Consider the following 72,089-nt stretch of genomic DNA (forward strand, 5'->3'; position numbering starts at 1 on the left):
CAACATTTACTATTTCTAGAGGCACAATGGAATTTGGATCATCCACGCATTTTCTCAATATTGACACATGAAATACCAAATGAACCATAGTCATTTCCAAAGGAAACTCCAACTCATAGGCAACCTTGCCAACACGTTTCAAGATTCTATAAGGCCTTACATGCCTAAGGCTCAATTTCCCTTTCTTAGCAAACTGAACTATAACTTTTAGAGGTGAAACCTTCAAATACACCCAATCATCTACGTTAAACTCAAGATCCCTTCTCTTAGTATCGGAATAGGATTTTTGACGACTTTGAGCCATCTTTAATCTTTCCCTAATGACACTCACATTTTCTAAAGCACCAAGCACAAAATCAGGACCCAACAAGGTCATCTCACCTACTTTGACTAATCCAACCGAAGACCTACATCGTCACCCATACAAAGCCTCAAATGCCTCCATCTCAATACTCGAGTGGTAGCTATTCTTATAGGTAAACTCGATGAGCGGTAGATGATCATCCCAACTCCCTTTGAACTCAAACATACAAGCCCTTAACATACCCTTTAGTGTTTGAATTGTACTTTTAGCTTGCCCATCGGTTTGAGGATAGAATGTGATGCTTAGCTTCACCTTGGTACCAAGACCCCTTTGAAAATATGTCCAAAAGAGAGATATGAATTGGGTACCATAATCCAAAATAATTGATAACGACACACCATGCACCCTCCCCAACTCCCGAATATACAACTTGGTATAATCTTTAGCACTATACGAAGTCTTGACCAGTAGGAAGTGAGCTGACTTAGTCATTCTATCAACAATTACCCAAATCGAATCATGACATTTTTGAGTATGAGGCAAACCCACTACAAAATTCATATTCACATCTTCCCATTTCCAAGTAGGTATTTCAATATTTTGTGCTAGGCCACCAGGCCTTTGATGTTCGGCCTTCATTTGTTGGCAATTCACCAACCTTCCCATTTCATTTTCTTGCCACCCCAATAATAAAACTCTTTCAAGTATTGGTACATTTTTGTCGAACTGGGATGAATAGATTATGAAGAATTATGAGTCTCTTTAAAAATTAAGCTCGTTAGGCTATGCACATCTGGGTGACATAATAGACCTTGGTAGTGTAATGCCCTAATCTTCCCCTTATGAAAAGAGCTCTACCTTCTTTTCCTTCACCAAATTCTTTACTCCGCAAAGGTCGGGTCGAGGTCTTGTTTTGACTTAAGATCCACCACCAAAGAGGATTCAGACCCATTGTGAACAACCATACCACCATCATCGGCACCACTCAACTTCACCACTAATCTGGACAATCGTTGAACCTCATTTACCAACTCTCTCCTCTCTTAATCAAAATGGGCCACACTCTCCATACACACTCTACTAAGTGCATCAGTAACTACATTGGCTTTGCTCAGATGATAATGCACACTCATGTTGTAGTCCTTGAGGAGTTCTAGCCACTTTATTTTCCTTAGATTGAGGTCCTTTGGAGTGAACACATATTAGAGAATCTTATGGTTGGTCAACACATCCACATGTATCCCAAGAGGTAATGCCTCCAAATCTTTACAACAAAAACAATGGCCGCTAACTCAAGATCTTGGGTAGGGTAGTTACACTCATGCACTTTCAATTGTCTAGAAGCATAGGTTATAACCTTATCGGTTTGCATCAAGACAAAACCCCAACCAATCTTTGAGGCATACAAATAGACCATAAACCCTTCTAATCCTTTCGGTAGAGTCAAAATAGGAGCAGAAGTAAGCCAATCTTTCAAAGTTTGGAAACTCCTTTCACACTCATCCGTCCATATGAACTTTGCCTTATTTTAGGTCAATTTCGTCATAGGAGATGAGAATGAAGAAAGCCCTTCAATAAACCTTCTATAATACCTAGCCAAACCCAAAAAGCTCTGAATGTCTAAAAGAAACAATGGCCTAGGCCAATTCTTGACCACCTGCATTTTCTTAGGAACAACCTTGATCCCATCACCGGACATTATGTGACCAAGAAATGTCACCTGCTTCAAACAAAATTCGCACTTACTAAATTTTGCAAACAATTTCCTATTTCTCAACGTTTGAAGCACAACCCTCAAGTATTCTTATGTTTTTCCTCACTACGAGAGTAAATCAAGATGTCATTAATGAAAACCACCATAAAAGTATCAAGGAAGGGTTTGAATACCCTATTCATTAAGTCCATGAACACCGCCGGTGCATTCGTCAACCCAAATGATATCACCACAAATTCAAAGTGATCATACCTTATTTACAATACCATCTTGGGAATGTCGCATTCCCTCACCCTTAGTTGATGATAGTCGGATCGAAGGTCGATCTTGGAGAAGTGAATTGCCCCTTATAATTGGTAAAAAAATCATCTATTATAGGGATTGGGCACTTGTTCTTAATGGTTACCTTGTTCAATTTTCAATAGTCTAACACATTTGAAGCGACCCATCCTTCTTTCCCAAAAATAGCGTGGGAGCACCCCATGGTGAAATGCTTGGCCTTATGAACCCTTTTTCTAACAAGTCTTTTAATTATTCCTTCAACTCCTTTAATTCCGCCGGGGCCATTTGGTAAGGAGGAATAGAGATAGATTGGTTATCGGGGAGAAAATCGATACCAAAATCAACTTCCCTTTCAGTAGGGATATCGGGAAGGTCATCGAGAAAGACAACAGGAAACTCATTGACTATGGGGACCACCTCAAGAGAAGGAATTTAAGAGTCGACATCCCTAACCCTTACAATGTGATAAATGAAACCCTTAGCGATCAATTTTTGGGCCTTAAGATAAGAAATGAACTTACCTTTCACTACCGAATCATGTCGTTTCCCCTCAAGAATAGACTCATTTAGGAATTAAAACATAACTTAATAAGTCCTACAATATATGGAAGCATAATATGCATGTAACCAATCAAACCCAATTATAACATCAAAATCTACCATGTCAGGCTCGATGAGATCACAAGGAACAACTTTATGCGAGATAGACACGGGATAACCCTTATAGACTTTTTTAGCAACAACACACTCACTAGTGGGGGTAGATACCAAATAAGGATCTACAAACATTTCGAGTAACACATAAAAACTATTAGCTAAGAATGGAGTAATGAATGAAAAATTTGCACCTAGATCTAATAATGCATACATGTCAAAAGCAAAGACCTTTAACTTACCAATAACAACATTAGGTGCTTCCTCAACATCTTGCCTCCCATGCAAAATGTAAAAGTGGTTGGTGCGTTGGTCACCTCTTTGAACTTGTTGACCATAAGTAATTTGTCCTTGAGGCCTAGCACCACCACCTCTACAATCCCGAGCATGATGACCCGGTTTACCACATTTGAAGTATGCATTGGAGCCGGCTAAGCACTCCCCTTTGTGAGTCCTTCCACACTTCTTGCAAGCGGAAAACATTTGAGCACCGAAATTCTCTCTTGGGACCATTGGGTTAACACCCTTGTCCTTGTTAAACCTTGGAGGAGGAGTATTGGGGGAACCTTGTACCAAAAATTGTTGCCCACCTTATCCTTTTCCACTTCCACCATAACCGGACCTTTTAGGATTAAACCCTCCACCATCCACTCTCTCATTCTTGAACCCTCTTGACCTCTCTCTCAATTTATCTTCTTCAATTTGCTCTATATATGTCATGAATTGGGAGATGTCCATATCTTTGACCATCATGGCCATTTTGCATTATTTGGACACCAATCTAAAGACACTGGAAATGAACTTGGTCATCCTTGCCCTTAGGTCAGACACCATGAAAGGAGCATACTTAGACAATTTAGTGAATTTGAGGGCATACTCACTCATGCTCATACTCCCTTAACGAAGGATAATGAACTCTTGGATCTTTGCCTCTCTTAGCTTCAATAGAATGAAGCGATCTAGGAAGGCACCCTTGACTATTCCCATTCTATCGGCCCCATATCTTCACCTCTCTCAACAATCCATTGCTCATACCAAACTCTTTCCACCCCTTTGAGTTGATAGGCCACCAGCTCGGTCTTTTCATTTGGAGTCACACCCATAATGGCCACAATTTGATACACTTCATCCATGAACTCCATAGGGTCCTCATCAACCTTGGAACCATCAAACTTAGGCCGATTAATTCTCTTGAAGTCTCAAATCCTAGAAGGAGTAGGCAATTAAGGAGGATAAAGAATTCCTTGATTCCCTTGGTTGGCTACGGCTTGAGCCAACAATATGATAACATTAAAAAATTCTGTATGGTTTACCCCTTCAACATGATGGGGAGCATCGGGAATAGGAAGAGTTTGGTCTATGTCATCAACCCTTGTTCTTGGAGGTTCCCTTCCTTGAGGTATTATCTAGAGAACACAAAATGGTTCATTAGTTAGAGAAAGTCTTAGGACACTCTAGGGTACGACATGAATTTGAAAGAAGTAAAAACTTTTCCTAAACGTCCCATAGTCTCCTATACATAGTTTTGGTGTGTTTCACAACCATGAATAAGACCATATTCAATATGGTAATTTGGACTTCGAGAACCATTTCAGAATCTCAAGCTCTGATACCAAGTTTGTTATGACCCGAGTTTAGGGTCTAGACGTGACATGGTGAATGAGACACCCGGAGGTACCTCACCCAAGCCTCTTCACTTTCACATAGCTTTTCATAAGTAATGACATTCAATAACAACAAGCAAAAAATAGAGGGGATAATGGGACTAAGGGATTCAACATAGAATAGAATTCAAAAGTAAAATTAAGCATCATACATTTGTGTCCAAGCATACCTCTACTAAAGACTTGGCGGGGGCTAAGACATGTCCCTAGCTCACCCTTATTCTCGAAACATAGGAACTCACCAAAGTAGTAGTGGCCTTCAATGATCAACTAGCCACGGGGAGAAGAATATGGATAAACTCCAGTATCTACATGGTAATATCATGTAGAAAAGGGTATGCGTTAGTACTATGAATGTACTAAGTATGTGAGCATGCAATATGATGAAAAACATTAAGGCATTTATAAGCAAGGTACATAATTGAATGCAAGCATGAGAAATCATCATATATATATATATATATATATATAACATTAAATCATTCATTTTATGGAAAGATGACCGTAACCGACACTTAAGACCATGCGAGCTATTATATGGAATCCAATATAAACCTCTATGTTGGCATGGGGAGACTACTTGCTGGGTAGATCTCCATCAAAATTAATCATTTCTTTGACTTTATATTTAAGACTATTTGTGGATCCAATAGCCTAAATAGCCTACAAGAGCTCTTATGTTGGTGCATAGTTAATGCAACATGAAACTTTACTTAAGGATCCCTTAGGTCGAGTCCCCATCTACATGTTGCATTCAGTGCTAGGTCAATCCCACGAAATAGTGTTGAAATATCATAATGACATAAGCATTCATATAACTTTAGACATCAAATCATCATTCGGTATAATAGCTCATTAAAACCTCTCATTTGATTCAAATAGGTGATAATTGTCCTTTTACATAGAATCCATACTTTGTCTAAGAAGGCCTTTGATCATCATTCAATCATTCTTTCATTTCATAAGACTCCCTTTAAATATAAACATTTGTTTTCATAAAACCTTTCTTTGGAGTCAAAGCTTTCAATTCAACTTCATTTCGACATAATGAAACTAGGTGAGTTCATTTCATTCTACCTTTAAATACATTTAACATAATGCAAGCATGCATGAGAGTGATGGAAATACATCAATTAAAATATCTTAAACGACCCACCAGATACACATTTAAACTACTTTCTTACCTTCATATAAGGAACATGACAAATCATCCATTTCATGAAATTGAGAGTCAATATATATCAATATAAGTAAATAAGTTTCAAATAAACCATAATCTATGCATTTCGAACCACATAAAAAACTATCATATTTCATTTTTTAAAATGTAAATAATAAGTTGAGAAAACACTTGGACTCCATGGGTGGAAGAACCCATGGATGAGACCCACATACCATGGATAATGAAACCCTTAATACAAAACTTGAAAAGAAATGGTAGCTTGATCTTCTTGGAGTAAAATTCTAGAACCTTTCTTGAAGATGGAGGAGACTTTGAGAGTACTTGAGAGGTTAGGGTTCTGAGTTATTAGAATTTAAGTGAGAGTGAATGAGTGTAGAAAGACTTGGGGTCCTTTCGATGGGTGGAGTTTTCCTTCAAAACGACCTCACTTTGATTTAAAATGCAGGAAAAGACCAAAATATCATTTTTTAAAATCTAATCAGACAGGCTTCATGAGGAACCTTCACGGTCCATTGTGCCCACCAGGGCTGGTGGTGGGGTCCCATGGTAAAGGAGTTGGAAAAATATTTATGGAGCCTACAGGGTAGGTCTCTAAACTTTCTTCATGGATACCTTCACGATTCATGAAGGGCATCCCGGCCTGTGAAACATAGCCATGGTGCAGGTCCTACAAGAGGCCTGTAGAGTGACCATTACAGAAACATACCACGATCTATGGTGGTCGTCGGTGGCCCTTGCCTTTGGGAAGTTTCTTTGGTCTTTAGGGGAGGGATCACAATGGAGGGCTTCATGTCATGTGGTGCTCACCAAGGATCGTGGTCCCTGAATCACCACCATGGTAGCTCACCACGAGGTGTGGTGCATACCCGGCCTATGATATCCTCTCGGGGTCGACACCTGATGTTAGTTTTCTGCATTTTCATTCTTTGTTCCTTGTTTTAAGACTTTTTAAATTTCCAAGGTCTTACATGCTATCTATCTAAGAAGGAATGGATTCCAAAGGATCAGTTTTAAAGATCATTCAAATCAAGGACACACGATAACGAGTCAAGAACATGATTTCCTAGAAATGCCCTAAGTCTTCTAAAGATAGGATACGGATGACTTCGCATCGATCTGCAAAACTCTACTAGGCATTGCCCTCATACCAATGATGTCGTTCAACCTAGAGCTCTAATACCAACTTGTCACGACCCATTTTCTCAAGTGACGATGGCACCTGCTAATACCCACCAACAGGTATGCCTAACCGTTAACTCTTAGCTCAAAACCAGAGGCAGCAAGCTATTAAGCAAAATATGAACTAAATAAGCAGAAAGTACATTGTAATAAGAAGAAAGAGCACAACTAAAGTAAAATATAAGAAACCACCCCAAGGCCTAGTATCAGTCGGTAATAAAGCAACTAAATCAAAATAGTAGTACAAAGTTTTTAAAGTAAAAATATAAGTACGACAGTTTTCAAAAGCAAGTAAAGACTAGTCCTAGCCTAAAATGGATAGAAATCGGCAACTTTGGATGTCAGGAGCTCACCCAATCTCCAAATCAACAACTGCTCTGTACCAATCTAAATCAACGATGATAACCCATACTATGATCTGCAGGATGTAGAAGTGTAGTATGAGTACCAAATAAATGGTACTCAGTAGTCATAGGTCGACTAAGATCCATAGATAAAACAAGTATAGATAACATATAACAAGGTAAATATATCACAAGTAACTAATCAGGAACTAAAACAATATAGATGAAATAAGGTAAGAGATATATAACGAAAAGAGCAGAGTCAAGAAATGCACCTAAAAGCGCTAACCAACAAATTATTTACGATAAGCAGACAGCATAGGAGTCAACTACTCAAGAAAGGAATGCTAACTATCATTGCTAAAACACATAGCCACCTACGGACTAATCAAACTTAACCTACTAGAAAAATACCAACCACAAGTCCAGACTAGGACACTCTGCAGACTAACTGTAATACAACAAGAGTTAAGTACAAGTATATTCAAATAATAAATGACCGGACGCCCATGCCCCTGGAAGGTACAAATAATAACAAACATACCCCTGGCTTCTATAAAATCCCGGGACCATACCATATAAGTATATTGGTGATAGGTGAGACTAATGAATGCAAATTTGTAGTAAAAACTAGTAACATTATCGGTGGCTCTAAATATCAACAACAATAAGGGTATAGACCAACCCCGAACTTTGGCCTACTAGGTGGGACCCATGCAACTCTCTCATCCCAGTGGTGCACTGGCCAGAGGGACCCATAAGGGACGCTAAAATTCTATATACACTGCCTAGGCCCGAACTAGTTCCTACATAAGAAATTTGTATCCCTATTGTGGTACCATAAATTTAGTAGCCTAGCCAATACAGTAAAGGTTCATGCTGTGCCGTATAGTCAATTACATGCTAAAGGCATCCAAGATGCAGCCATAGTGTAAAATAGGCGACACCACGCTGAATATCAATAAAACTGAGCACATCATCGATGCCTCTAAAACTGTCTATATAAAAGGAGTACGTCCTCGATGCCTCGAAAAATCTCAAAACCAATGCTCAAATAATTCAGGTGGTATGACTCCTGTTAAAACTAGTTTAAAAATAGTAAAAGTGTGTGAATTCCTTCTAAAAAATAGTATAGAAAAATCCATAAAGAATCTGGGATCGTATCACAAAATATGTGAAAATGCACAATCAATGCAAGCATGCCAACACTAGCATCCAAACAAGATAGATACACAGTATGAATAGTACATCAAGTCATACCATACTAAGAAGGCAAGATAACTAACCTGGAATTGAATCGCTCCTCGAATAAGGACTCGGTCCCAACAACAAAAGATAGATATAATGGAATCACAAGCCTACCACTAAATAAAAAATGAACTAATTAAAGACCATCTCAATATCGGATAGGGGGAGAAAATATCTCTAGGATTGACTCCTTACCCCAAAATATGCCATCTCAGCTCCTAACGACTACGACTAAGCCGAACCTATGGATATGAAAATCCACAAAGGTCTCAAGAACTGGCACAAAGGCACACCTACCATAACTAGCCCTACAAGAAACTACGCTAGCTATAAGGGCAATGAAACATAGCTGAAGCATCTAATCCTCAAAGCTTGTCTAAGGAAATTACCTCCAATTGTTGCCACGCTAAACAAATATCTATCACGATGGAAATACAAATGTTTTGACAGCCAATTCACATTTTTTGGAGACAAACACAAAATCGGGTCTAAAATGAGATTATAGGACCCACACTAGAAATCTCAAATTCAAATTAGTGAAAAGGTACATTTAAGCTAAATGGAATTACGCTCCTAACTACAACACAATTCGATACTTAAAATCAAAGAATTCGGTCCATGCAATAAAATGGACATTAAAGCTTTAAAAGAAGAAAAGACAGCAACTAAACTCGCAAAATCACCTCAAACGGAGAGTACCCATCTGCCCCCGAGCACTCTAATACTTAGCCACAAATTTCCCAAACACGCTAGACTTCGAATCACCCCAAATAGAGTTGTAGAACTTGAGATATTAAACTTTGAAGTTTAGAGGAATTGCTAAAAACGGGTTTGATTTAAGTCAACAAGCATCGCAAAACACACCAAGTGGGTCACTTAAGCGAACACCGCAAAAGGCGGGGATCGCTTTAGAGACACCTTCCAAATAGGGCATGATCACTTTAGCGACACACCTATAGCTTAAGTGATAGTCACTTTAGTGATCAGGGGTCTCTTTAGCGATGGGACCAGACTCAACTACATCAGCTTAGTTTTGGAAATGGCCAAATCTCTGACGGGGTGCTCAATATTCATTCAGAGCCGCGTTCGCACAAATGAACTATGGTACCCCACCAAATTCGATGTTTCATACTCAATGGAACCTTCAACATTTCTATCTTAGGTCATCTTGACAAAAAATCGGTCCCACACTCAAGTGTCATTTTAAGCCAAGATACATAAAAAGTCTCAAAATGTGACCGAAAGCCTCGAGAACTTCACAAAAAGTCATTCTAGACCAAACTCAACATTTTGGATCTAACCACACTAACAGAATTTCAATAAGAGTACATTTTCCAAGAATGTTTACCAAATTCCTCCATAGGCCAAATTTCAAAGGCGAAAGCACCAAATGGCCCCAAACTGGCACTGAGTGCCTCGTTACTCCCATTGACCATGCTACTAGACTAATTTGGCAATTCCAGAGTTGATGAAACCATCAAAAGTCTATTTTGAGGTCATTTTCTTAGTTTTTTAGCAAAGTCAACCGTTGAAACTCTAAGCGCTCCAAAATAGGAAAACTGGAATAAAATCCAAAACAATGACCAAGAGACCGAGCTATCAATGCTAGAAAGTCATAAATGATCTGAGACCACTATAGGAATATTCTAAATGCTAAAAATATTGAAAAATGGAGAAAACAACATGGAGGGTCATTACAACCTTCCAAAGACAGCTTTCAGAACTAGATATGGTCACCATCAGTGTTCATGGAACTGATGAATAGCATATTTATTCCATATCTAGACTATTCTTGATTATATTCATTGATGATATTTTGGTATACTTACATTCCAAAGTTGAGCATGCAGATCATTTGAGAGCAGTTTTTCAAGTTATTCAAGATCGAGAACTTTACACAAAGTTATTTAAGTGCGAGTTATGGTAGAAATCAGTGGCTTTATGTAAGACCCCAAAAATTTGAAAATTCCTAAACCATAAATTAAAGGAGGAAATCTCAAAAAGTTACAGAAATTGGAGCTAGGAGCTGACCACGAAAGCCATCATGGGTCGTGGTAAGCACCATGGATCATGGTGAGAAACCATGGTAAAGATTCAGAGAGTCAGACTTATAGGGAAGGAACCATGATGGAGGACCACGGACCATGTGGAACACCATGAGATGTGAGGTCTTTCATGGTGACCCCTCCCCTAAGCCCCAGGAAAACTTCTCAAGGCAAGGGCCACGGACGACCACCATGGATCGTGGAGCCCACCACAGCTCGTGCTGGGGTCCCATGATGTTTGGCTTGGAAAAATGTTTTTGGGAGTCTGCAGGGTAGGTCTCTAAAGAAACTTTAGGAAAGAACTTAATAGTCTGTTTAGAGCACCATGGTCTGTGGTGTGTTTCCGTGGTGGTCACTCTGTAGGTGTCCTATAGGACCTGCACCACATCCGTGTTTCACGGGCTGGGATGCTCTAAATGGACCGTTAAGGTCTTCCATCAAAAAACTTCGAAGACCTACCCCATAGAATCCCAAAAACAGTTTTCCAAGTCAAACATCATGGGACCCCACCACGGGCTGTGGTGAGCGGTAAAGGGTCCCCATGAAGTCAGTTTTGGCCAGATTTTTAAAAATACATTTTGGTCTTTTCTTGTGTGTTAATACAAAGTATAGTCTTTTTGAGGGAAACACCCATATAAAGACCCTAAACCCTTCCAAACCCTCATTCTTCACACTTAGACTAAACACACATAAATCATCTCTTCTTAAGCCTTCCCAAGAGTTGCAATCCAAGCTAGGGTTTCATCTCAAGACATCTTCAAGTCTCCTTTCCTTCTCAAGCTTTCATTAGGATTTTGTTTTCCCAAGGTATGTGAGTTTCATCCATGGGTTCTTCCACTCATGGAGACCAAATATTTTCTCAACTTTATATTTAAAATTCTAAATAATGAATTCTAATGGACTTTTACATGATGATTCCAAATGCATGGATTATTGGTAATTTAAAGTTTATTTACTGATTTTTATATGTATTGACTCTTAATTTCATAAAAAATGAATGTTTTATCAAGGTTCCTATATGAAGGCTTGAAAGTAGTTTTAAAGAGTAAATGGTGGGGTTTTTAAGAAGTTTTAATTGATGCACTTCAATCATTCTCATGCATGCTTGCATTGCTTTTAAATGTATTGAAATTTGGATGAAATAAACCCACCTAGATTTCTTATGTTGTAGTGAAGTAGAAATGAAAGCTTTGACTCCAAATGAAGGATTACGAAAGGAAATGTTTATGTTTAAGGGAGTCTTATGAAATGATTGAATGATGATGAAAGGGGCTTCTTAGCCAAAGATAGAATTCAATGTGAAAGGGCAATTCTCGCATTTTTGAATCAAATGAAAGGTTTCAATGAGCTATTCCACCAAATGATGATTTGATATTTAAGTTATCTAAATGCTTATGTTATTATGATATCTAAAAGTATTCTGTGAGATTGACCTAGCACTAAATGTAGAATGTAGATGGGGACTCAACCTAAGGGGTTCTTAAGTAAAGTCTCATATTGCATTAACTATGCACCCACATAGGAGCCCTTGTAGGCTATTTAGGCTAGTGGATCCACGATTAGCAATTAAAGTTAAAGTTAAAAAAATGATTAAAGTTGATGTAGTTCTACCTGGCAGGTAGTCTCCTTGTGCCAACGTAGGAGGTTATGTTGGATTACATGTAATAGCTCGCATGGTCTTAAATATCAATAACAGTCATGTTCCCATAAAATGAATGTTTTAAGTTTTTATATGATGATTTCACATGCATTCATTCACTTATGCATATTGCTTATAAATGTCTTAATGTTCTTCATTGTATAGCATGATCACATACTTAGTACATTCAAAGTACTAACGCATACTTTTGCCTATATGATATCACCATGTAGGGACCAGCATTGCTCCACACTCTCTTTCCTGTTGGTAAGTTTGGTCAATGAAGGCTATTACTATTTTAGTGAGTTCCCATATTTCGAGAAAAACACTTCTATATTTCTAACTTGTGTTATGTACAGAACATTGAGTTACTCTTGGTACTATTGACTTATATCATAAGGGTGAGGTAGGGGCATGTCTTATCCCCACCAATCTTTAAAGTATAAGGTATGGTTAGACAAAATATATGCTGTTCAAATGACTTGACTCTTATTCAATGTGGAATCCCTTAGTCCCATTATCCCTTATATTTTAGCTTGTTTTTAATTATCATTACTGATGAAAAGCTTAATGAATGCCAAGATGCTTGGATGAGGTACCTCTGGTTGCTTCATTCACTGTGTCATGTCTAGGCCCTAAATTTGGGTTAGAACAAACTTGGTGTCAGCACTGAAGGTGTTGAAATGATCCTCAGAATCCAACATACCATGTCAAGTAGGGTTCTATTCTTAGTTGTGAAGCATGCCACAGCTATTAATAGGACACTATGGGATATTTTGGAAAGTTTTCACTTCTTTATAATTCACGTCGTTCCCTAGAGTGTACTAAATATTCCTCTAACTAACGAACCATTTTATATTTTCTAGATAATGTCTCAAGGAAGAGCACCTCCAAGAGCAAGGGTTGATGATGAGGACCAAGCTCCTCAGATTACTGATGCCCCACATCATGAGGAAGGGATACCCCAAGCAAAATTCTAGAATATCATAGCATTGCTGGCTCAATCCGTATCCAACCAAGGTGCTCCTCCTCATCAAATGAAAAATCAAGCTTCTAGGATTCGAGATTTCCAAAGGATGAATCCGCCCGAATTTGATGGTTTTAAAATAGATTAGGTCCCTATGGAGTTCATCGATGAGGTATACCGAATTGTGGCTATCATGGGTGTGCCTCTAAATGATAAGGCCGAGCTAGTGTCCTATCAATTCAAAGGTGCGGCATCAGTTTGGTACTAATAATGGGTTATTTAGAGGGATGAATAAATAGGGCTGATAGTATGGAAAGAGTTCAAGGGTGCCTTCCTAGACAGCTTCTTTCCATTAGAGCTAAGGAAGGAAAAAATCCAAGAGTTCATCAACCTTCATCAAGGAAGAATGAGTATGAGGGAATATGCCCTCAAATTCACTTAATTGTCCAAGTATACTCCCTTCATCATCTCTGACCCAAGGGCAAGGATAATCAAGTTCATTTCCAATATCTCAAGCTTAGTGTCTAAAGAATGCAAAACACCCATGTTGGTCAAAGAGATGGACATCTCCCGGCTAATGACATATACAGATAAAATTGAAGAAGAGAAGTTGAGGGGTAGGTCAAGAGGGTTTGAGAAAGCTAGAGTGTATGGTGAAGGGTTAAACCCTCAAAGGTTCGGTTATGGTAACAATGGCAAAGGTCAAGTTGGGCAATGGTTTGTGGGAAAAGGTTCCACCAATACTCCTCCTCCAATGTTCAACAAGGATAAGGGTGCTAACCCAATAGTCCCAAGAGAGAATGTTGGCGCTCAAGCTTTCCCCGTTTATAAGAAGTGTGAAAGGACTCATAAAGAGGAATGCTTAGCCTGCTCCAATACATGCTTTAAATGTGGCAAACCGGTCATCATGCTCGAGATTGTAAGGGTGGTATTGTTAGGCCTCAAGGTCAAATTGCTCATGGTCAACAAGCTCAAGGAGATGGATAATGCACCAACCACTTTTATGCCTTTCATGAGAGGCAAGAGGTTGAAGAAGAACCAAATATTGTTACTGATATGTTAAGGGTCTTTACTTTTAATGTGTATGCATTGTTAGATCTAGGTGCAAACTTGTCATTTGTTAATCCATTCTTAGCTAATAGGTTTGATGTATTACCTAAAATGTTAGTAGATCCTTTCTTAGTTTCTACCCCCGTTAGTGAGTCGGTTGTTTCTACAAAGGCTTATAAGAGATGTCCTATGTCTATCTTGCACAAAGTTGTTCCTTGTGATCTCATTAAGCTTGACAAGGTAGATTTTGATTTTATTCTTGGGATAGATTGCTTACATGCATCTTGTGCTTCCATAGATTATAGGACTCTTCGGGTCAAATTTCAATTTCCAAATGAGTCTATTCTGGAATGGGAGGGTCATGATTCGGTGGTGAAGCGTAAGTTTATCTCTTATATTAAGCCCTAAAGTTTATTGTTAAAGGTTGTATTTACCACATTATAAGGGTATGGGATGTCGACTCCAAAAGTCCTTCCATTGAGTCAGTTCCCATATTAAATAAGTTTCCCGATGACCTCCTCGGTATCCCTCCCTGAAAAGAAAGTTGATTTTGGCATCAATCTCCTCCCCGATACCCAACCTATATCCATTCCTCCCTACTAAATGGCCCTAGCTGAATTGAAGGAGTTGAAGGAACAATTAAAAGACTTATTAGAAAAAGGGTTCATAAGGCCAAGTATTTCACCATGGGGTGCTCCCATGTTATTTGTTAGGAAGAAGGATGGGTCGCTTCAGATATGCATATATTACTGTCAATTAAACAAGGTGAACATTAAGAACAAGTACCCAATCCCTAGAATAAATAATTTGTTTGATCAATTGCAAGGGGCAAGTCATTTCTCCAAGATCGATCTTCATTCTGGCTATCACCAACTAAGGGTGAGGGAGTGTGACATTCCCAAGACAGCATTCTGAATAAGGTATGGTCACTTCGAGCTTGTGGTGATGACGTTTGGGTTGAAGAATGATCCAGTGGTGTATATGGACATAATGAATAGGGTGTTCAAACCTTACCTTGATACTTTTATTGTGGTCTTCATTGATGACATCTTGATCTACTCTCGGGGTGAGAAAGAACATAAGAACTATTTGAGAGTTGTGCTTCAAACCTTGAAAGGTAGGCAATTGTTTGCAAAATTTAGTAAGTGCGAATTTTGGTTGAAAGGGATGGATTTTCTTGGTCACATAGTGTCCAGTCATGGGATCAAGGTAGATCCTAAGAAAATTGAGGTGGTCAAGAGCTAGCCTAGACCATTGTCTCCTTCGAATATTAGGAGTTTCTTAGGTCTAGCCGGGTATTATAGAATGTTTATTAAAGGGTTCTCTTCCATCTTATCTCTATGAAGAAATTGACCCAAAAGAAGGTGAAATTCACATGGACAGACAAATGTGAAATGAGTTTCCAAACTTTGAAAGATCAACTTAACTCCGCTCTTATTTTGACTCTACTGGAAAGATTAGAAGGTTTTGTGGTTTATTTTAATGCTTCAAAGATTGGTTTCAATTGTGTCTTGATGTAAAATAGCAAGGTTATAGCCTATGCTTCTAGGAAATTGAAGGTGCATGAACATAACTATCCTGCCCATGATCTTGAGTTAGTGGTTGTTGTGTTTGCTTTAAAGATTTGGCGGAAGTACCTCTATGGGGTACATGTGGATGTGTATACCAATCATAAAGTCTCTAACAAGTGTTCACCCAAAAGGACCTCAATCTAAGGATAAAAAGGTAGCTAGAACTCCTCAAGGCTTGTGACGTGAGTGTGCATTATCATCTGGGTAAACCCAATATGATTGTCGATGCACTTAGTAGAGTATCTATAGGAAGTGTGGCCCATGTTGATGAACGGAAGAAAGAGTTGATAAAGGAGGTCCACTGGTTAGCTAGATTAGGAGTAAAGTTGAGTGGTACTAATAATGGTAGTATGGTTGTTCATAATGGGTCCGAATCATCTTTGGTGGTAGACGTTAAGTCAAAACAAGACCATGACCCAACTTGTGTAGAGTTGAAGAGGTTGGTGAAATAAAAGAAGGTAGAAATCTTTTCACAAGGGGGAGATGGGGCATTACACTACCAAGGTCAGTTATGTGACCCAGATGTAGATAGCCTAAGGAGATTAATTTTTAAAAAGGCTCATAATTCTTCATAGTCTATTCATCCCGGTTCAACAAAAATGTACCAAGACTTGAAAGAGCTTTATTGGTGGGGTGACAAGAAAAAGAACTGGGAAGGTTGGTGTTCGAATGTTTGAATTGCCAACAAATAAAGGCCAAACATCAAAAGCCTGGTGGCCTAGCACAAGATATTGAAATACCTACTTGGAAATGAGAAGATGTGAATATGGATTTTATAGTGGGTTTGTCTCATACTCAGAAACATCATGATTCAATTTGGGTAATTATTAATGGAATGACTAAGTTGTCTCACTTTCTACCAGTCAAGACTTCTTTAGTACTGAAGATTATGCCAAGTTGTATATTCGGGAGTTGGTGAGGTTGCATGGTCTGCCGTTATCAATTATTTCTGATCGTGGCACCCAATTCACTTCTCACTTTTGAAAATTATTTCAAAAGGGTCTTGGTACTAAAGTAAAGTTAAGCACTGCGTTCCTTTCTCAAACCGATGGGCAAGCTGAAAGGAAAATTCAAAAACTAGAGGATATGTTAAGAGCTTGTGTGTTAGAGTTCAAAGGGAGTTGGGATGATCATCTACCGCTCATTAAGTTTGCCTATAATAATAGCTACCACTCAAGTATTGAGTTGGTACCGTTTAAGGCTTTGTATGGGATACGATATAGGTCTCCAGTTGGTTTGTTTGAAGTAGGTGAGATGAACTTGTTGGGCCCAAATTTGGTGCTTGATGCTTTGGAGAAGGTTAAATTCATTAGATCAAGGTTGAAGATGGCTCAAAGACATCAAAAGTCCTATTCCGATACTAGAAGAAAGGATTTTGAATTAAATATGGATGATTGGGTTTACTTGAAGGTTTCACCCATGAAGGGTGTGTTACGGTTTGGTAAGAATGAGAAATTGAGACCTATCTATCTAGGGCCTTATATAAACTTGAGACTTGTCAACAAAGTTGCATATGAGTTGGAATTGCCCTCGAAATTGGCCATAGTTCATCTGTTGTTCCATGTGTCTATGTTGAGAAAATATGTGGGTGATCCTAGTTCCATTGTACCTTTGGAAATAGTGAATGTTGAAGAAAACTTGACCTATGAAGATGTTCCAGTTGAAATTTTGGAACGACAAGTCAAGAGATTGAAGAACAAAGAAGTTGTATATGTTAAAGTCCTTTGAAGGAATCAACAAATCGAAGGTGCTACATGGGAAGCGAAAGAGGATATGATTAAATGATACCCTCATCTCTTTCATTTTACTCAAGCCTAAGGTATTAAGTTATTCTTTCTCAAGTGTTTAAGACACTTATGTTTTAGTTTTCTAAAGTCTTCATATGCATGCATGTTCATGAAGTTGACTTTTAAAGTTATGTTTTATGCTAAAGTTTAAAGATCTCATGGTTGATGCATTTCAAGTGTTCTTGTATTCATGTTGGGTTTCTAGTCCTCGTGCCATGTTCTTTTGTATGCTAATAATTCTCATTCGAGGACAAATTTTATTAAAGGGGAGATATTTTAAGAGCCCGAAAATTCGAAAAGTCCTAAAACAAAGATCAAAGGAGGAAATACCAGAAAGTTGCAGAAACTGGCACCAGGAGCTAACCACGGAAGCCATCACGGGTTCTGGTAAACACCACAGACCATGGTGAGCAACTGTGGTAAAGATTCAGAGAGTTATACTTGTAGGGAACGAACACGATGAGAACAACGGACCATGGTGAACACCACAGGCCGTGAAGTCTTCCGCAGTGACCCCTCCCCTATGCCCCAGGAAATATTCCTAAGGAAAGGGCCAAAAATGACCACCATAGATCATGGAACCCCTCCCCCCCCCCACGAACCATGGTGTGTTTGTGTGGTGTCACTCTGCAGGTCTCCTGCAGGACCTGTACCAAATCATTGTTTCATGGGACATGATGGTGTAAACGAACTGTTAAGGTCTTCCATGAAGAAACATCAGATTAGGTATGGAAATAACTAAAAGGTATAATGTGGTCCATCTGAATGGAATGTAAAGATAGGTGTGAACGGAAAAGCAAGCTATCGAACAAATAAGGAAGATTTATCAAGTTTTGTAAGGAAGGTTTCGAATAAAGGTTATGTGACGACGAAAAGGATAGCTAGTGCAAGGAAATAAAGAGTAATATGGAATCCCTTGTGCACAACCAAAAATGGATATGAGCTGGAGGAATAATAGAGAAGTTCTAATAGAGGCACTCAAGATAGATGTGATTAATTAAGTATGAATATCGAACAAAAAGGGAAATAGACAGTTACGAACTAAAGGTATAGTACGATGAAAAGGGGATAAGACAAGGCCACTACTACAATGAAGTTGATATGGTTTTAAGCAGGATTAGAAGTGAGCCTTAAGCACATGACAAAGATGAAAGTACAGTAGGCATAAAGAAGTATTATGTATACGTGACTCCACCTTGATGATTAGTGAGATCCTGCAAGGAGAGGGAATGACAATTTGCAGAACAACTGTTGCATTACGAAGTTATTAGAAGAATAAGTGGTATCCACTGGAACAAGGTTAGTATAATGACGGAGCCTGAAACACGAATCATCAAAGTATAAGTACTCCCAAGTGGAGAATTGGAACCAATTATGAGCACGAGCTAATTTCTGATTGGGATGAATAAAATGTGGCTTTCAATGCACTGCTAGTATCAACCATTAGATAAGAGTTTATATGATATACTACGACTACTAAATCACCCTATGGTTGTGCTAGGGTTTCCTATAATGGCAACCTAACGTATGGATGATTTAACAGAAAATGTAGATATGGTGCAGCACGTTAAATATGTTGGAGTAGAATCATTCGCGTGTGAATAGCTGAAAATAAACGGAGGATGACATGGGTACACCCTAAAAGGGGGGAAGTGGACAAGAGAAGTACAAGCGTAGGAGAAAATCAATTGACGCTATCGTATGTAAATAGGAACGCTTAAACTTCAAACGAGACCCCATAAGGGATGGACGCGATCATACCTGCACTAATGCACCAGATTTCGTCAAAACTCTGAAGTTAAGCGTGCTTGGATGAGAGTAGCACTGGTATGGGTGACCCTCTGGGAAGTGAAAAAGAGAACGTAACAAGTATGACAAAAAGATATTATAAATGCTTGTTAGTACAATGACACATATAAGACAGAGTAAGTCAAGACCAAAAAAGATTATGACTAAATCGGAACGCACCTCGTGCAAATGGCACAAAAACGAATTGTGCACCCTACAAGCATTGGCATACTAAGAGTAAGATCAAGTGATTACTCAATAAAAAGAAATCAGTAACAGCAATGTGATTGCTATATGTAGAATCTATTAAAGAAAAGTGTAAGATGGTTCGAGGTAGAATCATTAAGATATAATTGGTATTAAGAACAAAAGCCATTGCGGTGCCCTGACCTCAACTGAAGAAGGTAAGTCATTAGTATAGCGATGCAAAGGCATTTTCTGAATTGCTCTAAGTACCTACACACATTCGTGTAAGAGTTACAATATAATGTATGGTAATAAAACTGGAAAGAAGATCTGAGTAAAAGAGCTAGATTGCATACCTAAAGTGTTACAAGTTGGATTAAGAGGGGTTGTATAATAGCTTAAATAAAGTGGAGCATCAGAGGCTTGATAGCCTATTACGGGGGATGGGAATCCCGACTCGGAAATGGAAGGCAATTAATGTACGTTATAGTGCAGGCTGACCTCGCACTCTATAGAAGTATAAGTTCATATGGGTTATGGTAGATAAGCTGACAGAATCAACCCATTTTCTTCCAGTTAAGAAGATATATTCAGCTAAGGATTATGCGAGATGACATAGCAAGGAAATAATAAGATTTCATGGGGTTCCCACATCTGTTATCTCAGAAAGGGAAGTTCAATTTACAGCTAACTGTTGGAGATCATTCTGGTAGGGATTGGGAACACAGTGAATCTTAGTACGACATTTCGCCCTTCGATTAATGGATAGGCCCAGAGGGGATCTAGTTAATTATTGATGAAGTAAAGCTTATTCAGGGACAATCTATCGATTAGCAGCCTAGAGTCGGCAAGAAGGGGATACATTGGTTCTTCTCAGGTCATTCGTAGAATAGATAAAGCTACCTATGAGTTGGACCTACCATCCGATTTGAAATAATACATTCAGTTTACACAGATCAATGCTCCGCGAATATATAAGCGACCCTCCCAGAATATTCTTCGTGGGTGAATTCCACATGAAAGGAAATTTATCCTACGAGGGGCAACCTATTGCCATTTTGGATCAGCAGATCAAAAGGTTGCGAACTAAGGACGTAGCTTCTGTCAAGGTGCTGTGGCAGAATAAGAATCGCGAAGAAATGACCTAGGAAGCTAAAGAGGACATGAAACACAGGTATCCGTACCTATTCCTGATGTCTACAGGTAACCCCCACTCTTGGAACTCGTATATTAATTACTTGGATGAAAATGTATGTTATCGCAATAGAAAGGAATCTCCCTACAATTTGTATAAAGTCTTAAGGGAAGTTTTATTCAACATTCGGGGGCGAATATTCTAAAGGGGGGAAGGATGTTACACCCACACTCTCGAGCTCGGAATGTCTTCTTAAGTTCCTTAGACATTATCATATGAGCCGGATAAGCTATGACACTATCAAACGACTCTAAGGAAGGGAGAATGTGATACCCCATAGTAGGGAAGGTTGGAAATAGAGTCATAAGAATTCGGAAGAAATTAGAGGCCAAGTAATGAGTCGTAGGACTCGATGTACCTACGTAAGTGACTAACTTAGAAGTCTTATATACTTGAGATACTTGAGGACATACCAAGCTTACGTAGCATGGATTACATAGGCTCTTAAAATAAGATGAGATTACGAACCCACGAGGGAGAGAAGAAGAGGACACATGGCAGCAATAAGGAAGTGCCACATGGTAGTTTGAGGAGGTGCCATGTGGCAGAAGCAAAAGCAAGGAGGTGACCCACCTGCCTGCTTGGGGGGTGGACCCCACTACTATGTGGCAGCATGTGAGAGGCCGCACGGGCTTAGGTGGTGCCCTAGGAGGCTGCCACGTGGCACCTTCTAACGAGGTGTATATAAATACATGTTGATGACTAATCTTCTCATTATCTTCTTAAGACTTCAGCCAAAAGGAATTAGAAAAAGAAACCCTAACCTAGAGAGAAAAGGGTGGCGGCCTAAGGGAAAAAAATAGGTAAGGCCCAATTTCGTTCTGTAAATTAATTATCTAGCGTATACCATGATGATATGGAGGTATTATAAGTATAAAATCATGGTTTGGTGCAGCCAAAATGGACAGCAAGCACTCCATGCAGTTTCAGCACGATTAAAGAAGTTCCGAGGTGCAATTTTGTCGAGTTTTGGCCAATTTCGGTAAAGGTAAGATCTTCCCTTCTAATTTTAAGTTTATGGGGATTTTATGTAATGTATTATATACCTTTTATACTACTTTAAGTATAAATAAAGTTAAGGGAATGCTCGACGATAGAAACAATCGAAATTGAAGTCGTCGTAGTTAAATTGTAGTCGAAATGAGGCATTGTGTGTGAGGAGGCTGCTGCTGGTTGTGTGGTGTGTGTTGCAGGGCCTAAATGTTTCCTAAAATATGTGGGGGAGATTATGGTTGTAGACACATGACCCCCCCTTCTTCGTAGGGCTAAAGGTTTCGCAAAATATAAACTAGAAATCCTATTTTGGATATCGTAATTTCAAGTGTCATTCGGAGGTTGTAATGTATAATGTTTCCATGTTTTATATATATATATGAGCTGCTGGTTATGTTTTTGGTTGTCTGTAGGTATTAGAGACGTGATTGGTAATTCGTATAGGGCACATTATAGGGGAGGTGTTGTCCGATTTCCGTTAACGCCTTAACTAGTTAAAGAACTAGTCGAGAAGGCGAGCGAGGAAATGGGTTTTATGAATACTCGTAAGTAATGTAAGACGCTGAAAGATCTAAGTATGTTGATACTCATATTGCTTTCATGTTACCTAGGTTCATGGGACAACGAGGCAACCGGGATAAAGAATAAACTGTAAGAGGTATGTAGAGCTACTCTTCTTTTCTTTTGGCATGTCTTAGGTATAGGTTATGAATGGTTTGTATATGAAAGGCGGAGATAATTCCACTCATGAAACTCCAAATGTAATTCATAAACTGTATTCACTTTGTGATGTTAAGACTCCTATAATAGTTGAGTAACTGTCTTTCCAGGCTGCTAGATCATGAACAATAGTATATGTTAAGTCTGTCTATTCTTCCTTTTGAAATGTCTAAGTATAAATGTAATGGCAAATGATATGAGGTGGAGGTAGTTCTATTTATAAGATCCGGGTATAACTTATGACTTTTATTCATTACTTGATATTAGAATGCTTAAGTAGTTGAACTACTACCCTCGAGTCTCTTATCTGATGAATGATAATTGAATGCATCAGCTCTTATTCCTAAGGTCTCTGCGATAATAAACGTCTCTATCTCCATAAACTATTTAACCTTGTCTCGATACACGTCTATGATTCCTGAAACTCCAGCTATTATGACCTCGAATGGTGTTTAGAAGGTATTTAAGACGACTATTACTCTGGTCTTCAGCTGATGGTTCACTTGACTATTTCATTGAGTCTCAGAGGGTGACTTAGTTGTATATAGTTTCTCACTACTCTACTCGTGCATACTGTAACCCTTCTTTCTTCGCGTCCTACAATAGGCCAGATATTATGTCAGGCGCAGCTTAACTACTTCTTTCACCGCGTCTCGGGCCAGATGTGTACAGTTCCACATATGAGGAGACGATTCTGTAGGCGAGGTGTGATATATGTTATATGTTATGATGATACGATTATTCACCGAGTCTAGGGCCGGCTGTAATATGATAGTATATGTGGCAAAATAAGGAAGGAACACCGAGTCCCTCCCTAGAGGGCCGGGTACGGTATATATATTATGATGGTACACTATAGACGTATACTACTCCATTCACCGAGTCTCTCACTAAAGGGTCGGATACTTTATGTAAGTATGCATATAAAAATAAAGTGATACATTTGTGACCCTGAGCCCCATAATGAACCGAATGTAATACGATGACATACACGATAAGATTATACCGTATACGATGATATGATGCCATATACAATGATATGATGAAGTAAAATACATGATGATATGATGACATGTAAATATGATAAAATTATTATGACACCGATTTCACTAGAGGGCTGGACACAGTATATGATGATGTATATGATTACGTGTCCTAAGGTACAGGTATAGTAATTTGTTAATTGTTATACTTTTCCCCTGCATCCCTATTGTAGTTATGGTCTCAGTTATGTGTTGTTATTCTTTATATACTTAATACATATATCGTACTGACCCTCCGTTCTCCGGGGGGCTGCGTTTCATGCCCGCAGGTACAAATGTTCATCTTAGGGATCCGCTAGCTTAGGTTTTCTACTTAGCGATGTTGGGAGCGCTCCACTGTTCTGGAGCCTAACTTTTGATACTGGTCATGTAATATGTATATATTTGTATATTCAGGGGTACGGTGGGGGACCTGTCCCGCCATATGTTGTTGTTACTATTCCTAGAGGTCTGTAGATACACATAAGGGGGTCCAAGTCGGACTCCAGTCGTGGCCTACGGGGTTGGGTCGTGACATAAATAGTATCAGAGCAGTTCGTCCTTGGAATGTCTACAGACCGTGTGTAGTAGAGTCTTTTTTATCATTGTGTTGTGCACCACATCTATATATATGAGGCTACAGGACATTTAAGATATTACTTTCTTTCATATCTAAGATCGTGCGATAGAGTCGAGTCATAGGGAATGAAATCCCTCATACTAACTTGTGATTTCAGCAGAAGGACAATATCGATAGAAGAAAGTAACTGACGATACTAGAAGTTACAAAGCACGCAGGTAAGAAAAGGCACGAAAGACAAATGTCAGGTAAGGTATTGAAATGCGATTGACATATAGAGTTAAAGAATGAAAGGAAAGGTAAATAGGAAAGTGTAACAGGTGCAGTTCTAGTGGACATACGAGGTAAGTCCCTTTCCATACAGTTAATTGGGGCGCCCTGTGTGGCTGTGATATGATATGATACGAATATATATGTGTGCCCTGTGAGGCATTGTTGGTATTTTCTGCATGCAGGTGTTGAGATAGTAAGAAATACAGAGAAAACTCTATCCAAATTTTCTTAGAAATAAGAAGAGAATGAGATACAGGGTTGTAGTATGTCTTGAAAGGTTGTGTCCACAATAATAATGAGATTTGATTAAACTACGAATATGGCTGACCTCGAGAAATGAATTAATGGTTGAATTTATGGCAATAAAGACTAGGAGGTCGATACGGGTATGGTAGAACGAAGTTGAAAAAGACTTATAATCCAAGAAAGATGATTCAGAGAAGACTAATAGGTCTGGATAGAACGATATATTAAGGCACCGACTGAATTGATACACAAGAATAAACTATGATGAGTTATAGTTGAAAGAAGTAACAGTATGGTTAAGATAAGAGTACAAAGGGAAGAGAATTGTAACGGATATAAAGTAGTAATAAGATAGCTTGTGAGACATTAAGGATAAGACTAACTAAGAAGGGTAAGTAGCCCATAGTAAGAATTGTGAAGAAGGTCAAGTGATGTTATACTACGGTACTGAGTGCGAACAGGGTATCAGGTGAATATATAAAAACCGTTATAAGAATAAGTAAAGCTTAGTAAGGAAATAACTAAAAGGTCTGATGTGGTCCATGTGAAGGGAATGTAAAGATAGGTGTGAAATGGAAAAGCAAGCTATGGAACAAATAAGGAAGATTTATCAAGTTCTGTAAGGAAGGTTTCGAATAAAGGTTATGTGACGACGAAAAGGATAGCTAGTGCAAGGAAATAAAGAGTAATATGGAATCACTTGCGCACAACTAAAAGTGGATATGAGCTGGAGGAATAATAGAGAAGTTCTAATAGAGGCACTCAAGATAGATGTGATTAATTAAGCATGAATATCAAACAAAAAAGGAAATAGACAGTTACGAACTGAAGGTATAGTACGATGAAAAGGGGATAAGACAAGGTCGCTACTACAACGAAGTTAATATGGTTTTAAGCAGGATTAGAAGTGAGCCTTAAGCACATGACAAAGATGAAAGTTCAGGAGGCATAAAGAAGTATTGTGTATACGTGACTCCACCTTGATGATTAGTGAGATCCTGCAGGGAGAGGGAATGTCAATTTGCAGAACAACTGCTGCATTACAAGGTTATTAGAAGAATAAGTGGTATCCACTGGAATAAGGTTAGTATAATGATTGAGCTTGAAACACGAATCATCAAAGTATAAGTACTCCTGAGTGGAGAATTGGAACCAATTATGAGCACGAGCTAATTTCTGATTAGGATGAATGGAATATGGCTTTGAATGCACTGCTACATTATGGATATTACTCGAGTATCAACCATTAGATGAGATTTTATACGATATACTGCGAATACTAAAGCACCCTATGGTTGTGCTAGGGTTTCCTATAACGGCAACCTAACGTATGGATGATTTAACAGAAAATGTAGATATGGTGCAGCACATTAATATGTTGGAGTAGAATCATTCGCGTGTGAATATTTGAAAATAAATAGAGGCTGACATGGGTACACCCTAAAATGGGAGAAGTGGACAAGATAAGTACAACCGTAGGAGAAAATCAACTGATGCTATCATATGTAAATAGGAACACTTAAACTTCAAACGAGACCCCATAAGGGATGGATGCGATCATACCCGCATTAATGCACCAGATTTTGTAAAAACTCCGAAGTTAAGCGTGTTTGGGTGAGAGTAGCACTGGGATGGGTGACCCCCTAGGAAGTGAAAAAGAGAACGAAACAAATATGACAAAAAGGGATTGTAAATGCGTGTTAGTACAATGACACATATAGGACAAAGTAAGTCAAGAGCAGAAAAGATTATGACTAAATTGGAACGCACCTCGTACAAATGGCATAAAAAAGAATTGTGCAGCCTACAAGCATTGGCATACTAAGAGTAAGATCAAGTGATTACTCGATAAAAAGAAATCAGTAACAGCAATGTGATTGCTATATGTAGAATCTATTAAAGAAAAGTGTAAGATGGTTCGAGGCAGAACTATTAAGATATAATCGGTATTAAGAACAAAAGCCATTGCGGAGCCCTAACCTCGACTGAAGAAGGTAAGTCGCTAGTATAGCGATGCAAAGGCATTTTCTGAATTGCTCTAAGTACCTACACACATTCGTGTAAGAGTTACAATATAATGTATGGTAATAAAACTGGAAAGGCGATCTGAGTAAAAGTGCAGGATAGCATACCTAAAGTGTTACAAGTTGGATTAAGAGGGATTGTATAATAGCTTAAACGAAGTGGAGCATCAGAGGCTTGATAGACTATTATGGGGGATGGAAATCCCAACTCGGAAATGGAAGGCAATTAATGTAGGTTATAGTGCAGGCTGACCTCGCACTCTACGGAAGTATAAGTTCATATGGGTTATGGTAGATAAGCTGACAGAATCAACTCATTTTCTTCTAGTTAGGAAGATATATTCAGCTAAGGATTATGCGAGATGAAATAGCAAGGAAACAATAATATTTCAATGGGTTCCCATATCTGTTATCTCAAACAAAGAAGTTCAATTTACAGCTAACTATTGGAGATCATTCTGGTAGGGATTGGGAACACAGGTGAATCTTACGACATTTCACCCTTCGATTAATGGATAGGCCCAGAGGGGATCCAGCTAATTATTGATGAAGTAAAGCTTATTCAGGAACAAGCTATTGATTAGCAGCCTAGAGTGAGAGAAGAGGAGGACATGTGGTAGCAAGAAGGAAGTGCCATGTGGCAGCTTGAAGAGGTGCCACGTGGCAGAAGCTGAAGCAAGGAGGTGACCCACCTGCCTGCTTGGGGGCTGGACCCAAATGCCATGTGGCAGCATGTGAGAGGCCGCATGGGCTTAGATGGCACCCAAGGAGGCTACCACGTGTCACCCCTAAGAGGCTGCCACGTGGCACCTTGTAAGGAGGTGTATATAAATACATGTTGCTGACTAATCTTCTCATTCTCTTCTTAAAATTGCAGCCAAAAGGAATTAGAAAAAGAAACCCTAACCTAGAGAGAAATGGGTGGCGGCCTAAGGGAAAAAAATAGGTAAGGCCCGATTTCGTTCCATAAATTAACTATATTATGTATACCACGATGATATAGAGGTATTATAAGTATAAAAGAATGCTTTGGTGCAGCCAAAACGGACAGCAAGCAGTCCACGCAGTTTCAGCGGGACTAAAGAAGTTCCGAGACACAATTTTGGCGAGTTTTGGTCAATTTCGGGAAAGGTAAGGTCTTTCCTTCTAATTTGAAGTTTATGGGGTTATTATGCAGTGTATTATATACCTGTTATACTGCTGTAAGTATAAAAAAAGTCGTGAAAATGCTCGACGATAGAAACAATCGAAATTGAAGTCGTCGTAGTTAAATTGTAGTCGAAATGAGGCATTGTGTGTGTGGAGGCTGCTGCTGATTGTGTGGTGTGTGTTTCAGGGCCTAAATGTTTCCTAAATGAGGTGGGGGAGCTTTTGATTGTAGCCACATGACCCTCCTGCTTCGTACGGCTAAAGGTTTCGCAAAATAGAAACTAGAAGCCCTATTTTGGATATCGTAATTTCAAGGGAGTCGTTCGGAGGTTGTAATGTATAATGTTGCCATGTTTTATATATATATGAGCTGCTGGTTATGTTGTTGGTTGGCTGTAGGTATTAGGGAAGTGATTGGGAATTCGGATAGGACACATTATAGGGGAGGTACTGTCCGATTTTCATTAACACCTTAACTAGTTAAAGAACTAGTCGAGAAGGCGAGCCAGGAAATGGGTTTTATGAATACTTGTAAGTAATGTAAGACGCTGAAAGATCTAAGTATGTTGATACTTATATTTATTTCATGTTACCTAGGTTCATGGGACGAAGAGGCGATCGGAATAAAGAATAACCCGTAAGAGGTATGTAGAGCTACTCTTCTTTTCTTTTGGCATGTCTTAGGTATAGGTTATGAATGGTTTGTATATGAAAGGCAGAGATAATTCCACTCATGAAACTCCAAATGTAATTCATAAACTGTATTCACTTTGTGATGTTAAGACTCCTGTAATAGTTGAGTTATTATCTTTCTAGGCTGCTAGATCATGAACAGTAGTATATGTTAAGTCTGTCTGTTCTTCCTTTTGAAATGTCTTAAGTATAAATGTAATGGCATATGATATGAGGTGGAGGTAGTTCTATTTATAAGATCTAGGTATAACTTATGACTTTTATTCATTACTTGATATTAGAATGCTTAAGTAGTTGAACTACTACCCTCGAGTCTCATATCTGATGAATGATAATTGAATGCATCAGCTCCTATTCCTAAGGTCTCTGCAATGATAAATGTCTCTATCTCCATAAACTGTTTAACCTTGTCTCGATACACGTCTATGATTCCTGAAACTCCAGCTAATATGACCTCGAACGGTGTTTAAAAGGTATTTAAGATGACTATTACTCATGACTTAAGGCTCACTCCTAATCCTGCTTAAAACCATAGCAACTTTATTATAGTATTGGCCTTGTCTTATCACATTTTCATTGTACTGTACCTTCAGTTCGTAACTATCTATTTTCCTTTCTTTGGGGGGATGCATTTCATGCCCGCAGGTACAGATGTTCATTTTGGATATCCGCCAGCTTAGGGTTTCCACTCAGTGATGTTGGAAGTGCTCCGTTGTTCCGAAGTCTAACTTTTGATACTGGTCATTTTATATATATATATATATATGTTTGTTTATTTAAGGGTACGGCGGGGGCCCTGTCCCACCATATATTACCACTACTATTCTTAGGGGTCTGTAGATATGTGTATGTGGGTAATGTGTGAGTTTTTTACAATTATTGTTGTACGATGAGTTGTAAATGTTATTATGCTATGGCAGCCTTATCGGCTTGTTTGCCCTTTCATTACATGATGCAAATGAAAGAAGCTATACGTGTATGAAAATTTTATCACCCACTGGGTTCATATGTATAGTTCTTATATATGATAGATACGTATACGGGGTCCAGGTCGGACCCTAGTCGCAGCCCATAGGGTTGGGTCGTGACAGGATGTGTATAGTTCCACGCACGAGGAGATAATTCCGTACGTGAGTTGTGATATATGTTATATGTTATGACGATATGATTATTCACTGAGTCCCGAGCCTGCTGTAATATGATAGTATATATGGAAAAATAAAGAAAGAACACTAAGTCCCTCCCTAAATGGCCAGGTACGGTATGTATATTATGATGGTACGCTATCGACGTACACTACTCTATTCACCGAGTCCCTCACTAAAGGGACGGATACTTTATGTAAGCATGCATATGAAAATAGAGTGATACGTTTGTGACCTCGAGCCTCATAATGAACCGGATGTAATATGATGACATACACGATAAGATTATACCATATACGATGATATAATGTCGTATACGACGATATGATGAAGTAAAATACATGATGATATGATGACATGTGAATATGATAAAGTGATTATGACACCGAGTTTGCTAGAGGGCCGGGCATATTATATGATAATGTATATGATTACGTATCCTAAGGTACAGGTACAGTAATTTGTTAATTGTTATACTTGTCCCCTGCATCCCTATTGCAGTTATGGTCTCAGTTATGTGTTGTTATGCTTTATATACTTAATACATATATCGTACTGACCCTCCGTTCTCCGGGGGGCTGTATTTCATGCCCGTAGGTACAGATGTTCATATTAGGGATCCGCCAGCTTAGGGTTTCTACTCAGCGATGTTGGGAGCGCTCCACTGTTCTGGAGCCTAACTTTTGATACTAGTCATGTAATATGTATATATTTGTATATTCAGGGGTACGGCGGGGGCCCTATCCCGCCATATGTTGCTATTACTATTTCTAGAGCTCTGTAGACATATGGATATGGGTTGTTTATGAGTTTGTTTCGACTGTACCTATACAGCATGTTGTATATATTTTTAATGTTATGGTAGCCTCATCGGTTCGCGTGCCCTTTCATGATATGATATGAATAAAAGAGGTTACATGTACATGAACAAGTTTTAAACTATTGAGGTTTTTGTGTATAGTATCACATCACACACGGTTCAACTTAAGTGTAGCTGGTAGATACGCATAAGGGGGTCCAAGTCGGACTCCAGTCGTGGCCTATGGGGTTGGGTCGTGATAGGTTATTTGAAGTTTATTTACATATTTTGATATGTATTGACTCTTAATTTCTGGAAAAAATGAATGATTTATCGAGGTTCCTATATGAAGGCTTGAAAGTAGTTTAAAAGTGTAAATGGTGTGTTGTTTTAAGAAGTTTTAATTGATGTACTTCCATTATTCTCATCCATGCTTGCATTGCTTTTAAATGTATTGAAAGTTGGATGAAAGAACCCACCTTATTTTCTTACGTTGCAATGAAGTTGAAATGAAAGAGTTGACTCCAAATAAAGGTTTATGAAAGAAAATATTTATGTTTAAGGGAGTCTTGTGAAATTATTGAATGATGATGAAAGGGGCTTCTTAGCCAAAGATAGAATTTAATGTGAAAGGGTAATTCTCACATATTTGTATCAAATAAAAGGTTTTACTGAGTTATTTCATCCAATGATGTTTTGATGTTTAAGTTAACTAAATGCTTATGTTATTTTGATATCTAAATGTATTCCATGGGATTGACCTAGCACCGAATGTAGCATGTAAATGGGCAATCAACCTAAGGGGTCCTTAAGTAAAGTCTCATGTTGCATTAACTATACACCAACATAGGAGTCCTTGTAGGCTATTTAGGCTAGTGGATTCATGATTAGCCATTAAAGTTAAAGTTAAAGAAATGATTAAAGTTGACGTAGTTCTACCTGGCAGGTAGTCTCCTCGTGCCAAAGTAGGAGGTTATGTTGGATTCCATGTAATAGCTCACATGGTCTTAAATGTTTGTTATGGTCATCTTCCCACAAAATGAGTGATTTAAGATTTCATATGATGATTTCTCATGCATGCATTCACTTATGCATATTGCTTATAAATGTCTTAATGATCTTCATTGTATAGCATGCTCACATACTTAGTATATTCAAAGTACTAACGCATACTTTTACCTACATGATATCACCATGTAGGGATCGGCGCTGCTCCACACTCTCCTTCCCATGGCTAAGTTTGGTCATTGAAGGCTACTACTATTTTGGTGAGTTCCCATATTTTGAGAACAACACTCCTATCTTTCTAGCTTGTATTATGTATATATACCATTGAGTTACTCTTGGTACTTTTGACTTATATCTTGAGAGTGAGGTAGGGGCATGTCTTAACCCCCGCCAATCTTTAAAGTATAAGGTAAGGTTAGACAAAATATATGATGCTGAAATGACTTGACTCTTATTATATGTGGAATCCCTTAGTCCCACTATCCCTTATATTTCAGCTTATTTTTAATTATCATTATTGATGAAAAGCTTAATGAATGCTAAGATACTTGGATAAGGTACCTCTGGGTGCTTCATTCGCTGTGTCATATCTAGCATGTAGATGGGGACTCAACCGAAGGAGTTCTTAAGTAAAGTCTCATGTTATATTAACTGTGTGCCACCATAGGGGTGCTTCTTGGCTATTTTTTAGGCTAGTGGATCCACGATTCACCATAAGTTAAAATTAAAGAATGTTTAAAGTTGATCGGAGTTCTACCTGGCAAGTAGTCTCTCCGTGCCAATGTAGGGGGATATGTTGGATTCCATGTAATAGTTAGCATGGTCAAATATTGGTTATGGTCATCTCCCCACAAATAAAGGTTTCAAATATTATGTACATAATTGATTATGCATGCATTACATTAGGTTTCATATTATGCTAATGTCCTATAGATTGTTTAAAGTTATACATTGCGCACATACATAGTACATTCAAAGTACTAACACATATTTTTGCCTACGTGATATCACCATATAAGAACCGGTGTTCCTCCTCGACCTCCTTCGCATGGCTAGCTCGGATTCTTTTGAAGATTGTTTGTGGTGAGTTCCCATGTTTCGGGAACAACATCATTTTTTCTATTCTAGCTTATGTTATGTAGAACAGTAAGACTTCTATTAAGGCATTTTTGAAACTTATTTTGGAGAGCTAGGGACATGTCTTAGCCACCGTCAATTCTATTAGTAGAGGTATGTTTGGACACAAATAGATAATGTTTTGAAGTCATTAATGACTCTTGTTCTATAATATTTCCCTTAGTCCCTTAAGCAAACAACAAATTGAAAACTCCATCTACTTTTTCATTTTAACTTTACATCCATTAATATAACAAATCATCACAGATTTCCAGTACCTCAGATAACAATACGACCAATGGAAGCCATAAACATACTTTTCTTCTTGTCATCCATATGTATTCTGTCGAGTGCTCTGGATACCATACCTGCAAATCAACCTCTAACAGATGGAAGCACCATTATTTAATCAGGTGGCAAGTTTAAGTTGGAATTTTTCTCCCCTGGGACATCTGGGAAACGGTACTTAGGAATATTGTTCAATAAAGTTACTGTACAGACAGTGGTATGGGTTGCTAATAGAGACAATCCAGTCAATGCTACATCAGTTGAGCTAAATTTTACCAGACAAGGAATTCTTACTCTTCTAAATGGTTCTGGAAGAGTCATTTGGTCCTCCAATTCCACTAGCCATGTGCAAAATCCAGTAGCACAACTTCTTGATTCAGGCAATCTTGTTGTTAGAGATGCAACTGAGAATTATCTGTGGCAAAGTTTTGACTATCCCAGTGACACGGCTCTACCTGGAATGAAGCTTGGGGTTGATCTGAAGACTGGATTTCGTCATTTCCTCAGGTCCTGGAAGAGCGGAAATGACCCCTCCAAGGGTGAGTTTAGTTGGGTATTTGATCTTCGTGGATTCCCACAACCGTTTGTCATGAACAGTTCCATTGAACGCTACAGGTCTGGACCATGGAATGGTCGAGGCTTTTCTAATTCACCATCTCAGCTACCAAGTCTTGGTTATAACTATACATATGTATCTGATCCAGAGAAGGTTTCCTTTATGTATCAGCTCACGGACAGCTCTATCCTTGCAAAGGTAGTGATGCAAGTAAATGGGGTTCTACAGCTTTCAATATGGAATAGTCAAACTCAGAATTGGGATGGCTTTGTTAGCGTACCTTATGATAACTGTGACATTTATGGCCAGTGTCAGTCATATGGTTTGTGCAACAGTGGCAACTCTCCAATCTGCAGATGTTTGGACAACTTTGAACCCAAAGATCCAACAGAATGGGCAAGGGGAAACTGGTCAAAAGGCTGTGTTAGAAAGACATCATTGAATTGCCAAAAGGAAGTTAAATTCTTGAAGTATCCAGGCATCAAGTTTCCAGACACTCGTTTTGCTTAGTACAATCGAGGAGTGACTCTTAATGCATGCGAGGAATTGTGCTTCAGAAACTGCTCGTGTATGGCTTATGCAAATCCAGACATAACAGGGACAAATGAAGGCTGCTTGCTTTGGTTTAATGAGCTGATGGACATCAGGGAGTTTGGTGATAGTGGGCAAGATATCTATGTAAAGATGGACTCATCCAAGTTAGGTATAAATCTGTTTCTTCACTTTTTCATGTAAGACTGTTAAGAATGCTACATTAGATTTTGAGTATTCAGTATTCTAGACCAAATTAAATGTCATGGAAGGAGCAAGTTGAGGTTTCTCTACATTATTTTGAAAAAAAACAAAACAAGACAGATTTTCCTTGTGAAACTCAGATGAATTTATTTTGATCCTCAGGTAACTCCGGTACAGAAAAAGTAAGGAAATTGAGAATCAGCTTGCCTCTAGCAGCATTAGGTCTGCTCTTAGCACTATGCTTAATCTTGTACGTAAGGCAAAAGAAGAAGGATCAGAATCCTCAACATTTTAGCAAAGGTAAACCAGAAGTTTTTGCTGCTTTTGAATTAGTGGTACCTTTTTTTTGGAGTCACATTTGGTAAATATCAGAATTTTTCTCTTTACATCCAACTAAGTCCTTATTTTAACAGGAAGAGGAACAAGAAGCACTGAAATGTTCTGCACTAACGAAAACAAAGTGGAAGAGCTAGATTTACCGTTGTTTGATTTTGAAACTATATCTCATGCTACCAATAACTTTTCACTGAGCAACAAGCTTGGAGAGGGTGGTTTTGGACCTGTTTACAAGGTAACAATGTTAACAGCAGTTCTTTCTGTTTCATCCAAACAAACTAATAAGATCAGCAACCATGGAAACTCTGCAATGGACTTAGCTGTAATGGCAATTTGCAAAGAAGAGATACAGATATTTCGGTGGAATGCTTTAACTGATTCCATTTTGTGAATATCCAAAGCTTAACTGATTCCATTTTGTGAATATCCAAAGCATATATACAAAGCATGAACAAAATATCTGACCTAGCTTAACTGTCTTCAAATTGACATCTAAGCATCATCTACGCTAGGCTAATTCTAACTAACTGATATTTAACAAACTAACCGACCGCTAACAATAATTGTAATTACAAATGTATATCTCAATACTCCCCCCCCCCCCCCCTTAAGTTGGGGGTGAGGTTCTCAAGCCAACTTGTTGAGTACAGGAGAATGTTTGACTCCAGTTAAGGCTTTGGTGAGAATGTCTGCCAAGTGACGGTCAACCTCAATGTGTTTTGTCCTTTCACGGGAAACAGGATTTCTTGATATATGTAAGGCACACTGACTGTCACAGAAGATTGAAACAGGCTGAGGAAAAGATACATCTAACTCTCTGAACAACCTGCACAGCCAAGTCATCTTTCCAACCAGTTTTCTGAGGGATTAGTATTCAGCTTCTGCTGATGATAAGGACCTGTTTTTTGCTTCTTGGATTTCTATCTTATAGGTCTGTTTCCTAAAAATACAAGGTAACCACTTCCGAGAGTCAGGGCATGTGGCCCAATCTGAATCACAGTAACCTCTTATGGTGCAGTCAGGATCATTTGAGAGAAAAATACCAAGTGTAGGGTCTGTCTTGAAATACCAGAGCAAATGAAAGCTGCTTGGGGGTGGGGTTCCTTGGATCTTGCATGAACTGTCTTAGAGTTGTACACTATAGGCAATGTCAGGCCTAGTGTCTGTCAAGAAATTTAACTTCCCTATTAACTTTCAGTGAAAGAAAGGATCTGATATTGCTGGACGTTCCTTAGCTTTTAGTTTTATGGTAGGGATCAAGAGAAGTGAAGCTTCTACAACTAAGACAATCATACTCCTTCAACAAGTCACCATCAAACTTCCTTTGTAAGATAATGACTCCATCCCTTCAGTATAGAAATTCCAAACCCAAAAAATAGTGTAACCTGCCCAAATCTTTGATCTTAAACCTATTATGTCAGTAATCCTTAAGCTAAGCAATTTCTCCTGAGTCGGTTCCTGTGATGATAACATCATCTACATACACTGCAATATACATTGCGGAAGAGTGTTTTCTGTAGAACAAGGAGTAATAATTCAGAGACTGTGTGTACCCTCTGGAACATAATGCCTCAGGTAGTTTGTCATACCACTCCCTACTTGCTTGTATGAGACCATAGAATGATTTGTTAAGCTTGCAAACAAGGTCAGGATTGGTAACAGTGAGACCAGGTAGAACTTCCATGTAGACTTCTTCTTGTAAATCTCCATGGAGAAATGCATTATTTACATTAAGTTGAGAAATACACCATTGTTTTAACGCTCTGACAGTAGTCATCTGAACAACTAGTGATAGTTTTTGTGTAATCAATCCCTTCTTGTTGAGTATAACCTTTAACAACCAGCCCGGCGTTAAACCTCTCAATACACCCATCTGCCTTATGTTTGATTTTATATACCCATTTACAGCCTACAGCATTCTTTCCTACTGGCAGGGAGACCATGTCCCAAGTATGATCAGCGTGTATGGCTTCAAATTCAGGTTTCATTGCTGCTTGCCAAGCAGGGAGCAATGCTTCCTCTTCACACGAAGTTGGCTCATTTATAGTGCAAGCAATTTGAACAAAAAGCTGATTATCAGGAGCCAGAGAATTGAGGGAGACATGATTGTGGTTTGAAAAGAAGGCATTCAGAGATAAGGTACTGGGCTGTGTGGAGCTACCATCGGGAGACTTTAAGGTTGGCATGGTGTAGATGTAGTCCGGCAAATGTGCAGGGAGGGGGTGATGCCTACATGATCTTCTAAGAGTTGGTCTTGATGTTCCTGGTATAGGTTCTACTGGAGCATTAGTGTAAGGCTGTGAATGATAGACAGGTGATGATGAATTGTAAATTAAAGATTCACTATTGGGATGCAGTGATGACAGGGGTAAGGATAATCAGGGTGAGCCACCAGGTGACAGATGTTTTTCTGCCCCACTTCCCTCCCTCCAGATTACTTCGATCAAAATGCTTCTTAGTGCAATCAAAGTCATCGATGGAAGGAAGAGAAGTAAAGACAGAAGGAAAGGAAGCAGTAGAAGACACGTGAAAAGGAAAAATGCTTTCATGAAAAATGAAATCCCTAGAAACATGCATCTCTTTGGTAACCAAGCTCAAGAATTTGTATCATTTTTTCTTAAAGGGGTAACCTAAATAAACGTGAGGAGTGGCTCTAGGTTGGAACTGTCTCTGTGAACTTTAGGGATGGAAGGAAAGCAAAGACAGCCAAAGCTCCTGATATGGTTATACGTAGGTTGCCAAAGCTCCTGAGATGGTTATACGTAGGTTTTCTATTGTATAAGATTTCAAAGGGGCATTTGTTATGAAGAGAGCTAGTGGCAACCTGTTTATGATGTAAGTTTCTGTCAAAATACATTCTCCCCAATATTTTAGAGGAAATTTAGATTGAAGTGGAGAGCTCTTGCAGTTTCCAAGAGGTATTTGTGCTTTCTCTCCACGATACCATTTTGTTGAGGAGTCTTAACTCTTTTGGTGAATAATCCCTTTGGACTGGAAAACAACATGGCTTCTGTGTAAGCAAATTCTAGGCCATTGTCTGGCCTTATGGTTTTACAAAGGGCTTGAAACTGAGTTTCAAATGGACATAAAAGCTTTAATAATTTGGAGAGCATTACTTTTACAGCTCAACAAATGTATCCAGGCAGCCCTTCTATGATCATCTACCATGGTTAAAAAGTATTTGTAGTTATTGTGGGTTGAGACATGATAGGGTCCCCATAGGTCTACATGTAGAAGATCAAGATTTTGGAAGTGGTCTGCTTTGGGGAAAAGGTAGTCTAGACTGTCTGGCCATTGGACATACAGAGCAAAGAAAAAGCTGTTTAGGTGAGAATTTCACAGGTATGGAGGAGATTCCCCTCATTTTGACAAAAGGTACATGGCCTAGCCTAGTATGCCATCTATATTACTTCCATCACGAATGCAAGTACTCAAAGCAGAAAGATGAGCGTTATTCAAAATAGAGCAATGAGTCCTATTACAAGCAGAGCTATGATTGATTACAACAGGAGCATTGATACACTGTAATGTTCTATTACATGGAAAATAACAGGATTGACCATAGTGTGATCACTAATACACTGTAAAACAGAAGTACCAGAAGCAACAGGAAAAGAAGAACAAGCAACTGAAAGATTACTGGGAGAAGTTGGAGTGGAACAAGAATTCCTCAAACATCTTGGACAGAGAAAATATAGGCCATCCGTGATTTTACCAATCCTCTGAGGCCTCTTCATCAAAGGGACCTGTAGAAGACACATAGAATTAGTGTATGACACCACACCATTGAGTTGGACAGTTAGAGAATGAATGGAAATGAGATTGTATTTACAAGAAGGCACATAAAGCACTTTGTGTAAAGTAATCTGTGGTACATGTTACATTTCGGATTTCTATCACCCTAACTCTATAACCATTGGGTAAGGTAATCAGTAACGGATATAGCAAAGTTCTAATATGGGATAAAAGTGACTTGTTGAAGGTCATGTGGTTTGATGCTCCAGAATCTAGAATCCAAATATCAGCTCTTGATTCAAAACAGTTACATGACGACAGATGCAGAGCAAGCCAAGGTACCAGTAAAGTGGGAAGCTCCACTAGATGTTCCAGCATTGTTACAACATTCCCCTACATCTCCAACATGAAAATGTTGTAACAGGTTAACCGGTTGTGCATATTGCTCCTCAGTAGGACTCATATTTGGATTTTCAACTTGATACACCATGTCTTCAGCCTTCTTAGTAGGTGCCATATCAACAGGAGCACCATGACATTTGCAATAGTTCTTTAACTTTTGTTGTTAAACTTTGAGTTCTCTTGTATCTGAAATTCTGGTTAGAGTTCTGTGACTAAGAATTTTGAGAGTGATTAGAGTTAGGTGGACATGACAGATAGCCATGTAGTTTGTAACACTTGTCCCTGGTGTGTCCTGGAAGTTTGCAGTATCCCAACACTAGGAGCATAGTTGGTTCTAAAATTGTTTTTTTAAAAAAAAGTTGTCATTCCCTGGCATTTGCATTGAGAGAGGCATGATGATTGATTCTGAGATTACATTACATTTCCTGACATGTTGGCATTGACTCCTGGGGATGATTCCATTGCAAGTTGGCTTTAAGGTCTGACCTCCCGCTGCTTTTCCTCTTGAATTTATAGAGAAAGGTTTGTGCCATTGAGGGTAAGGGATTCATCATAAGGATGCCTCCTCAATCAATACTATATATCTCATTCAGTCCCATAAGGAACAAAATCAGTCTTCTATCCTGCTCAGCCTTGTGTAAGGTCTCCTTCGCATCACATGTGCATGCACAGCTACACTGATTTTTAGCAGTTAGAGTGTATAATTCCTCCCTTAGTTTCTTCATTTTAGTCTAATATCTAGTGCTGTCAAGTACACCTTGAGTCAAATCATTTTGGAAGTCATGACAGACGGACCCGCTTTGAGTTCGCTTCCTATTTGGCTTTGACTTTTCCTTTTTCTTATGTCCTTTTGAATCTGGTACAGCTTTGTACCATTAGTTTGATCATATCGTTCCTCCAGTACCTTCCAAAGTTCAGCGGCATCACTAGCATACTCGACACTATCAGCAATGTCTTTGTCAAGAGAATTCAGAATCCATGAGGTCAGAAGTCATCGCATCGTTCCCATTTTCTGGAACTTGCAGAGGTCCGCTCTGGGTGCTTAAATTAACCATTGATAAAGCCGAATTTATTCTTAACCGACAGAGATCACAGAGCACTCCTTCTCCAGGATCTGTAGCCAACACAATTGAAAGGATCTGGTACTAGCATCGCACCTGGATTATCTGATGGGTGCATGTAATGGGGACTAGTAGGATCGATACCTGAATCATTTTCCTTGTCAGTAACAGCCATTGAAGAAAACTAATTGGTGAAATTAAAGCTGGATTCAAAGATTTGAGAAGACGCATCGAATCGCGGACATGAGAACAGCGACTTTGAGAACATAGCTGAATAATTTGGGATTGTAATTGTGGAAGAAGAATTCACTGAAGATCGAGCAACATACCGTGCTCTGACACCATGATAAGATCAGCAGCCATGGAAAATCAGCAATGGACTTTGCTATAATGGCGATTTCAGAGAAGAAGAGAGACAGACATTTGGTGGAATGCTGAACTGATTCAATTTTCTGAATATCCAGAATATATATACAAAGCGTGAACAAAATATCTAACTTATCTTAACTGACTTAAAATTGACAGCTAAGCTTGGCTAATTCTAACTAACTGATATTTAACAAACTAACTACCACTGACAATAATTGTAATTACAAATATATATCTCAATACTAACTGCCTAAAAAACAATTTCCGGACCTTTAAAAGGAAAACACAAGTTTTCGGTAAGAAAATTTGTCTGCCATTTTCCTATTTTAACTAAACAACAATGTCTAGCTTAATTTCTTATTTGTCAGTCAAATATTCTGGAGAAGCTCATTCAACTAATTGCTTTTTGAAAACCTAGGGTATGCTCAAAGATGGACAAGAAATTGCAGTAAAGAGACTTTCAAGATACTCAGCACAGGGAAGTGATGCGTTCAAGAATGAGGTTATCTTCATTGCTAAACTCCAGCATCGGAATCTTGTGAAGCTTCTTGGTTGTTGTATCCAAGCAGAAGAAAAAATGCTGGTTTATGAGTACATGCCTCACACTAGCTTGGATTGGTTCCTTTTTGGTTGGTTATCATTTCTCTGAACTCTTAACACACTTGGATTGTCATGAATCATCTCTCGAAATAGTTCAATCATCAGACGGATTTGGTTACCTGTTCTTTGATTTGTATATTTGAAAGGATCCTATTATAAGCTCTGGATTTTTGCAGATACAGATAGGAAGTCACTGCTTGATTGGCCTAAGTCCTTCCATATTATTAATGGAATTGCTCGTGGACTTCTCTATCTTCATCAAGATTCAAGATTGCGGATAATCCACAGAGATCTTAAACCTAGCAATGTTTTGCTAGACACTGATATGAACCCGAAGATATCTGACTTTGGCATGGCAAGAAGTTTCAGAGGAAATGAGACTGGAGCCATGACGAAAAGAGTGGTTGGGACATAGTAATTATCTTTAAACCAATGAACTATTTGTAGTCTACTAAAAAGCTACTTACTTTGTGTGGAAATATGAATTATTCACCTATTTATTAAGAATCGGGCATAAAAGCCCTATATATACATGAAGGATCCGAATGTGGTTCCTTGATCTTAGGAAAGAAATCCCTCTAAAATAGCAACACCCAATCCTAGGAGATATGTACAACTGTACAGGATCTGGAAATAATACCACATCCTCTAAATATAGAAACAAATACAATACAGAAATAAATCCTAACTAATCCCTATTTACAATGAATCCTAATATTTCTACACCCCCCTCAAGCTGGGGAGTATATGTTGGTCATTCCCAGCTTGGAGCATAGATCTTCAAATATAGGCCTTTGGAGAGCTTTAGTTAGGATATCAGCGGTTTGCTGTTGTGATGGAGTGTATTCCAGGTTGATGACTTTAGCTTCAATCTTCTCGCTTATGAAATGCCGGTCAACCTCAACATGTTTTGTTCGATCATGATGGACAGGGTTCCGTGCAATGCTTATAGCTGATTGGTTGTCACACAGGAGCGTAATTGACTCTGAGTTCTCAACTTTGAGTTCACTGAGTAATCTTTTAAGCCACATACCTTCACATATTCCGTGTGCCATTGCACGATACTTGGCTTCTGCAGTACTCCTTGCAACTACGGACTGTTTCTTACTTCTCCAAGTAACGAGATTGCCCCACACAAATGTACAGTAGCCTGAGGTGGACCTTCTGTCACATAGAGATCCAGCCCAATCCGCATCAGTAAACACCTTGATACCTCTCTCAGGAACCTTTGTAAATGCTAGTCCTTTGCCCGTTGTGCTTTTGAGATATCTTAGGATTCAATATGCTGCCTCCATATGCTCTTTTGTGGGGCTATTCATAAACTGACTTACAACACTCACTGAGAACCCGATGTCTAGTCTTGTATGAGACAGGTAGATTAGTCTTCCTACTAACCTTTGATACCACCCTTTGTCTACCGGTGTACTGCCCTGTTTGGATCCTACTTTGTTGTATGGATCCATTGGTGTGTCGGCTGGTTTACTCCCTAGCATTCCTGTCTCCTTTAGAAGATCAATGACATACTTCCTTTGGGAGATAAAGATGCCTTTCCTTGATCTAGCAACTTCCATTCCTAGGAAATATTTTAAATTTCCGAGATCTTTAATCTCAAATTCCCTTGACAAGAGACTTTTAAGACGGATAGCTTCTATGTAATCATTACCTGTAAGGACTATATCATCAACATAGACAATAAGAATTGTTACCTTGTGATTCGATGTGTTTGACAAAGAGAGTGTGATCTGCTTGGCATTGAGTGTATCCGGTCCCTTTGAGAACTTTCGAGAACCTATCGAACCAAGCACGAGGGGATTGTTTGAGGCCGTAGAGAGACTTTCTGAGTTTGCAGACTTTGCCTTGATTTTCCTTTGTGTTAAAACCTGGTGGAATGTCCATAAAAACTTCTTCCTCGAGGTCGCCATTGAGGAAGGCGTTTTTGACATCAAGTTGATGCAACGGCCAATCAAGGTTAGCGGCAATAGATAACAAAACTCTGATGGTGTTTAACTTGGCAACCGGTGCATAAGTTTCTTGGTAGTCTATCCCGTATGATTGAGTGAATCCTTTAGCCACCAACCGCGCCTTGTATCGCTCAACCGTTCCATCAGCTTTATATTTAACCGAAAAAATCCACTTGCAGCCTACTGTTCGTTTTCCTGGAGGAAGAGTTGTAATCTCCCATGTCCGGTTCTTCTCTAACGCCTTGACTTCTTCAAAGGTAGCAACTTTCCAGGCTGGGATTTCTAGAGCCTCATGAACTGAAGTTGGAACCTGAATCTCATCAAGTCTAGACAAAAACACACGGTAATTGGGTGACAATTCCTTGTACGATATGAAATTTTTTATTGGATGTGAAGTGCAAGTCCGAACCCCCTTCCTTAGAGCAATAGGAAGATTAGAATTATCAATATTAGTAGATTCACTAGGAAGCATACCTTGAGATTCGTCAGGAGTGGGATTCGGTTGAGACTCACGGCACTGTTGAGATTGTACAAGTTGTACCTCCTTATCTTGCTTCCTTCTTCGGGAATAGACCAGGATTTCTTTTTGTGGGCTAAGATATGTGTTCCCCGGTTTTGTTGGTGAAGTTCGTTCGGCTAAAGGTTCAGTAGACACTGTTTGGACAGGTTCATACACATGTGGGGATAGACTAGGAGCAATCTGGGTAGGCTCTGCACGGGTAGACTCGGCAGGTATTAAAGAAAGTACTTAAGATGAGGTTGTCTCCGTGTTAATACCTTCAATCATGAGAGGATGTTCTGTCACATTCCCCCCCTGAACAGCCGTGTAGAATGGTTTGTTTTCAAAGAAAGTGACATCCATGGAGGTGAAAAATTTCCGGGTTGAAGGGTCATAACATTTATAACCCTTTTGAGATGGAGAATAGCCGAGAAAGATGCACTTGGAGGCTTTTGGGTCAAGTTTGCTCCGGAGATGAGGATGGATGTGTACAAACACAATACAACCAAAAAATTTTGGAGGTATATCTGAGATTAGGTGGGTATGAGGAAAAGACTCTAGAAGAGCTTGACATGGGGATTTGAACTTTAATACACGGGATGGCATCCGGTTAATGAGATAGGTGGCAGTAAGAATGGCATCTCCCCAGAAGTGTTTGGGAACATTAGATGTGAAGAGGAATGCTCGAGCAGTTTCAAGTAAATGCCTATTTTTCCGCTCGGCAACCCCATTTTGCTGAGGAGTGTCAACACATGAACTTTGATGCACAATTCCGTGGTCAGAGAGATAGTCACCAAGAATGCTATTGAAATAGTCTGGGGCATTATCGATTTTAAGGACTTGGATATTTGTCTGGAATTGGTTTTTTATCATTGTATGAAAGTTTATGAAGAGATGTTTGGTTTCTGATTTTTCCTTCATTAGAAACACCCATGAGAGACGAGTATGATCATCCACAAACAGTAAGAACCACCTAGTCCCTGTTACATTACTCACCCTTGTTTTTCCCCAAATGTCACTGTGTATCAAAGAAAAAGGGTGAGATTGCTTGTGTGATTGAGGTGAATAGAATGCACGGGTATGCTTTGAGAATTGACAAATATCACATTGAAAATATTGCGGATTTTTATTTCTGAATAATGAGGGATACAACCGAGATAGATAAATAAAATTGGGATGTCCTAGACGATAGTGTAAGTTCATAATCTCACTATCCTTATTTGAACTGAAATAAATAGACTTTTGGCCGTGACTTGATATGGAAAGACTAGTTGACTCGAGTTGAGAATGGTTGGAGGAGTGTTTTGAATCTGGTTGCATTCTAAGGTGGTATAGGTCTGCACAAATCTCAGCATTGCCAATCGTCTTCCCCGAGTCCAAATCCTGAAAAACACAAGTGTTGGCACGAAAATTAGTTGTGCATTTGCTATCCTGAGTAAGTTTACTAACAGATAATAAATTGCAAGTGAGATTAGGGACAAAAAGGACAGATTTGAGGGTGATATTCGGTGACACTGTGATGGTACCGAGGTCTGTCACTTTGGAGCTGCTCCCATCGGCTATACGGACACATAAATTTGAGGGGCACGGTTCTATATCATCAAACAACCGTGCATCTCCTGTCAGGTGATCTGAGGCGCCGGAATCTACTATCCAGGACTGCGAAGATTCATTTAAAACTGTAAAGGCAGCTGGTGGAATACCTGTTTGAGCTATATTTCCTGTACTCGGGGTGGAAGGAATCAGAGAAGAGGAATGTTGTGCGGAGTTAAACATCTTCTGTAGCATATTCATCTGTTCTTTGCTGAATGGATATGTCTCAGCCTGAGGAGGATTGCTAGACTGACGTGTCTCGGTCTGAGAAGGATTAGTTGAGGAGACCAAGTGTCCACGACTTTCATAATCATTAATCATCCATTTTGGTTTCCAATCGGCTGGCTTCCCGTGTAGCTTCCAACAAGTATCCCGGGTATGGACAGGCTTGCTGCAGTGGTCACACTAGGGTCGTCCACTCTTGGGCCTGTTTTCATTAAATGCTGAGTGATTTCCTCCTTGCCGTGAGTTTGTACTGTGATAAGAAGGTCCCCGAGCAGCAAGTGCTGATCTGTCACCTTGTGGGTTTGAAGGTGATATCCCCATCATAACTTTCTTTCGGCTTTCTTCCCTTCGGACCTCAGAGAAAACTTCCCTGATTAGTGGAAGTGGTTTGATTCCTAGTATTCTACCCTTGACTTCATCTAGATCCTTGTTGAGACCCATAAGAAACTTGAATACTCTTTTTGTTTCTATCATTCTCTGAACTTTCGCCTGGTCTTCAGAACACTTCCACGTATGAACTTCGTAGAGATCCAACTGCTGCCAATATCGAGTCAGCAGATTGTAGTAGGCAGTGACAGACAACTGCCCTTGACGTAGATCGTGGAGAGTACTCTCGATGGCGAATAATTCTGAAGTGTTGTCGTTGCTAGAGTACATATCTGGGGCAGCATCCCAAATTTCATTTGCAATTGTGTAGAGAAGAAAATTTTCTCCAATTTCTATGGTCATGGAACTGATCAGCCATGCCATCACCATGCTGTTTTCGGCCTTCCAAGCTTTGAAGTTGGGATCATCAGGCTTGGGAGCAGTAGCAGCCCCTATGAGGTGATCATCTTTGCCACGCCCACATATGAACAACATAACGGATTGTGACCATTGGAGAAAATTGTGGCCATTTAACTTATGACCTGTGATGGGATGAAAACTCTCAGAGTTTCCATGGTGGGTAGGGAGTGAGTTTCTGTGGCCATGCCGGACTTTAGGAGTGAGAGGAGAGGCTGATTAGGGTTTCAAATTTGCTCTGATACCATGTAGAAATATGAATTATTCACCTATTTATTAAGAATCGGGCATAAAAGCCCTATATATACATGAAGGATCCGAATGTGGTTCCTTGATCTTAGGAAAGAAATCCCTCTAAAATAGCAACTACCCAATCCTAGGAGATATGTACAATTGTATAGGATCTGGAAATAATACCACATCCTCTAAATATAGAAACAAATACAATACAAAAATAAATCCTAACTAATCCCTATTTACAATGAATCCTAATATTTCTACACTTTGTTTATTTGACATTATCCTACAGTGGCTATATGTCTCCGGTGTATGCTGAAGAAGGAAAATTTTCAGTGAAATCAGATATATTTAGCTTTGGAGTTCTAGTACTAGAGATTTTAAGCAGGAAGAGAAATAAAGGGTTCTTGCATCCAGACCATAACCATAATTTTTTAGGACATGTAGGAGCTCTTCTTGTCTATCTTGTAAGTTAAGTAAAACTTATAGCATCTAATTGCATAATATCAAATGTTCAGGTCTGGATCCTCTTCAAAGAAAGCAGGGTTATGGGAGTAATAGATACACAACTAAGGCAGTCGTGCAATCAATTTGAAGTTCAAAGATCAGCTCATGTAGGTCTATTATGTGTGCAGCAGTGTCCAGAAGATAGGCCGAGTATGGCGTCAGTTGTGCTCATGTTGGATAGTAATGTTGCGCTACCCTTGCCTAAAGAGCCAGGCTTTTTCAATGGCAGAAGCCGATCCACTGAAGCAGACACTTCATCTAGAAAGCATGGCGAAACTTCTGTCAATGAATTAAGCATCATACAGTTGAATGCCAGATAGGAGATCAATTTTCAGGTCATCGTTATTACCTGTAGAGGCTACATTTACTTAATTGTTCCCTTCATATAGCTGAACAACCAGTAGTTGTTCAACATGACTACTTCACTTAGTTTGCTGCATAACTGTAAGTAATCCTGAATTATAGCTGACTTAAGGACATGTGGAAGTTAAGTGTTTTGATGACTTAAAATAAGAGGAATCTTGTCCAATTATGCATCATGAAGGTTAAACAGTATCTTCTAAGAAGCTTCTTGTTGTGGAAATAACATCCAATAGAAATGTACTCCTGTATTCTGCTTGGCATGAAGTTTAAGAAAATTGGTCAAACAATGACAAGTTCCCTCTTTTTCAGTCTATCATTCAGTCGAGGAAAAAATCTGTAACACCTTGGAAGTCGGAAAGTGTGATTGGAAGAAAAAGTTGCAGAAATCTTTACTGGTGCTAGTTCAGACGGACCAACCTATAGACCGTATAAGGTCTTACGGCCCGTAGGAAGTCGTAGGTGAGCCTGGTACTTGGGAAAAATGGCTAAGTCTCAGAGGTGATCCACGAGTGTGATCTACGGACCATATAAGGTCCTACGGTCCGTAGATGGTGATCATAGGTAATGTCCTGAGTTTGGGAAATTTTCAAGTCTCTGAAGTTTTTCTACGGACCAACAGGACGTTTCATAGATGGTCCTACGACCCGTAGGAGGATTCGTAGAGAGAGAGATTTAGAGAGTTGGTTTTGGGGACTTCAATAGGACGATAGGATTTACGGTCCGTAGGAAGTGGTTCGTAGGTGGGGTCTTAGTCTTGGTAAATTATTTGAGAGTAAGGGTTCTACAGTTGGGTCCTACGGACAATAGGGAGTGTTCGTGGCTTTGGTATGGGAATTTGGATTTCAGTATCTTGACCTATGAGTCCATAAGACGGCCCATCGAGGGACCTACGACCCGTAGGTAGGGCTTGTAGTGTCCCTTCGGCAGATTACTTTCAGGGGTATTTTAGACATTTCACATTCTTTTAATACCTAAGCTATGTTGTTTTGGGCTAATTCCTAAGACTTATAACTACCCTTGCCCTTTATCCTGATGAGACGATATGCATACAAGGAAGACTCAAAATTTTCACTAAACAGATGTGACTCTTTAACTTTCAAAAATAGTAGGGAGTGAGAAGGTGAAAACAGATTCTTTCGAATGAATACATTCACCATAGTTATAATTCACCATTTTAAAAAATTCTACCTAACAATGTTTCCTATGGCTAGCATTTAACATAGGACAGATTTGCAGCTTTAGATGAATGTTGTTTCTATTAGAATACAAGGACATGTAGGAAGTAAGTTTTAATAGTAAAAGGTAAAAGGTTAATAGTAAAAGGTAAAAGGGTCAATCAAATTCCCATTTAATTGATTTGATTCATTTATTGGTAGGTAAATTTACTCTTTCGTATCAAAATAGTATAAGAATAGTGTTTAAATGAGGGGCCAAATGTCATTTAATTTTTTATGAATATTTTTGTAATTTTCCTACTTATAGAATAAAAGTATTCTTATTATAATTATAATAATTGTTGTTGTTGTTATTATTATCAGGGATTTATTCATAAGTACCCCCTGAACTATGACTGAAATTTCAGCGACACACCTTAATTTAACTACGGTCCTATTACCCACCTCCCCCCCCCTCGAACTCATTTTTTTTGCATTTTCGTACACCTTTTGCGCTGATGTGGCACCTTCCACCAAGTAAGTTGGTTGTGTTTGTACACACACACTGCCACAGCAACAACTATACTTTTTGATTTTTTTTATTATTTTTTGAAAAAGTTATTTTTAAAAAAAAAATTTAAATTCTTTTTAAATCTTCAAATTTTCTTTATCTTGTATTTAAATTAAGTTAATACACGTAATTTTTTTTTTAAAAAAAAATACTTCTTGTATTAAACTTTTTAAATTTTTTTTTACCTTAATTTATTGTCTTTTCTTTTTATTTTTCTATTTGATTTTATTTATTCTTTTTAATTTCTTTGTCTTGCCTTTTTGATTTGATTTCAAATTTAATTCCAAATGATATTTAAAATAAGTTAATTTCGAATGAATATCAAAATAAGTGAAAAAAATCAAATAAAACATAAAAGAATTAAAACGTTAAAATTAAAAGACACTTTTTAATTATAGTTTTAAAAAATCCACAGACATTTTTAAAAATAATTAAAAGTGAAAAGATAAGAAATTAATGAAAGAAACAAATAAAAAGTTTAAAGTTGGATAAAATTAAAATAAATATTTTACATAGAAAGAAATGAAAATAATTATATATATATAAGTTTTAATATCAATAATCATGTGTACTAACTAATTATAAAGTTACCAATTAAAAAAGGAAATGTGTCCAATTTTTTCACTTATCACATGCCTTCAAGAGAGTGTGCATACACTCTACGCCACGTCAGCTTTTAGGGTGTATTTATTCCATTTTAAAATAGTTTAGGGGGTAATAGGACCCTAGTTAAGTTAAGATGTGTCGCTAGGATTTCGATTATAATTCAGGGGTACTAATGCATTGTAATGACCCTCTAGGTCAATTTTGAATTAAGGATTCATTTCGCCATTTAGAGCGTTTCTGTAGCGACCCCAAGTCATTAATGACTTGCTGGCACTGACTGTTTGGTCGCTTGATCGCTCATTTAGGTTTTAGGCTCGTTTCCCTGCTTTGGAGTTTTTATAACTTAAAATGTTGACTTTGTCATAACTTCAGGTAAACGACCTCGGAACGGGATTATGATGGTTCTATCAGCTCTAGAATGACCAAATTAGGCTAGTAGCATTGTTGGCACGAGTATCGAAATAATCGGTACGAGTTTGGAGCTATTTGGCGTTTAAGCCTTCAAAATTGGCCAATAGTTGACTTTGATCAAAATTCTTGAAAAACATGCCTGAATGGAAATTTTGACAGTGCGGTTAGATCCACAATGTCAAGTTTGGTCTAGAACGACCTTTCGGGCGTGTTCCGAGGCTTCCGGTCTCATTTCAAGCCCTTTTGTGAATTTTGGCTTAAAATGGTGCTTGAGCGTGGGATCCACTTTTTATCGAGATGACCTCTGTTGGAAATTTAGACTGCGCCATTGAATCCGAAATGCCGAATTCAGTGGGGTAGCATACTTTGTTTGTGCACACAGGGTTCCGAACGAATCCCGAGCACCCCATCAGAGACTTTAAAATAAGAATGATCTACTGGTGCACTGCACCTCTATAAAGGTGGCCATTTTCAGCACTTGGTTCCATCTTCATGTGACAATTTCTTCTTCATTTTGAGCTCAAATTGAGCGATTCAAAAGCCCATTTCGCGTGGAGAACACCGTGGTAGTGTCGGAATTGATCGTGGGTGCTCCAATCGAGGTAAATTTTGAGTTTCTGCTGCAGATTCGGATGGTTTATGAGCTAATCTTTTTGGAAACGGGGGAAGTTCATTTCTAGGGAATTTCATGTCTGAATTGAGTTGTTCTTGGGTCTAAATTGTGGAATTTTTCGCGAGGAACATGTTGGTAGGATTGGAAAGTGACTTAGGAGCTTCTTTGGGGGTGAGTTTTTCAATTCTAGTAGCTGCATTTTCCATTTTCGAATTGAATGAAAATCATATCTTGGTCAATATTGGTCCGAATTGGGTGATTCAAAGCTCCAAGTTGTGGGATTTTTGGTGATGGTGTGGTTGGTTTAAACTGTAGGACCTTCGTTTGAGTGTGGAAGAGTTCAGAGGCCGTTCGAAAGGGAAAAGTTCCGATTTCGTGAGTTGGAGCGCGCATGGTCGGCCTACAGGTAGGCTACAATTTTCCCCTCTTTAGGCTGAGAAGGTTTAGGCATTTGAATACTGAATTGTATGAGCTTGGAGGGGTTTGGGGGTCGAGAATGCTAAATTCCTAGAATTCATGTCCTAGGCGTTATTTTCAGGGTGTTTTCGGACAGTTAAAACATGTCTCCTGTTATTGTTGATCATCCGTACCTTGTGGTGTGTGTTGTGCCTTTGGTTTATGTCTTTGGAAGAATGTTTGGCCTTAGACTTGCACGATTTTGGTGTCGTTGGGCCTTAGAACTTCTCCGATGTAGTTTTGGACAACATAGCTCCCTAAAGACTGATATAGCAGACTTGAGTCTGATAATCTGAGCTTTAGCTAGGCAGTTGCACAACTTTGGAACCTTACCTCCATAATGCCCTATTCTTATATTGGTCTTGTATCACTTGGTTCTTGGTTCCAAAAGTCTATTTGTCGATTCTAGTTTGATGTGGTTCGGGCTGGAGTGATTTATTGGGGTACGCCCCGTGAGACTCGATTGGCCGCTAATCCTAATTCAGACCGACTCGCCTCTGTTTGTGGTTCAAGTCCCTAATCCACTCCACCGGGCGGGGTTCAAGTCTTTGCGTAGGTATTCTTGCCTCGGTTCAAGTCCCTGGCCTTACTTAGTCGTGGTTTGAGTCCACCGCCGCTATCAGCCTTGGTTCAAGTCCACAACTACTTACTAGCCTTGGTACAAGTCCATAGCTACTATTACCTTGGTTCAAGTCCTTGTTCTCTTTTGCACGTGGTTCAAGTCCACAATTATCTATCACCTTGGTTCAAGTCCTTGGTTATTATCAAATCTCGGTTCAACTCCCTGATACTCTTATGATTCTTTGATTCAAGTCCTTAACTATGATTAAGCTTTGTTTAAAGCTTCAAGCTTTTAGAATTGTTCGGTTCAAGTCCGTGGGAAGTTGTGGCATTGTAGGAACTTCACCGGATTCTCTCGTGATACTTCAACTCTCTTTGCTCTTATTGGGCTTATGGGAGCCCGTTCAGGTTGTTACTTTAAGACTTGTGCACGAGCGTACCCGTCGGGTTTATGGGAGCCCGCCGGGTTTAGCTAGTTTCTCTCCTTCTCCTTGTGTGTTGAGTACGCTCGTGTACATACCTACCTTGATTTCTTGCTCTGTCTTTACTTGTGATTAGTTTCTTGCATTTCAATTTACTTTTGCTTATCTTGCTCAGTCGACCTATGATGCCTACTGGGTACTTGTTGTTTTGGTACTCATACTACACTATGCATCTATTTTCATGATGCAAGTCCGAGTACTAGCTACCAGCGTTGAGCTCGAGTCAGCTGCAGTCTTGACCGGAGGCGATGGTGAGCACACAACGTTCTGGATTTACCTGTCTCCCTCTCTATATATATTTTGTCTGTCTTTTGCTGTTTGAGATAGTCTAGTTTCTGTGGTCCACTTTTGGGACTTGTACTCTCTTTGTAGTGGCTCTGTACATGTGACTTCTAGGTTCTGGAAGGGATCTTTCGGTTTGTATATATTTCGTTGTGCTCCCGCCATTCATTTGTGTTCCGGTTATTTCATTATTGCTTTTAGTTGTATTGTTAGCCATCTACCCTGACATCCCATTATTCACAGTTCCGGGATATAGGTCGGCTTGCCTACTGGTGGGTCATAGTAGGCGACATCATGACCTAAGAAATCAGGTCGTGACAAGTTAGTATCAGAGCCTGGGTTCAGCAGTCTCACTTGTACAGAGCTAACGTCTAGTAGAGACCTATGGATAGGTGCAGAGACGTCTGTGACTTATCTTCGAAAGGCTACAGGATGTCTTTAGGAACGTGTCTCTTTTATACTGCTGTTGTGCGGTGTCTTTTTGATTTCTAGAAATCTCACTTATTTCACTTTTTTACAGGATGGCTCGCACGCATGCTAGGGGTAGGGGGCCGACCCCGAAGTTGTGCCAAGGCTACAGCTCCAACCCGGGATAGAGAGCAGACTTCAAAGCCGGAGGTGGAGCCACCAGTAGCTTTAGTACACCATCAGCCAGTGGGGCCGGAACCAACCCAGCCACCACCCGAGCTAGTTGCAGCTCCGGACCTACAGGCGATGTTCGCCCAGATATTAGCTGCTATTGGGGGTATGCAGCAGGCACTAGCTCCAGCTACTCTAGCACCACAGGGCCGGCCTACGCCAGAGGCACCATTTGTTCAGCAGCCACCGGCTCCTGCCGCTCAGCCTGATGATTTGGAGGGCGTCATGCCACTTCGGGAGCAGAAGATCCCCGGGGAGTTCCTTAGACTATCAGTGCCGAGGTTTTCTAGGACTGTGGGTGAGGATGTCCACGAGTTTCTACTTACTTGCCGCGAGAGTCTGCAGACTTTGGGTCTAGTGGGGTCGGCTAGTGGAGTCGAGAGGAGCCGACTTCACTGCTTATCAGCTAGACGGTCCTGCCCGGCAATGGTGCCGTTCATATTTAGAGACCAGGCCAGCTGGGGTCTTTACCAGTGTTGTGGACTGAGTTTTCAAAGGCCTTCTTGGCCCTTTTGAGATATTGAGGACAGTTGGCGAAGTTACTTATGTGTTAGCTTTGCCTCCAGCCTTTTCAGCTATTTATCCGGTGTTTCATGTTTCGATGTTGCACCGGTATGTTCCAAACGAGTCTCATATGCTCTAGTATGATACAGTTGAGTTGGATGATTGTCTGAGTTATATTGAGGAGCCAGTTGCTATTTTGGCCAGACATGTGAAACAGTTGTGATCCAGAGTCATTCCTGTGGTTAAGGTCTGCTGGAGGTATCGTCCAGTCAGGAGGTTACCTGGGAGACAGAGCAAGACATACGGGCACAATTCCCCGGCTTATTTGAGCCTTCAGGTACTTCTTGACCCTTACTTTCGCGGACGAAAGTTCTTTTAGTAATGAATGTTGTAATGACTCTCTTGGTCATTTTTGAAATAAAGCATTCATTTCATCATTTAGAGCGTTCTTGTAGCGACTCCAACTCATTTATGACTTATTGACACTGATTGTTCAGTCTCCTAATCGTTTGTTTGGGTATTAGGCCCGTTTTTCCTGTTTTGGAGCTTTTATAACTTGAAAAGTTGACTCCAGTCATAACTTCAGGTAAACGACCTTGGAACGAAATTCTGACAATTCCATCAACTCCGGAATGGACAAATTAGGATAGTAGCATGGTCGGCACGAGTATCGAGGCAATTAGTATGATTTTGGGGCCATTGGTGTTTAAACTTTCAAAACAGGCCAATAGTTGACTTTGGTCAACATTCTTGAAAAACATGCCCAAATGGGATTTCTGACAGCGCAGTTAGCTCTGGAATGTCGAGTTTGGTCTAGAACGATCTCTCATTCGTGTTTTGAGGCTTCCGATCTCATTTCGAGCCCTTTTGTGGATTTTGGCTTAAAACGATGCTTGAGCATGGGACCCACTAATTATCAAGATGACTTCCGTTGGAAATTTTGACTGCGCCATTGAATCCGAAATGCCAAATTCAGTGGGGTAGCATAGTTAGTTTGTGTGCACGGAATGTCGAACGAATCGCGAGCACCCTATCAGAGACTTTAAAATGAGAATGATCTGCTGGTGTGCTGGTGCACCGTATCTGGTGCACCCCCACCTCTAAAGGTGGTCATTTTCAACACTTGATTCCATCTTCATTTGACAATTTCTTCTTCATTTTGAGCTCAAATCGAGCGATTCAAAAGCCCATTTCATGTGGAATTTCTAGAACACCGTGGTAGTGTCGGAATTGATCAGGGTGCTCCGTTCGAGTTTTTGTTGCTGGTTCAGATGGTTTTTTAGTTGATCTTTTTGGAAACTTGGCAAGTTGATTTCTAGGGCATTTCAGGTCTGAATTCAGTGGTTATTGGATCTAAATTGTGGAATTTTTTGAGAGGAACGCATTGGTAGGATCAGAAAGTGAATTAGGAGCTTCGTTAGGGTGAATTTTTCAATTCTAGTTGCTGCATTGTCCATTTTCGAATTACTATTTGAGGAATTTTTGGAAAATCATATCTTGGTCAATATAGGACCGAATTGGGTGATTCAAAGCTCCAAGTTGTGGGATTTTTCGTGAGGATCGTCGTGGTGTGGTTGGTTTCAATTTTAGAACCTTCGTTTGAGTATGGCAATGTTCGGAGGCCATTCGAAAGGGAAAAGCTCCAGTTCTGTGAGTTGGAGCGCACGCGGTCAGCCTACAGGTAGGCTACGGTTTCCTCCTCGTTAGACTAAGCATGTTTAGGCATTTGTATACTGAATTTCACCATCTTGGAGGGGTTTGGGTAAATTCATAGAATTCATGTCCTAGGCGTTATTTTCAGAGAGTTTTCGGACTGTTAAAGCATGTCTTCTATTATTGCTGATCATCCATACCTTGTGGCGTGTGATGTGCCTTTGGTTATGTCTTTGGAAGCATGGTTGGCCTTAGTCTAGGCTTAGACTAGCGTTGCCTTAGACTTGCGCGATTTTGGTGCCGTTGAACCTTAGAACTTCTCCGACGTTGTATCGGACAGCTTAGCTCCCTGTAGACTAACATAGCAGACTTAAGTCTGATAGTCTGAGCTTTAGCTAGGCAGTAACACAACTTTAGAGCCTTACCTCCATAATGTCCTATTCTTCTATCGGTCTCGTATCACTTGGTTCTTGGTTCTGGAGGTCTATTCATCGATTCTGGTTTGATGTGGTTTGGGATGGAGTAATTTATTATTGACGCTGGGATTGGGGGTACTCCCCATGACACTTGGTTGGCCGCTGATCATAATTCTGACCGACTTGCCTCTGTTCGTGGTTCAAGTCCCCAATTCACTCTACTAGGTAGGGTTCAAGTCCTTTCCTAGGTATTATCTCCTCGGTTCAAGTCCCTGGCCTTACTTAGCCTTGGTTCGAGTCCACCACCGCTATCAGCCTTGGTTCAACTCCATAGCTACTTACTAGCTTTGGTTCAAGTCCATAGCTACAATTAGCTTGGTTCAAGTCCACGATTATCTATCACATTGGTTCAAGTCCTTGGTTATTATCAAATCTCGGTTCAAGTCCCTGATACTCTTATGATTCTTCGGTTCAAGTCCTTAACTATGATTCAACTTTGGTTAAAGCTTCAAGCTTCCAGAATGGTTTGGTTCAAGTCTGCGGGAAGTTGAAGCATTGTAGGAACTTCACCGGATTCTCTCGTGATACTTCAACTATCTTTGCTCCTATCCGGCTTATGGGAGTCCGTTCAGGTTGTTACTTTTAGACTTGTGCACGAGTGTACCGGTTGGGTTTATGGGAGCCCGACAGATTTAGCTAGTTTCTCTCCTTCTCTCTTTGTGTTGAGTACGCTCGTGTATATACCAACCTTGATTTCTTGCTCTATCTTTAGTTGTGATTAGTTTCTTGCATTTTAGTTTACTTTTGCTTATCTTGCTCAGTCGGCCTATGATGCCTACTAGGTACCTATTGTTTTGGTACTCATACTATACTGTGCATCTGTTTTCATGATGCAGGTTCGTGTACTAGCTATCAGCGTTGATCTTGAGCCAGCTGCAGTCTTGACCGGAGGCGAGGGTGAGTGCACAACGTTCTGGATTTACCCATCTCCCTCTGTATATATATATTTTTTTTCTTTTTCTTTTTGAGACAGTTTTGTTTTTGTGGTCTACTTTTGAAACTTGTACTCTTTTTGTAGTAGCTTTGTACATGTGAATTCCAAGATTTGGGAGGGATCTTTCGGTTTGTATATATTTCGTTGTGCTCCCGCCGTTCATTTGTGTTCCTATTATTTCATTATTATTTTTAGTTTTAATGTTGATCTTCTACCCTGACATTTCATTACTCACAATTTCGGGATATGGGTCGGCTTGCCTACTAGTGGGTCATAGTAGACATCATCATGATCTGAGAAATCAGGTCGTGACAAGCATTATCCCCTTATTATTATTATCAACTTTTAACTTAACACCATCACACTTTTAGTATGTACTATTATATGATATGATTACTATTTAATATTTTATTAATTAGATGTTTTATAACATTTTTATTTAGTGTAGCGGTAAAATGGTAATCCAACTTTGCATTTTGGAGCTTCCCACTTTTAGTAATATATGATAATATGATGATGATATATAAAAATTGATCACTGGATAATTAAAAGGCAGGATAGCTAATAAAGCTAGTAAGGATCCATGTCAGTCAAAAGACACCAAAAATGGCGATGCCATCCTCAAAGAAGCCTTTCATATTTTGCAAGGATGTCAAGGTTATGAGTAAGCAACTTGTAATTAGTAACTTGTAACTAGTAAGCATACTAACACTTTGATTTGCCACGAATCCTGTTCTCTCAATAAATACATGACCACCTTATAAGTAGTTCAGGGGTGGAAATTCAGAATTTACTCAGGGAAAGGCTCTATAGCTAAGTTACTGTTCTTTTTCAACTATCTTGTTTCATTTTAATTTTTGTTAACTTAATTTAGTTGTTAATATAATATTTTACATGCATGTGCAACTCAACCTGGAAGGGCAGTATGCAAAGAAAAATATGGAAATTCTGTTTCTATTTATGACATTTAGGTGTGAGAACAATGAAAAGTCAGGACTAAGAAGTAAATGTTAAGAGAGTTAAACATCTGTGGAGTATCTAGTTGTTTAAAAAAACAGACAGTAAAAACTCACAATGAGACAGCATCACAATCTCGAAATTTGAGAAGAGTGCATTGAAAAAGTAGCATGGAATAGACAAATTAGGTGATATAAAACAAGCAACAAATCAATCAGATCAGAGTTTTTCTTTCTCAACACTTAATCTCAAGTTGAAACCAATACAACAAGGATAATGCAAATAAAGTCAGATTTACTAAGGTTGTATTGGAAGTTCATCATACCTAAACTCCGGTTACTTTCAGCTCCTCTCAAGAACTAATGAATCAGCACATGGAGAAATGGTAAAGTGTTGTAGATGACTGACTAAATTATCCAAAATGGTGTAAACATATTCAGACTTAGCATGTGAACCATCAAAGGCAATAAACTCATGTACTTCTCCGTTCAATTCGATCCAACTACAGCCCCGGGTTTTTTCCACACCCATCTCTTTCATCATTTTCCTAACTTGAGCTACCCCTTCCCAATTTTTACAAGTAGAATACAAATTCGCCAAGAGTGTATATCTGCCACTGTGATAAGGCTGTATGTCGATCAGATATCTTCCTATCCATTCACCTAATTCATAAGCCTTGTGAATCATGCAAGAACCAAAAAGAGCACCCCATATGCTAGGAGTAGGTTTCATTGGCATGTCTTGAATCAATTTACAAGCTTCTTCCAGATATCCTGCCCGACCCAGAAGATCGACCATACAGCCATAATGATCTAAATTAGGTTTTACACCATAAACTTGGTCCATTAATGAGAACAACCGGCGTCCTTCATCCACGAGCCCTCCGTGAGAACAAGCACTGAGAATGCCAATGAAGGTTACTCCATTGGGCCTTAAACCATTTCTCAACATTTCTAAGAAGAAGGCCATGGACTTTGCAGCATCACCATGTGTTGCCAAGCCATTGATCATAGCAGTCCATACATAAACATCTTTATTTGGAAGCTTCTCGAAAACCAACAATGCCTCTTCAATGCACCCACACTTTGCATACATATCTATCAAAGCAGTGCCAAGTGCTGTATTAAATTTTATGTTGTGCGCTTTTATATAATTAGCAATCCATCTGCCCTGCTCCAGTGCCCCAAGCCTAGTAGATGCACTGAGAACGCTTGTCAATGTTACTTGATTGGGAACAACCTTTCCGGACAGCATCTCTTCGAAAACACAGAGTGCTTCCCTAAATCTATTGCAGTGTACACAGCCAGCAATCATAGCACTCCAAGAAATAAGATTCTTGTAAGGCATGTCTTCAAAAACTTTCAAGGCATCATCCCAAAATCCACATTTAGCATACATATCAACAAGAGCACTACCAATGTAAACATCTCTAGAAACCCTCCCGGCCTCCACATAGAAAGCATGCAGACACCTTCCAAACCAAACACATCTTAATGTTCCAGCAGGAGAGAGAGCTGCTACAACAGCCACTTCATCCACCTTAACTTCTGCTTGTCTCATCTTCAGAAAGAGTTCCAAAGCTCTAACTGGCAGAGCATTTCGGGCATACCCATCAATCAAAGCAGTATAAGAAAGCACATCCTTATGCGTAATTTCATCAAACACTTGGCGTGCAAGGTCGACGTACCAACTGCCGGCAAAAGCAGAAACCAAAGAATTCTGCACAAATTGGTCAGAAATGTATCCAAATTTAAATATTTGTGCTAAAAGCAGATGTGGGTTTCCATTGTTGGCTCTAGAAATGGCTCTTAGAAGCAAAGGAAAAGTATGTTTATTAGGAAAAACCCCATGTTGGCGCATTTGAATGTAGAAACTAATGGACTTTTGAGGGTGTGAAGTATTAGAAAATCCTTTGAACATGATGTTCCATGCATGTATAGTGGGTTTTGTTATGTGATTGAAGAGAGAAGAAGCATAAGAAGATGGGAATGAAGGAAGAAGTAAGCAAAGGCGGAGTAATTTGCTGGAAAAAAAAGTGTGATGTGAGAGGCCATAAGTAACGACGACACAGCTGATCTGTTTGAGTTGGGACAGTTTCCATCCTTTCAACCACAACAAGGACTTCAACTGTTCATTCAAAGCTGGCATTTTCCCTTGCCATGCAGTGTACTTGAAGAATTTTCTTGGCCAGTCATGGAGCTCTACAGGGGACCAAAGTGTATAACCTCAAAGTAAAGGGGGCATATGTACCATTATTTTTTATTAATTTGTCTTAAAATAAACTTTTTATTATATTAGTTAAGTGTACATACTTTGCATGTAATTAAAAAAAATTACGTATTAAAGGAGCAAATAAATAGTACTTATCATTAAAATAAATACAATATATTAGGGGTGTGTATTGGTTAGTTTTTTTCGATTTTATATATTATCGGTTCGGTTAGTCGATTTTCGATTTTGAAATATGCTAAACATATAACAAATCAAAAAGATATTTTTAATCGATTTTGGTTCTTAACAGATCAGTTTTCGATTTAATTAATAAGAAAATGCTCATAAAATATTATATGACATCTCCAACAATTTGACGCAATAAGACAATAATATAACTTTACGGAATGCTCATAAAATAGAAATAATAATGATTAACATGAAAAGAACTCTACAAGTACAACACAAATAAAAGAACTAGGATAATAATGTAAATTGAAGGCTAAAGCGCAAAGGTAGTAACTAATAAAGTATTGATATTAATATTTAATATTTATTTAGGAGTAAAGTAGTAAAATTACTATTATCTTAATGAATTATCGGTTTATCCAATAATCCAATATTAAAAATCAATATCGAACCAATAATTCAATAACTTTTTTTATAATGCCATTAAAACTCATTAACCCAATAACGCAATAGCAATAACCCAATAACATTTTTTCGGTTTGGTTTATTGATCGGTTTGGTTTTTTGTCATGACCCGACCTAGGACCTAATCGTATGTCAAGATCTGAACTATGACCAAGCGGTGACACGGCGATCAAAACTCCAAAGGGCTCCAACCAAGTATCTTGACATATCATACATGAACACCTACAAGGCATAATAAGCATCAACTCAATAGACTAGAAGAAATTCGCAGAAGTATCATAGACAAGTCAAAAGACAACATAAACCAATATACAAGATGTCCAAGAAGCCTCTACTTAGACAATATGTCGTGGGCTAAGACAAGTCCCTAGTTCACCCTCAATGAAGGAAAATAGTCTTTGACATGAAAAAACTCATAAACTTGCCCTCAATAAATGAGGTGTCACGACCCAACCCCGCGGGCCGTGATGGGTGCCCAAACTGGACACTCATGTGTACCCCTGCTAACTATAAGTAAATCTGCCTCCTGTTTGAGTTATAACGTACCAACAGACAGCATAAGGCAACACAACGTATAAGCCGACGAGGCTATCGTAACATGTAGGGTCATTCCATAAGAAACACACGCGCGAGCCGACAAGGGTGCCACGACAAAGGGAACGACCCAAAACATAAGACATATAAGCACAACTGTACACACATACATATACAACCCACATACATGTCCACAGACCTCTAATACTAGGAACAGTAACATAAGGCGGGACAAAGCCCCCGCCGTACCCATGAACAAATAAATATATACATCAAAGGTTAGTACCAAAATCTAGGCTCCAGCACAATGGAGCGTCTTTGAACTGCTGAGTGGGACTTCTACGCTGGCGGATCTCCAAAGTGTGTATCTGTATCTGCGGGCATAAAACGCAACCCCCCGAAAAGAGGGGTTAGTATGATATGTGTACTGAGTATATAAAGCATAAAATACCACAAGGAGCGCATAGTTGACATAGGAATGCAGGGAACAAGTATAACAATTAATAAATTACTATAGCTGCATCTTGTAAAAGGACGTTATGTATCTCAGTGGCATATTCCATACCCATCCCATTGTGGGACTCGGTGTTACAAAAGTATCATTATGTCATCATATGCGTATATATACCGTACCCGGACCTTTATGGGACCCAGTCAATAATCATGTCATCTTACCATCATATACATATATCATACCCGGCCCTTTGTGGGACTCGGTCATACCCGGCCCTTTATGGGACTCGGTCATACCCGGCCCTTTATGGGACTCGGTGAATACTTATATAATCTTATATCATACCCGGCCCTTTATGGGACTCGATCGTACCTGGCCCTTTATGGAACTCGATCATACCAAGATTTTTATGGGACTCGGCCATACCCTAGATAATTAATTCACGGAACAAAATCGGAGAACTTACCTTTTTTTTCTCCAACCTGTGGCTCTCTCTTCTCTAGCTCAAGGTTTCTCTTCTCTTCTTTTTTTCTCTAGAAGTTTGTAGATAAAAATGAGTTGTTTGGATAAGAATGATCATAAAACATATATATATATATGCCACCTTAGGGGGTGACACGTGTCATCCTTTAAGTGGTGATACGTGTCAAGCCCTTAGTGAGCCAACGCATCACCTCCTCCCTTTAGGGGCTGCCACGAGGCAGGTGGGGTCCACCTTCTTGCTTCAGCTGCTGCCACGTGACACTTCCAACTGCTGCCACGTGGCACTCTCTCTTGCTTCCACATGGCACCCTCTGTTCCTCCTCGTGGATTCGTAATCTCGTCTTACTTTATGAACTTATGTAATCCTTGCTACATAAGCTTGGTATGTACTCAAGTAGTTTAAGTATGTAAGATTTTTAAGTTGGTAGCTTACGTAAGTAAGTTGAGTCCTACGACTCATTACTTAGCCTCCAACTTCTTCCGGATTATTATAACCATATTTCCAAACTTCCCTACTATAGGGTGTCACATTCTCCCTTCCTTAGAGTCGTTTGGTAGCGTTATAGATTATCCGTCTCACACGGTAATTTCTAAGAAGCCTATGAACCTTTCAAAAAACTTAAGATCCTTTCAAGAAGCTTGAGAACCTTCCAAGGTACAAAAGTACAGGGTATAACATGAGGACTCACCATAATTGAAATATAGCAACTCAAATCTAACCACGTGGAAGATGGATGTGATCGTCAACTCCTACATTAAGATATAATGTAGGCAAAATATGCATTAGTACGTTTGAATGTACTAAGTATGCGGGCATGTCATGCAATGTAAATTATAAGAAGCAATCATCAAAATGACATACCTAATGTAGGAGATGATAGGTAAGGTCATGAGAGAAATTGTAATGATCAAAGCATTAAGAAACATAATTGAGATCATTAAGAACATAAGAGATAGTATACATGTGTGGGAGATAACTGTAACCGACATTAAGACCACGTGAGCTATAACATGGAATCGGATGAACCCCACATCAAGAAAGGGGGAGGCTACTTGCCAAGGTAGGCTCCGTCCAATCATTTTCATCATCAAGAGCTATATGTGGATCCACTAGCTAGGTCATAAGGCAACCTACGATGGAAATGTAGTTTAATGGAATAAAAGATGCTACTAAGGCTTAGGTCGGGCCCCCACTTCAAAGTACTCTTGGTGCTAAGTATATCAACCCACGGTATACATATCATAGTCATAATCATAGTAATAGATCATACTTGTATAAATCATAACTTTTCATAATCATATTTCAAGACATGTTAATAGGAATAGCTCATTAAGAATCTCAAGTCACCCTTGAAAGATCTTGAGTCACCTTTTACATTTAGTTCATCATCATATAATGTAGGTGTAGGCCTTCTATCATTGTAAAATACGTATTCTATCAACACTATTAGAGTCTTAGGTCACCTTCCCCATTAAGGATCCTAAGTCACTCCTTCATAAACTTGCATGCAACTCATATTCAAACATACTTGAAATCGTACTTGTATAGTCATACTTGAAAGGAACATCATGTCATTTGGTAGTAATGCATTCTTAGATGAGAGGTTAAATCATAAATAAAACATAATTCATTCACTTGAAAGAGTAGTTGATGGGGGATAGGGCTCAAATACGTAAAACGAGTCATTTAGGAAAGAATCTGGGCAGTGGCGCACTGCTGGTGCGTCGCCCCGGGCCCTAAACTTCAAAAACCAGGTCATGGTGCACTGCTGGCACGCCGCCCCAGACTCTAAACTTCAGAGGCTTTTTCCTGGCACGTTTGTGGCGCGCCACCCCATGGTTTTCCAGATGATTTTATAGATTTTTCATAGTTTTTCATGAGTTTTCATTCCCTATAATGAGATCCTTAGCTCTAATTAGCAATATAATAAATATATATATGAAGAATCTACCAATCCAAGCAATTACTTATCAATTTATGCCAAAAATAGATTTGAATTCACAAGATACATCATAATTCATACAATTGAAGTTGGAATTGAGAAGATTCAAGATGTAATTGAAATTCTTGGAAGATTTAAGAAATTATTAGAACTCCATGAGTGAAAGGTACCCATGGATGAAACCCACATACCTTGAATACAAATTACGAAGAAACTTGAAGAAAAACTTGAAGATCAATGAAGAAATTTGGGAGATTCCTAGCTAGGTCTAGAATGGAGGTCTAGAGAGCCTTTTGTAGAGAGAAGATTTTTAGGATGGGTGATTAGCGAATGAATGAAGAGAATTAATAGTTTTGGAGATTAAATAGATTAAGAATCTGGCCACAAAACTGTCTAGATTCATCCCCCTTATAAAAATAGAAAAAGGACTATATTGCCCTTAATGAAAATCTCCCTTAACCCATCAATGAGTTCAACAAGGCTAATTAGTCACCTTATTATATCATACTCTATCTTTCTTATCCCTAGGATATTATAATATCTCCTCATTGGGAAAATTTGTCTTTGAATGAGACAAGAGCTAGCTTGAGTAGAATAGAGTGAGTATGCAACAACTCAACATGAATGCAACAATGCAACTTATAAACATCAACATCATTTAAAAATCATTTTAATGGTATGCATGCATATATCATGACACGGAGAAGTTGAAACGTAAGAGTTTTGTCACTATCCTACCTAGGACCTAGTCGTAACTGGCTATCGAAACCCCGAAGGGCTCCAATCAAGCCTCTTGACATATCATAAAGCATACATAAGGTAAAGTAAGTGAGACATAAAGAGTATAAAAAATCGACAACATAGACTCTAAACATATGTCTAACTAATACCTCTAATCATGAACATAGGCAGGAGATAAGACATGTCTATAGCTCACCCTCAATATGAAAGAAACAAATATCTTTAAGAGAAGAAATAACTCATAAACCACCTTCGATAGATGAGGACTCTCCAAGACATCGTCGTAGGAACTCAACGAACCACGTGTAATAGGAGCGTGATCCTCAACCCCTACATTATGAGACAATGTAGAAAACTAATATGCGTTAATACTTTTGAATGTACTAAGTATGAAGGCATGACATGCAATATAAATTATAAGATGCAATGATTAATAATATACATGATAAAGATGATAAGTAAAACCATGAGGAAAGTCATAATGTTCAAAGCATTTAAGAAACGTAGTTAAAGATCATAAGATAACATAGTAATCATATACATATGTGGGATATGAACCATAACCGATAATAAGACCATGTGAGCTATAACATGGAATCTTGTTGTCTTCCCATACAACGAAGAAAAAGAGAATCTACTTGTCAAAGTAGACTCTACCCCTCTAGGCAGGTCATGTACATACGCTATAGGTGGATCCACTATCTACCCCTCTAGGTGGGTCATAACATGTTCGTAAACTTCATAATTCATTAAATAGCTCATTTCATAACATAATTGCAATGTGATAATTGGCATTTCATCATTACAAATCATACTTGCATAATTCATATAATTAGGTCTTAGGTCACCACATAGGGACCTAAGTCACCTTACTTCATAACTTGCATGAAATTCATATCTTAAAAATACTTATAATTCATGATCAGTAGTCATACTTAAATTTAGAGTAAAACTAATAAACATAGTCATTTGGAGTGAAAACCATGAAAATAACTTGAAATCATTGGACTTCATAATCATACTCCATAATATCATCATTTAAAATAACTTCATGCATGACATTAATAATTGTCACGGCCCGACCCTAATCATAACACAACGATCAAAACCCCAAAGGGTCTCCAATCAAGCCTCTTGTACATATCATAAGCATACATAAAATAAAGTAAAAGAGGAAGCATCATAAGAGAGTCTAAAACATGAATAGTAAATAAAAAATGTCACATGACAACATAGACTCGAAACATTTGTCCAACTAGATGCCTCTACTCATGAACATGGGTAGGGGCTAAGACATCCCTATCTCACCTTCAAAATGAAGTTAATAAAATATCTTTGAAAAAAATAACCAACTCGACGACTAGTCCCTGATAAATGAGGACTCACCACCTACACCGCCGGATAGGTAAGCTTAACTAGCCACGTGGATTAACATGTTCTTCAACTTCAACTCCTATATTATGAGACAATGTAGGTTAAAAGTATGCATTTGTACGTTGGAATGTACTAAGTATGAGGTAATGACATGCAATATGAATCATAAGATACAATGATCAAGATATACGTGATAAAAAGGTTAAGTAAAGTCATAAGGAATACCGTGATGATCAAAGCATTCAAAGGACATAGTTAAAGATCATAAAGTAGCATGATAGTTATTAAACATATGTGGGATAGGAACCATAACCAACATTAAGACCATGCGAGCTATAATATGGAATCTCGTTGTCTCCCCATACAATGAAGAAAAGGGGAATCTACTTGCCAAGGTAGACTCTACCCCACTAGGCGGGTCATACATACGCTATATGTGGATCCAATAGCTAGGGCATAAAGGCAACCTACAGTATCACGTAGTTTAAGAGACATGAGGTTTCTAGGGCTTTTGGTAGAGCCCCTACCTCAAGTCCACTTGGTGCTAAGTAAAATCCCGAGGAATACATACATAGCATAGTAATCATAGTTAACATATCATAGATTTGAAACTCATAAAGTAGCTCATTTTATAACGTAAGTGCAATGTGAGTATTGTTATACCCCATGCTTTTTTATCTTGAAAAACTTTTATACCTTGAGAGGTTTTTGAGTTTCTTGAAGGATTCTTAAAGCTTCTTAAGACTTCTTAAGAACTCTTAAGCTTCTGAAGAGTTACCATGTGAGACGGATAATCTATAACGCTATCAAACAACTCTAAGAAAAGGAGAATATGATACCTCATAGTAGAGAAGATTGGAAATAGAGTTATAAGAATCCAGAAAAAGTTGGAGACAAAATAATAAGTAGTAGGACTCGACTTATTTATGTAAGCTACCAACTTGGAAATATTACATACTTAAGATACTTGAGTACATACCAAGATTACGTAGCAAGAATTACATAGGTTCATAAAGTAAGACGAGATTATAAACCCACAAGGGGGAAAAGAGAATGCCATTGGCAGCATGAGAGAGTGCCAAATAGCAGCATGAGAGAGTGACACATAGAAGCAGCTGGAGCAAGGGTGGTAGACCCCACATGCCATATGGCAGCACGTGATTGGAGGAAGGGATGTGTTGGCCCAATAAAAGCTTGACATGTGTCACCACTTAGAGCTTAACATGTGTCACCACTTAGGAGATGGCATGTGTCCCCTCCTAAAGTGGCCTCTCTCTCTCTCTCTCTCTCTCTATATATATATATATATATATATATATATATATATATATACATATATACATATATATATATATAATTTATGAATTTAAGTTCATCTTTATCCTATAAGTCATAATATCTCCAAGAAAGTTCTAGACAAAAAGAAGAGAATAGAAACTTAAGCTAGAGAGAAGAAAGAGCTATGGTTTTGAGAGGAGAAAAAGGTAAGTTCTCCGATTTCATTTCCTGAATTAATTATATAGGGTATACCACAAAGGTATGAAAGTGTTAGAAATATAAATTTATGGTTTGTAGCAGCCCCAAATGGACAACAAACAGCCATGAAATTTCAATCACGCTACAAGAGCTTCCGAGGCGAGTTTTGGCGAGTTTCGAGCAAGGTAAGACTTTCTATTTCAAATTGAAGTTTATGATTTTATGGGATAGATTACACGTCTTAAGAGGCTGGAAGTGGAAAAATTGTATAAGGATGCTTGACGTTAGAAATAAACTAAATTGAAATCGTAGTAGGTAAATCGAAGTCGAGTAGTGTGTTGTTGTTGTGGTGTTGCAGGTTTGGGGTGGTTTAATTGCGTGTTGCAGGGCTGAAAAGTACTCAAAAAAGGGTGTGTATGCTTCTGGTTTTAGCCACATGACCCTCTGTTTCATATGGTAAAAGATTTTATGAAATAAAGGCTAAGAACTTCATTTTGGTATCGTAGTTTGGAGCTAGTTGTTTGGAGTTGTATTGGGTAATGTTGAAGTGATTTATTTATATATATGCTGCTGATTGTTTTTTTTGGTATGGTTGTTGATATTTTGGCCGAGTTAAAATGTCGGAGATGTTGAAGTTATAGGGGAGATGCTGCCCAATTTTTGGTAACTTCGGAGCTAGTAATAAGCTAGTTAAGGGAAATGGATAAGGAAATGATTCCTATGGATACGTGGATGTAGAGTTGGAAATTGGAAAGTGAAAGGTTATTAATCTTAGTATTACTCTCATGTTAAATAGTTTCAAGAGACGACGAGGCGAACGTATTAGGAGTAATCCGTAAGAAGTATGTAAAGCTAATTGTTCCTTCTTTTGGCATGTCGTTGGCATAAGTATGTAAAGCTTATTCTTTCTCTTGGCATGTTTTGACATAATTATATAAAGCTAATCTTCCTTTTTGGAATGGTTTTATGAAACAAGTATATGACTTTTATATGATTCCAAGGAAGTTCCTATTCGTAGAGCCGCTAGGATGGCCAACTTCTTGATTTTCCAAAGGATATTTTATCGTGCCTTGATACGTGTATATGATTTCAAAAGTTCTATTTGGATATAACTCATAGTGATATTCAAAAGGTACTTGATACAACTCTTGTCTTGATTTTTGAATAATAGCTCATTTTGTTAACTCCATCGAGTCTCAAAAATTATTTAAAGTGCATTTAGTTTCTCACTACTCTACTCGTAGATACCTTAATGCTTCCTTCACCAAGCTCGGGTCAGGTTTTTTTATTATACGTACTTCTCTGCATCGTTTGCCATGCCCCAATATGAGGGGGCATGTACGCCCTGTACATGGGTTTGATTTGTGGAGTTATGATATGCCATGTATACATATGAGATGATAAGATCTGATAAGACCATCTGATATGATATGATTTGTTATGGAGATATTCCCTACGCTGGAGTTATGATGTGTTGTGGCGCCAGTAATGGGGCGATGACCATGATTTATTTACCGAGTCCCATAATGGGGCCGGATATGGTATATGTTTTACTGCATATATTATCTGTAGTTATGAAAAGTATTTTGATATTTTGGATATTTTGCTCATTTTTACACCTTTTGTTCTGGTAATGACTTTACCTATTACAGTCTATGCTTTACATACTCAGTAAATTGTCCATTTTGACCCCCTTTATTTGGGGGCTGTGTTACATGCCCATAGGCACAAACACTCGGTTTGCTGATCCGCTTGCTTAGGACATCCACCCTGTTGGTTGGCATTGCTCCTTTGTCCGGAGCCCTATTTTGGTACTAACTTTTCTGTTGTACATTTATACATGTTGGTTAAGGGTACGATGCGGCCCTGTCCCGTCATATGACTAGGCTATCATTCTGTAGAGGTCTGTAGACTTGTGATTTGGATTATGTATATATGTTTTGGGCTTTGTGTTCCGTGATGGCCTTAACGACCCTCTTGTGCTATATCTGTTCTCATGCGCTCTTTAGCCACCTCTTTTTGATTTCTATGTTTGTTTATTCTGCTAACACGCTAAGTGGGGCTAAGGGTACGTATGGATGCCCAATTCGGGCACTAGTCATGTTCTACGGAGTTGGGTCGTGACGAAGTGGTGTCAGAGTGATCCTTTCTCAGAATGTCTACAGACCGTGTCTAGTAAAGTCTTATTTATTGGTGTGTTATGCTCTACATCTATAAATGGAAGCTATAGGGCATTTATGATGTTATCGTTTTTTTTCTTAGATCGTGTGATAGAGCCCAGCCATAGGAAATGAAATTCCTTTTTTTACTAACCTTTGGTTTTAGCTGAAGAACGACATCGACAAAAGAAATTAATGGATGATATTGGAAGCTACTCAATATACATGTAAGTAATGGTGTGAAAGAGGCATGCTAGATAAGGTAAGAAGATTGAAATATGATTGAAATGTAAAGTTGAAAATTGAAGGGAAAAGTAGACAGAAAAGTGTAACGGGTGCAGTTCGAGTTGGACATATGAGGTAAGTCCATCATTTTATACTGTGGTTGATATTGGGTGCCCTGTGTGGCTGCGATATGATGTGATATGATACATATATATGTATTTTTATACATGTTGGCCCTGTGAGGCACTGTTGGTATTTTTTACGTGCAGGTTTGAGATAGTAAGAAGTACAAAAGAAACTCTATCCAAATTTTCCTAGAAATAAAAAGAGAATGAGATATAGGGTTGTAGTATGTCTTGAAAGGTCGCGCCCACAATAATAATGAGACTTGGCTAAACCACGAGTATGGATGACCTTGAGAAATAAGTTAATTGCTGAATTGATGGCAATAGAAACTAGAAGGTCGATATTGATATGGTAAACCGAAGTTGGAAAAGACTTGTGACCCTAGGGAGATGATTTAGAGAAGACTGGTAGTTTTGGATAAAATGATATATTAAGGCACCGACGAAATTGATACACGGGGATAAACTGTGACGAGCTATAATTAAAAGGGAGTAACAGTATGATTAAGACAAGAGTGCAAGGGAAACAGAATTGTGACGGATATAAAGTATTAATAGGACAACTTGGGAGATATTAAGGATAAGACTAGCTAAGAAGGATAAGTAACCTATAGTAAGAATCGTGAAAAAGGTTAAAAAGTGTTATACTATGGGGTGGAATACGAACAGGATATGATGTGAACATAATGAGGATCGTTATGAAAATAAGTAAAGCCTAGTGAGAAAGTGGTTATTGATAGAACATGGTCCGTGTAATAAGAATATAAGGGTAAGTGTGAAATGGAAAAGCGGGCTAGGGAACAAATAAGAAAGACTTATCAAGTTCCATAGGTAAAGTTGTGAATAAAGATTATGCGATAACGGAAATGATAGCGAGCACAAGGAAAGAAAGAGTAACTGAAATGAGTAAGTAAGAAGAAAGCGAGATGATAGTGTAACAATAGGTCATGACATGTATAGCCGAAGATACGAATGCTAAAAGTGAAGGAATTATGAAAGACCAAGCTGTAGAAGGATGAGCAACGAGATAGAATGGGTGTTAGGGAATGATTGGTATGATACGAATAAAGATGGATGGACAGAATACGTTTTGGAAATGAGAAAAAGGATTATGTGGAAGTAATGCATTCTGAATAATACAGATGTAGTATAAGGTCCCTCTTGTGCGAAATAAAAGATAGACATAGACGGGATAAATAATAAGACAAATCTATGGAAGCACCCAAGATAGATATGATTAAATGAATACAGATACAGAATAAAAGGGAAACATACAATATGAACTTAAAAGTGCAATACGACCACATAGTTATAAGATAAGGTCCTGATTAAGGCAAACTTGGTATGTTGTTGAGAAAATTAAAAGCCGATGTTGGGTACGACCAGGGAAGGGTATCTAATAACTCAATAGATCGTGTGAAGGATAGCGATACCATGCGGGGTCAAAAGCCAAGATGTTGGCTATAGTGTTGGTCGCAAATGCTACTGCGATAGATGAATAACCAAAAAAGGGACAACAAGCCTCCTATGATTGGAAGTGAGAAGAGCAAGGAGTGAATAAAATAAAAGAAAGAAGTATGATAAGATGGGACAAGCGAGTTTCAATGTGAATGAGATACGTGAAGCAGAATGAACCCGGAGATAAAAAGACTACATCTACCTCATACAAGTTGTACCGGTAGGGTTATACCACCTATGAATATATATGTGTTATGTATAGGGCCAAGTGAGTAAATACATGGTAAAAGGAATAAGGGTTCAATAAGGACAATACAATTGTAATATTTTGGATACGTTACAGGAAGGTAGAGAAGAGATATCCGTACTTATTCCTTATATCCAAAAGTAGCCTAAACTCCTAAAAGGATTGGAAGACAACAATTATAGAGAACTCCCGAAATCCTCATAAAACCCTATAAGACGAGTCAACATTCGAGGATGAATGTTCTAAAGGGGGAAAGAATGTTATACCCCGTACTTTTGTATCTTGAAAGACTTTTGTACCTTGAGAGGTTTATGAGTTTCTTGAAGGATTCTTAAAGTTTCTAAAAGCTTCTTAAGACTTCTTAAGAACTCTTAAGCTTCTGAAGAGTTACCATGTGATACGGATAATCTATAATGCTATCAAACAACTCTAAGAAAAGGAGAATGCGATACCTCATAGTAGAGAAGATTGGAAATAGAGTTATAAGAATCCAGAAAAAGTTGGAGATAGAATGATAAGTAGTAGGACTCGACTTATTTATGTAAGCTACCAACTTGGAAATATTACATACATAAGCTAATTGAGTACATACCAAGCTTACGTAGCAAGGATTACATAGGTTCATAAAGTAAAACAAGATTATAAACCCACGATGGGAAAAAGAGAGTGCTACATGGCAACATGAGAGAGTGCCACATGGCAGCATAAGGAGTGACATATGGCAGCATCTGGAGAAAGGGTGGTGGACCCCCACATTCCATGTGGAAGCATGTGATTGGATAAAGGGATGTGTTGGCCCAATGAGGGCTTGACACGTGTCACCACTTATGGCTTGACATGTGTAACCACTTAGGAGATGACATGTGTCCCCTCCTAAAGTGGCCTATA

The 72,089-nt window shown here is 38.8% G+C and overlaps 1 protein-coding gene and 1 pseudogene across 2 annotated transcripts; one reads left to right on the forward strand and one right to left on the reverse strand.

Annotated features, from left to right (window-relative positions):
* The first annotated feature begins 32,817 nt into the window (after positions 1-32,817).
* Positions 32,818-56,316, forward strand: LOC129872058 (G-type lectin S-receptor-like serine/threonine-protein kinase At4g27290; annotated as a pseudogene).
* Positions 37,920-59,328, reverse strand: LOC129872059 (pentatricopeptide repeat-containing protein At1g50270). Of its 2 annotated transcripts, none has more exons than XM_055946908.1 (2): positions 57,443-59,328; positions 37,920-38,229 (listed from the first exon to the last, which is right to left on the reverse strand). In XM_055946908.1, exon 1 carries the CDS (start codon positions 59,263-59,265, stop codon positions 57,460-57,462), a length of 1,806 nt encoding a protein of 601 aa, XP_055802883.1. In that variant the 5' UTR covers positions 59,266-59,328; the 3' UTR covers positions 37,920-38,229; positions 57,443-57,459. The 2 variants fall into 2 exon arrangements, with proteins under 2 accessions (XP_055802883.1, XP_055802885.1); XM_055946910.1 differs by lacking the exon at positions 37,920-38,229 and adding an exon at positions 38,243-39,825.
* Positions 59,329-72,089: the final 12,761 nt, after the last annotated feature.

This window comes from Solanum dulcamara, chromosome 11 (assembly GCF_947179165.1).
Source record: "Solanum dulcamara chromosome 11, daSolDulc1.2, whole genome shotgun sequence".
In the NCBI taxonomy this organism is placed as follows: domain Eukaryota; kingdom Viridiplantae; phylum Streptophyta; class Magnoliopsida; order Solanales; family Solanaceae; genus Solanum; species Solanum dulcamara.

Excerpts from the sequence above, each read along its gene's own strand:
- LOC129872059 (XM_055946908.1), bottom strand. The coding sequence starts at position 59,265 with ATGCCAGCTTTGAATGAACAGTTGAAGTCCTTGTTGTGGTTGAAAGGA.